The sequence below is a fragment of the Trifolium pratense genome, linkage group LG5, assembly GCF_020283565.1.
Source record: "Trifolium pratense cultivar HEN17-A07 linkage group LG5, ARS_RC_1.1, whole genome shotgun sequence".
Lineage (NCBI taxonomy): Eukaryota > Viridiplantae > Streptophyta > Magnoliopsida > Fabales > Fabaceae > Trifolium > Trifolium pratense.
The window spans coordinates 32208193-32280281 of record NC_060063.1 but is presented as its reverse complement, the minus strand read 5'-3'; the positions used below and the strand labels follow the sequence as shown (position 1 = coordinate 32280281).

The following is a 72089-nucleotide window of genomic DNA, read 5'->3' as shown; positions in this document are numbered from 1 at the left end:
TGAGGAGATGATTTGGAACATGAATCAATTCGAAACTTACTTAGTTTGAATTTTAATTCGAAACTTACTTACTTAGTTTGGGATTTTGAGATGATAACATGTGTCATCAAAATGTCTATGATCGGATGGTTGTGATTAACTTATGCACCGTACATAAGATTGACCTTATGCATATTAACTTGTGCCGGTGCCAACATAGTTAGAATGTCTAACTTTTCTCTGATGTCTAGATGCTCTTAACTTATAAAAAAAATTATTTTGTTACTTACCAAAAAAATAAATATATTATTGTTTTTTTTTTTAGAAAAAAAACTAGTATATTATACATTTATACTCCCTTAAATAAAATAAAAAAGCAGTAATTTCTTAAAAAAAAGTAGTATATCACTTTGCCACATCATTATCAATAATTTTAAAAATAAAATTGCTAAAAAAATATGTCTATGAACAAACCAAACTATTTCATATCAGTTAAAAAAAAAAAACTATTTCATGTCAAATCCTCATTAAAAAAAAGAGTATGAAATATATGAACTAATATCCATGAAGTAACCCTCTCTCTCTCCCCACAATGTCCACGTATGAACTTGTTTGTTTAAGTATTTAATTATTTTAATTTTAAATAAAATTACCACCCACTACCTAAAATTGAGGATGTGATGGTTGTTTTTAGCAACAATCTCATTACAATATTGCTGCTAATGTATTATACTTCCCAAGAACACTTGAATTGTTGCAAAAAAGTCGCAACAAAAACTATCAATTCTTGTAGTGACGGATCATAGATAAAGAGTTATCAAGTCTTCACATAGATATAATTGTTAAGGGTAACATTTGTATCGGATTGACCCACCGTGATAATACTACATAGTGTGTTATGAAATGTCATAAGATATTCTCATAGTGATAAGTGGTTATTCCACCCTTCGACCTGAAATCACTATGTACCCTAGATGTAGGAGTGTATTACCTTGTTGCCATTCAAACGTTATCCGTAACAAGATGACTATAAAGTTGGTTGATGGGTATTCCACGAATCATGCTGAGGGACATGAGTGACCTAGATGGAATTTGCCCCTCCTACATAACAGGAGATATGTCTATAGGCCCAATATTGAACTTAGCAAGGGTGACATACTATGCCTTGTGTTCAATATAGACATAAGGGTAAAAGGGTAATTATACACAAGATATTTATCACGGAAAGGTTTGTTAGATCACGTGACATTCTTGTGACTTGGGTAGCAGTGATGTGTTGCTAGATACCGCTCACTGTTTATAATATTGAGATTAATATTGTTGCCAACGTCATAGGAACCTACAGGGTCACACACATAAGGATAGTTAATGACGGGAGAAATAAGTATGACTTATTAGTGGGGTGCGATTAGTAACAGTAGGTTATTGGGCTTGCGAAGTCCAATAACCGCTTTGGCCTGAAGATAACATAAGAAGCTCTATAAATAGAGCCTTATGCAATTCAGTCTGGTGTTACACACATAATCCTAATTTTAGAGAAACCCTAAAATTCTCTAAAACCCTAATCTCCCTCTACCATCGTCTTGCAGCTAGCACTAAGAGGTGAACGGAAACTGTTCGTGTGGACCAGCTAGAGGTGCTGCGATCGTGCGGTGCTTGTGATCAATTCAGAATCGAGGAATTATTCTTCAAAGGTAATAACCGAAACCCTGATCATGTCCATTCGCAAGGATCCATCGAAGGAAAATTTTAATTGCCGCTGCGTTTTACACTCTGTTTTAAATACGAATTTCCTTCATGAACGACAACTAAGTACTCTACTCCACATCTAGGGTCCATAGTGGTTTCAGGTCGAAGGGTGGTATACACCATTATCACTATGAGAATAACTTATGACACTTTTCATAACATACTATGTACCATTCTCATGGCGGGTCAATCCAATATAAATATTACAGTAATATTTATATCTATGTGAAGACTTGATATCTCATATCCATGACTCGTGAGATGAAGTCATCAATCTACTCACATAATAGTCTCTATGTTTTACTGTTATCCCACACCACAGTAAAACTTGACTATGGATACTTTAAGAATAGTGTCATTATGTTTAATGGAGTCTCACTATTAAGTCACACTTAATGTTCCATTAATTAGACTAGCTATTCTATGGACTTTATTAGTTTGAAACAAACATAATAAAGAAATGTCTTATTATATATATTAAATATATAAATCAAAGTCATCATATAATAGACAATTCTATCAAAATAGATTGGCTTTTAGGGCTTACTCCAACAATCTCCCACTAGCACTAAAGTCAATCAGATATTAACTCAACATCTGTTGGACTAGCGTCATCATCAAGCATCTTCTATGCAAGATTTTCTATTAGTGGATAAGGAACTCTTTCCTATGTTGGTACCCGATACATCTTCCAATTTACACTTTTGATCTTCTATCAAAAGAAATAAAGTGTCAAAACTTGTATTTGAATCGTTGGTGAGATATGGTTTTCCGTTGCTTGCAAGATTAAACCATTACCATCTTTAATGAGGTCAAGGGAATCTGCAACGTAAGGAAAACAATTTTCTGCCTCATCTTATGAGACAAACTATTCAAATCGTATATTTGACCCTTGTAATAAATATATCAATCTTCTGAAGCTTGTAAGCTTACAGATTTGACATCCGAGCATTAAAATTGAGATTTGTAATAGACTACAATCTGGGTATACTGTTCTTCGGTTTTGGACAATCAGTATCATTGTAACTCATTTACAATGATCATTTCCAGATCCGATCAAGAAGCCATCCTTAGTGATTTTAAGATATCCATGGATATTCTTGATGGTGATCTAATGACAATCACTGGAAATAATTGGTACATATTGTTTATGCTAATAGCATATAGTACATCTGGTCTAGTACATATCATGATATACATGATCAACCCAATTGCCAAAGCATTTGGATACTTCTCATGCATCCCTTTCTCATCCAATGAGGTTGGATATTGTCTTTGAGACAAAAAATACATCATGTGACGTATGCAATAATTTCAATAAAATTAAGCACATGAGGTGTCTGTACATTTCATCAAATTTGTACATAGGTTAAGATATGTCAACAATCTATCTCTATAGATCTTGATTCCTAACTTTTAGGAAGTCTCGCCTAAGTATTTCATCAATAAACAATTACCTAATCATGTCTTACATGTGTAGTGTATGAAAATTGTCTTGATGATCAGTATGTCATCCACATACAATACCAGATTAATTTAAATACTCCCACTGACTTTCTTGTGTGCACAACATTTCCTTTATTAATCTTAGTTTTCATAAAACTTGATCAATAAAATTGATAATTTAACTTTGAGAAATTTGAACAAATTCATAAATGAACTTTGTAATTTATACACTTTTCTAGCATCCTTTAGATTAACGAAACCCTATCCATATGTCAAATACATATGTAAGGTCATTCCAATTAAGGAATGCAACCTCGTTATCCATCTGCCAGAACTCGTAGTAAAACATACAATAATTGCAAGTGGAATCAAATGAGTTTAAGCACTATGATTGAAATAAAGGTTTCATCATAATTGCATCATGATTTGTATGAAACCTTTCACATTCAATCACACCTTAAATGTATTCACAATACCATCCATGTGAGTCTTTACAACAAGACTCATATTTATCCTATGAGTCTTACTCAATTGGATGACAAAATAATATCCATATATGTTTTGTGTACATGGACTCTTTATAAGTCACATTCGCATCTTCCATGAGCATCATATACCACCTTGTCGAGTCATGGTAAAACCGTGACTCTCAACTGTGTGATATGACATATCCGACTTATATAGGTCTTGTGCTACTCGAACTGTTGATCCAACAACTCTTGTTGAACCGATTCATGTTCCATTCTCAAAAATATGTGTTTTGTGGTACTCGAATTTACTCAAGTTCTACATCACTCCCACTATTTCTTCTAGAGACACATTCCTTCTAAAGGAATATTTTAATTCTAGTAACAAAACAACTTTTGTCCTAGAGAGTGTTGTAGAATTAGTATTTCTAAGTTTCTTTAGGATCCCTCCACAAATACACATTAATCCAAGTTGGAATTATGTTTATGTTACAAACCTTACAATCCCAAACTACCATAAAGTCAAACTAGGTACTTTTACCTCCATAACAAATATGGTGTCTTTATGATTTCTTTTATTGGAACTTTTGTGGGTAAAGAATAACTCTAATTAAAATAATTTTTTTTGAAAGAGTCGTCGGAGATAAACGAACTATCTTATTTGTAATCATGTCAAACATGATGTAATATAAATAGTTATTACTATACTCCTTATCTAAGTATTTACCATTACGACTTGTTTGTATGGTCTTAATACTTTTTCAAAATTATTCATTTACTTCATAAATTCTTTGAACAAATTCAAAGAATCATACTTTGTGTCAACCACACATATTCACATCTACTAAGCTAATTAGTAATGTAAATGAAGTATAAGAAATAAAATTATATCTAGCAAATAATTAGTTTAGTGGTTTATATATACATCTCATATGTATATATTTCAAATAGATCAAATGTCACTTTACCTTAGTTGGTAATTGACATACTGAACTATTTTCAAAAGTGGAACTCACATCCTTCAAATGATATAAATCAAATGAGTCCAAAATTCCTATCTATGGAATCTAGAAATGTGTGACTCACTTATTAATACTAAACAATATTGCTACTAATATGCATAAGGTTCAAATCTTATTTGATTCCTTTTCATGATTGTTATATATAAGGTTATCAAGTTGATGGAACTCAATTCCATTACTTGATTAGAACACTAGAATAAAAAACATTATTTGGATAATGAAATAACACTTGTCTATTATTCAAACAAGCAGTCCTTTTTCTTGTCAATACAAGGTTTAGGTCCAATGTTTCTATTATTAAATGAAACATAATAACAATTATTTTGTTCCATGTCAAACTCAACTTCTACGATCAATGAAACTATTTCATTCTAAACGTAAGTTGACTTTATCTATGGTCAAATTTTCACTTCTTTAAAACAACTTCATATTTCAACAAATATGAAATTAACAACTGGTATCATATACCTAAGATAAAAAGTGGATAATTTAACTTTCTATAACAAGGTCTATGAAGAAGTCTTACTTCTTTCTTCAACTTTAACTCTTTCAAAATCATTAGTAGTTTTTATCGTATTTGAGAGAACAATTCTCAATACATGTACCAATTCAGAAACTTCTTTCTGAACTATTTATCCTTCGTAAGGACATTTTACAGTAAAATATAAAATATATGCCAAATATATCTAACTACAAAAATAAGAATATTTGTATCATGATTAAAACATATTTAACTAGGTCTTTAATTAAATATGCTCCCACTATTTTACTCAAACCAAATGACCCTCGACATTTGATTCGGAAAATCCCGTTGGAAGATTTTCTAGTGGGAATGAGATCCATATTTTACTATGTTCTAAGTCAGCGTTGGACTGATTACACAAAACATAGTTATTTTAGGTAGGAAACTCTTTTCCAATTATATCTCATACAACTCTCATATCCTTTCCGTTGCGTAAATAACACTTATTCTAATCCATCATATGGAGTAACCCAACACTTAAGAATAACTATTCAAACCAAATTTTCATTTCAAGCTTTTATAAAATGTTTCTTTGTAAAAATTTTTTACACAAAATTATTTAACACTATAAGAATCTATTTTCAAAAAATCTATAACAAACAACCCCTAAAAAAAGTCATTTGAATCTGTCAAAAAAAAAAAGTCATTTGAAACATATTATTTGTATTTTTCTAAACAAGAATAGAATAAAATTGAAAATGAAAAGTTCAGAGGGAACAAAGTTTAAAAAAAAGTGTATTTTTGCACCTTATTTTCCTATTATACCCTTATTTTAATTCACCATTTTTTTTTCACACACTTTCTCTTTCCAATAAATCTAATATGTTTTGTACCCAAAAAATTTCAAAAAAAAAAATAATATGTTATGTACCAAAAAAACTTTAGTTTTTCAAATATATATTAAATGTTTTTCGATTTCAACAACTACTTCTAAATATTTGGAATTTACACTAGGGTATAATAGACAAAATATAACCTTAAATTATCAAAACGACAAGTAATTTAAAAAAAATAATTTTTTTTAAAACGTCAAGTAATTTGAAACGGAGGGAGTATATATTAAGGAAGTGAACTTAACTAAATCTATACCTTCATACAAAGAGATCTGGCCCTGTCTACAAGCCTTGGTTGGTGTGTGATTTGCTTGTTTCTTAGCGAGATCTTTGACTATTTCTAAAGATTGAATAACAAATTACTTAGCTAAGATTTGTTTTGAGAATTATGTGAAGATTTAAAACTAATCTTATGTTTTAGTAAAGTTGGTTTTAAAACTAACATAATCAGGAATTTTTTTTTCTACCCCAACAATTGTCATTCTACCCAACATTAATTTTAAATAAACGAATTTACCCTCATATAAAAACTAAAACCCGGAAGAAAAAAGTGTTCTGACTTGTAATTTTTTTTTTGGTTACCGGAACACTTTGGAAAAAAGTGTTCAGGTATATAAAATTTTTCTAATTTTTTTTTACCTGAACACTTTGAAAAAAAGTGTGTAGGTATGTAAAATTTTTCCAAATATATTTTGTTACCTACACACTTTGGAAAAAAATGTTCAGGTATGTAAAATTTTTCTAATTTTTTTTTTGTTACCTGAACACTTTGAAAAAAAGTGTGCAGGTATGTAAAATTTTTCCAAAGTAGAATTTTACTTAAAATTTTTTTTAAGTAAAATTTTTTGTTACCTAAAATAGAAAAATTTTACATACCTACACACTTTTTTTCAAAGTGTTCAGGTAACAAAAAAATATTAGAAAAATTTTACATACCTGAACACTTTTTTCCAAAGTGTGTAGGTAACAAAATAAATTTGGAAATATTTTACATACCTACACATTTTTTTTCAAAGTGTTCAGGTAAAAAAAAAATTAGAAAAATTTTATATACCTGAACACTTTTTTTCAAAGTGTTCCGGTAACAAAAAAAAAAATTACATATCAGAACATTTTTTTCCAAAGTATTCCGGTAACCAAATTTTTTTCTTCAGGATTTTAGTTTATATATGAGGGCAAATTTGTCAATTCAAAATTAATGTTGGGGTAGATTGACAATTGTTGGGGTAGAAAAAAAAATTTCTCATAATCAGATATAGTTCAATCATAGCCCAAAATATGCAACACTATTTAAAGGACTCAAGTCTAACGTTTTGGAGTGTGAACAAGAATTGAAGATCATAGTGATAGGGTTTAGTTTTTGAGTCTTTCTTGTGTTGTTTGTGTACCAGCCAGCTCTAGTGCACAAATTCGTATTCTAAAGGCATAGAGTTTTTTGTTTTAGTTGAATTATTATTCATCATTCTTTAAATTGTTGATTGATTTGATCACTAGGATTAGTGGTGTGATCTCATATTTAGGGGAGTCCTAAATAGAAAGTCATTGGGTAATTTTCGGAAGAGAATTTGAACAAGGTGTGTTCAAGTAAGACTAATTGTACTAGAACTACTGTCTATTGATAGTCAATTTTCTTTCCTGGGTTGGAACCACAAGAGTGACATTGCACCGAACTGAATAAATAATTTCTTGTATCTTTATTGCTTTCTTTATTTATTCACTTGTTGTCATATAGTGTCATCATGTTATAAAGTTGTACACATCATGTCCTACATATGTCCCTTACGAAGAACAGAATTTCATGTGGTTGCATGGATGAGTGTGATAAGCAGGTTTCAAGAGTTTGATTTCCAGCATCAGTAAAAACTAAATTTTTTTCCCTATAAAATATGCATTTTAAATATAAAATCACGTTCTTTTATGTTTAGTTTCTATTTAATTTTAATGGTATCTTAGTCTCTGTAATATTGCAGTTTGTAGGAATAATCCTTATTTTAAAAATTATTTACAAAAAGCGGATACTTGTAGTCACTTAAAATAGTGCTTATAAACTACAAATATGGACTATAAGTGAATAAATCTTTTTAAAGGACTAAATTTAAAAGGTCGTTATTTTGTAGATACTGAAAAAAATATTTAACCCAAAAGAAAAAAATGATAGCCAAAGATCACTTGTCTACTAAGGCAATTTATTTGCACATTAGGCCATGCCATGGATGACCGGTTTGGTTTGATAGTGTTAAAGAACTGATGGAAATCGGCCAAAACTAGCGAAGCGACAATTTAAGCAAATTAAATCAAGAAATTTTACACTCGGCCCTAATTTTTAGAGAGACAAGTTCCTCATCCCCTCTAAGTTCTTTTCATCTTCTTTCTTTAAAAAGGTGGTGATTTTGGGTTTGCATCATTTTCTATTTACTTTAATCTAAATAAGTGGTTTCACATAGATTAAAATTTCTTGTGTGTTTTTTTTGTGATTGCGTGTTTGTTTTCCCGTCTTATTGCGGTGTTCGTTTGATTGAATTGGCAGATCAACCTCGGTCAACTACCGATTCACACGGTGATTAAGTTCGTCAACGATGCAGATCCGAAGACATAGGTATTCTGATTACTTTGATTTTATTTGAAGGCTATGCCGTTTTATGCTATTAACTTGGATGTTGTGAGTTTGTTCGCAAATTCATCATTTTCGTTTTTAGCGATATTGAATTTGTATTTGAATCTGATGTACTCTGCCAATTTAAATGAATGAATATCTTTTTATTTTAGTAAAAAAAAAAAAAAAACAATTTAAGCAAACTGCCCGGTTCAATGCTTTTTTCTTTTTGCCAAATCCAAAATGACGTTTTTTAATTTTTTTTATTAAAATTAGAAAAATAAAAATAGACTTTGTTGCAATTAGTTTTTGTTCAAAATTTATTTGTATTTTGTACTATGTTGTTGTATGTGTGATGACTAGCTATGTATAGATTTTGTTCAATTGATGGATGTTCTGTTCTTTCTCTCTTAAATTGCTGCAAAAAATCTTGGAGCACTCGATATTGTTATTCATGTCATATGGATAACTTGGCAAGCAGGAAACAAAATAATAGTAAATCATGAAACTCACTTCGGTAATTTCTATCCTTATTATCAAGGTTAGACAAAGTGTTAATCTATGAATTGGTTTCAATATGGAAGAATTTAGTGCAGTTATGACTTCAATTGAAATTGCTAAAGATAAAGGCTAGCGTAACTTGTGGATTGAAAGTGCTTCTCAGAATATTTTCTTAGCTTTCGGGAACATTGAAATTGCTCCTTGGAAAATTCGTAATAGATAGAAGAATTGTCTTATAGTCACTCAACCTATGAGATTTATCTACATCCACGTATTTAGAGAAGAAAACAATTGCGCTGATTCTTTATTTTTGTATTCTCTATTACGATATATATATCAAACTTGAATAAGGATAAAACAGTAAATATTTTTAGTACATAATCTTGAACAAAAAATTTCTTTACTTAAATCTTACCCCGTTTTACAAATCATTACAAAGTAAAAGGATTGAATAATGGTACTGGTTGTGGCATCCACAGATTCCCAACCCAATTGATTTTTTTCTTGTTTTGAATCAGGAAAACTGAATTATAAAACTAACTATATACAATAAATACTCATACAACAACATTTGGCTATCTCAACCTTACATACTACATCATCAACAAATTACTATACAGCATTCATACCTCACATCATCCATACTATAATTTTGGATCATGTGCACAGACACGACACTGACATATCAACACTGGTAATATTTTTTCAAAATAACATAATTGAATGTAATCACATCTACAAGTGTCTTTTCGGTGTCGAACACTGAAATGTGGTGATGCTACAAAAGTCTTTTCTCTAGTGCACACAATCACCAGCACTTTGGAACTGTCCAATCGGACAATTCAAATTTGAAGACACTTTTTTATTTTTATTTACTATTTTGAGTCATGTGAACAATGACTATGTAGATTCTGCAAATCCTATACGGAGATTGGCATAGTCAAACACAGTGTGATATGCCTGCAAGAAAATGTCTCCAACAACCCTGCACACATATATATACCACTACTGTGATGCACACTATGTCATAGAGAGAGCATGCAACATGGAGCATTAAGAAAGATATTAACAATACGATGATAAGTATGGATTACCAGAGGGGACCCTGTGGTGAAGGCGCATCTAGAGCAACAAAACTGCTATAGCACACAGGGGAACGATCTTCGTCATCTGATTCAACTCTACCAACATACTGTGAAAGAAAACAGTTCTGTTAACTGTCTTGATGAAGAAACCAGATACCTTATATCGATTCATTTATCACACTTTTTTCAACACAATCTTTATCATTACTGAGAAGAAAAAAAGTTATATTCATTGTATTGATATAAAGAAACCAAATATGCTAACTATACATGTTTTATCAATTTCTTTAACATTAGGTGAAATAAATGTAGGACTCATTGAAAAAACCAACCCATACCTGTTCTGGAGAGAGAGAAAACAATTTGTTTCCAATTGTGAATGTAATGTGTGGCATACTTGAGATGCTACTGCAGTTTATAAATGATTCTCCAACCGGATTCGGGAGCCTCTCACAAAGCTTTCAGAACGAAATTCAGACAACGAAAAAGCTTGTGAGTTCGTCTTTGGAAAAATAAATTGATAAAATATTGAGTAAAAAGTCATTTTCTGTAAATGTGTGAGGCAGTGTCATTCTAATGTAAAAATGTATCAAAACTTCAAAAACATCTTTGAGCGTGTCTTCGAAAACAAGAAAGACAGATTCAAGGACCAAACTAAGTAATAGAAGACACTTTGAATGATTAAACGGACTAACAAAAGACACATTCAAAAATATTTTTGTAATTTTGATACAATCGGAGACTATAGTGATACTGATTGACGTTTTCAAGGAGCTACATCGCTGTTAGTCTAAAATATTCAAACCATGTATTGACATTAACACAGTATAGATATCTAACTAATGTTAGTTATTTGAAACTACCTCATCCACATGTTTTAATACTTTTTCCTTTACATTGCTTTGCTTAATCTGAACTTGAACCCAGAGGACAATATTATTGCAAAAACTACAAAAGGGACTCTCCAATGTTGCTGCTCCATCCCTACTTTCATTATACACCACTGTTTCAATAACATCACTGCATGTAAAATTTGAGTTTTGTTAAAGATAACTGAAGCAAAGGAAAGTGTATCAAAAGAATCAAGATAAGGAAAATGCAAAATTGTACTTCATTCTTTGAATTCCGTTATTTGAACAGAGTCCGATGTCAACACATAAGATTTCTGGATTTAGCTGCAGTTGAAATACAAAATATGTAAAGGATGGTAATAATTTGAATAAAGTTATGAATAATATTAATCATTAAGAGTATAATCATAAAAATGACAAAGAGAACAAACCCCTGAAATCAAGTTTTCCCATATCAAATTCCCATAGTTATGGACAATGTCTTTACACTCAAAACTAACATATCCTTCTGTTCCAATTGCATGGTTAATTTGAGTCACAACACCCTGTAAAGTAAAAAGGGATTAAATAAAACAATGTATCAAGAATGATAACAGTATATTTTTTTAGATTTTAGATGATACCGTTGGACCAGCAATTAAAGATGTTCCTGAGTCCACTATTGCAGCACATCCACCCTCACATAAACCTGTAAAATATTTACACAATCTTCTATTGAGTCAGCTCAAGCATAGTGAAGACAGGTGCCAACAGCGGCAATGGTGCATTTTATCTTAAAATTTGAGTTGGACCTATCTCAATTGTACAAAACCGGCTTGTAAGGTGAGATACCTCCCACTTATAAATTCATTTTTAAACTAAAACTCATCTAAAAATGGGACTCTTAATACACACCCACACGCACAACACTGGACATCTAGAGCGTGAGCCAAGTGGTCTGATAGTGAATAGCCCAACATAACTTGAATTTGCCAGGTATAATATGCCCCACTTGACCTAACTCAATCCTACAAATCTTGCTTGTAAGTTGAGGAATGTCCCCTACTTATAAACTCATTTTCAGGCCATATCTCATCCAACGTGAGACTCTTAACATTTCACAGGTCAAAACATTTATGGTCTAACCAATAGGACAAGTTAACTTGAAAATCAAAAATTGATGCTCAAACCCTTTTAGTTCTATACAATGGCTTTTGAAATTCGAATGCCTTTCAAGAAAAAACTAGCAATATATATAACCACCTAATACCATGCATTCTTTAGCATCTTCAATCTCTTCACTCATGGTCTTCACTCACAAGTCACAACTATAAGAAAGAAGGAAAAAACTTTTGAAGATTAATTAAGCATAAGGCTAAATAGAAATGCATAAGGACCTGTTGTATTATTTCCAAGTAGAATATCTCCCACTTCAATCTGCAGAAGCAAACACTAAAAGTTAAGAATGACCCTAAAAGTTGATAATAAAAGTTGCAGATGAATTCTATTATATAATAATACCTGCCAATAACCGTCTTGAGAAATTGGAAAGTAACTATGGTCACCTTTAAAATGGCTCTTGTCCATACCACCAAAGACAATCTCACCCCCTTTCTCAGCCATTGGATCCTTATTTAGCCAAATAGAGAAAACTTTGTCCAATATTTGTCCTTGTTCTATCATATTATACCTGTATCACCACAAAACTAATAAATTGTATTTTTGAAGCATCAAAAGCTTCAGAAAATATGAAGTTTCATTTTTCTTCTACCCTATTGCAACTGATATATAATCACATGAATGACTGATGCAAACATCAGACACGACACTGATACTAATATGTGAACACCAATAGTATAATTTGAGGAAGTGGTACCCTATTGTCCATTGTGTCTCACAATGACATGCATCAGACACCAGACACACCTTCAATTTGAAGTGTCGGTACTAGATCACATTACTCACGCTTCACCCCTTTTCAGTAATTTGAAGGGGAAAAATCAATAAAATGAATTAAAATTGCTATTAAGAACACAGTATTACCACACTGGTGTGACTTTTCCAACTGAAATATCTTGGAATCCAAGTCCAAGTATACCATCAAATGGAAGAGCTAAAAGTGCAAAATTTCCTTCCCTTGTAATCTCAGAAAATTCCTGGAGGATGGAACCAACCAATCATCAATGCAACCAAAGAAACATATAAAACTCATTCACAATACTACCAAAAAATTAAAAAAGAAAAAATACTAACTTGATCTTTGACAATTATATCCCCAACTTTTACATTATCTTGGCTGAAGAATCCATAAATGTATCCATCATCATAAGGGATTTCACAAGGTACTCCTGAGTAGAAGCAACTTTAAGTAATTTACAATCATAACAAACAAAATATCGGCATATAAAACCAAATGAATATACATAACACAAAATAGCATATAATTTTTAGATTAATTGCTATTTAGGGCCCGTTTGGATTGACTTATTTTTGAGCATATGAAAAATAGCTTATGCAAATAAATAAGTTTTTATGTTAATCCATAAGTTTTAACTAACGAATATTTGATCTTCATAAATAGTTTTTCCATAAACTACCTTCACAAACTTATAATAATACATAAAAACTTATGTATTTGCATAAGTTGTTTCACATAAGCTCAAAAATAAGTCAATCCAAACGGACCCTTAATCCAAAGTTACCAATTTCGTTATAGGTGCTAGATATCCCCGACCTATATTTCGAATGTAAATAGCAAGCAATCTGCACGAATCATACAAAAACATACTTAAAAGGACTTATCTGATACAAACACATAACTTAAAAGACGACATGTGAAATTTGACCCTTTTTCCTAATAAGAATCATCAAATCACAAAGTAACTTACTGAGAAGATGCATCTAGAAGACGGAACCCAAAGGTTAGAGCTTCCGGTGTCAAACACAACATTGAAGTATTGCGGTGGTGAACCAATACCAATTTCCCCAAAATATTGAACATCAAAGTAATTCTTAAGATAAACAACATCATTTTTGCAGCAATTTTTTTCAACACTCTTTAAATCATCTCTTTCATGAATTGCCGTTTTGATTCTTGCAGAATTAACACTATGAAAGTCCAAATTCCTCTTTTTTAGAGTAATTCTCATCAACCCATCATCAGAAATTGAAAAAGCCAAAGATTGAGACCAAATCCAAAGACAGATAACAACCAGCAGATACTTCAAATTCATCTGTTTAAACAATTTCAGCTCAAGCAACATAAGAGTGAAAGATTAATTACAATCATGAACAATAATATCATATTTTTGCAGTTTTCAATTTCTAAACAACAAAAAAACTGACTATTACTGTATTAGCATGAATCATATGATTTTTGTACAAGAAGCAAAAAAACATAAATAAGTTCAAGGTAATTTTCAAACCTTATGATGATGATATTGAACATGGTACAGAGTATGAAGTTGAAGGTTATGTTCATACCTTATGATAATGCTTTCATTTTCAACTCATTAATAGCTACAAAGTATGAAGTTTGTACTAGATACGAAGGAGAATTTAAGCGCACAAGGTGATTTTTTTTTTAATCAAACATCACTTATTTTTACAAATTCAATTTTTTAAGTTATGGGTTAAATATAGTTTTTATCCAAAAAAATTATAAAATCATTTGTTTTGTGGGTAATAACTAACATCAATTTTTGTGTAAAAAAAAAACTAACATCAATTTATTTTTGAAATTATAACTAACATCAATTTTTTATTTTTTTATTTTCACAATTAGTATCCGGCTCACTAAACCACCCAATCTGATTTGAGAGTTAGTTCTAGGATCAAGTATTTCCAGCTCTCTTCCAATATCAACATCAATTTTAGTCTTATAACATGAAAAAAATTAATAATATTTTGACAACGTTATATGTATTTTTATCTCTTTCATTTTTAATTTTTTTTTTACATTTTATATTCTTCATATGTTTTAAAAATACAAAGGAAAGTCTTTAATATTTTTCGGTCCTTTTTATAAGGAACACTTTGAAAAAATCACACAACCAATGAAACACATTTAACAAAGTTATTTTCATTTAATACTCTTATAAATTTAAATTTATTCTATGTATACCCTTATTTAATTACTCTTTATTCAACTAACTTATTAATTTTTAAATTCTCTTTCATAATAAATATGGGCATAAGTGAAATTGAACTTTTAAAACATTTGAAAATTGGTCAAAGTTTATTATAAAAATGACCAATTTTTTCTCAAAGTGTTCCTTATAAAAAAAAACCAGAGGGAGTAATAAATTTAACAACAAAATTTTAATGTTTGAAAACCATTTGCTAAATTTCTCTTATACCCTCTTAACTTACACAAATTTATGATTTTGACCTCCTAACATTCACAATAGAACTTTTGGCGCTATAACTTAATTTTTTTTGTACAAGCCTAACACCCCACTGATTTTAACCTAGTCAACGCACACGTGAACAGTGACTCAAATGTCACGTCGACATGTCTTGCCACATTGATAATGACTCACATGTCACATTAGAGCACCCACATCCATGCCACTCAACATTGTGGTATAAATGAGTCAATGTTCACATGTGCGTTGACTTTGTCAAAATTAACGTGGGGTTAGCCTTTTGCAAAATGAGCTAAAGTTGTGAGGCCAATAGTGCTATTATGAAAACAAGAGGCTAAAATCGCAAGTTTATGAAAGTTAATTAGGGACCAAAAGTGCAATTTAGCCAAACTTTAATTTAAAATCTTATAAATTTTAATATTTAATAATTACCATATCTTTTATATTATAAGCTTGTATACACAAGCAAACCATAAACCCTAATTTGTTTCCTTTTTTCCCTCCATTTTATCATGCAATTTTTATTAAAAAATAATAAAATTTTGTCTTGACTAGAATTCGAACCTGCAACTCTTCAATGCAAGACAATATTTCCAACCACTATGGCAAGTATACCAATTGTAATTAAAATTATGTGCAATAATTGATAAGCACCATCAATTTTAAAAGTATATCATATCAAAATTATTGTTGACTATATTATTCATCACGAAATATTTTTATGTCTTTCCTGATCAATGATTTTTTTTCTACCGGATCATAAATTTAGAGAATAATTATCATGTGAGATTTGGAAAGTTATTATCACGTGTGATTTGGAAAGATATATATATATATATATATATATATATATATATATATATATATATATATATTCTCATACTGTATCACCTTCAACAATATTGAAATCTATTAAAAAAAAAAACTTTCACATTTCAATGTCTCATGTAACCTTGCTTATATCACTTTTTAAATTATTTATTATGCAGTTTATTAAATTGTAGTTTTTTAAAATAGGAAAAAGAATTTTGTCAAAAAAAATAATGGAAAAAGAATTGATATTTTTTATAAATACCCTTTATTTTTACGTTAATGTATCCAAACATAAATCAATTCTGTTTAACTCACTTTTAACCAAAATCAAATCTATCAAACTCAATTCTACTAAATCAATTTTTTTGCAATACAACCAAACACAACCATAGTCATGTCACTAATCACATTCATTATTTTGATTTTAACATTGCAGATTTAATATTAACTGATGATCAATTGATACAATATGCACTAGCAGATATTGAGATGATGTTACGTAGTTGTGGGAAGAGTTTAAAAGATTATCCTCCAATGCCTAGAGCAGACACTGAAGGTGTGAAAACACAAGAAGGGGGGGTTGAATTGTGTTTTAGCCAAGTTAAAACTTTTTCGAAGTTCTTAACTTAGCTACGTTAGCAGCGGATAAACAGCACAAAAATAATGAGATCAGAGAGAGAGAGAAAGCACACAAGTAATTTATACTGGTTCCTCTCACAAAACGAGAGTAGTCCAGTCCCCTTGCACTTCCAAGGGATTTCACTATAATCACACAAGATTACAAATGCTCAAGCACACAAGCAAGAGACTTCACCACAATGCTTAAGCACACAAGCTTAAGACTTCTCACTTAAGCACACAAGCTTAAGATTACTCAAACTTACAAAGTAAATAGAGTTCAATGATTGAATACAACTGCTCTTAAGAAAACCTTAAAAATCAAATACGGTGAGTACAAAGTATTTGGACTAAGAGTTAAAAACACTAGTTCAGAGGTTCAGAGCTTGTATTCGTAAATGTGAAAATATTGAGCGCGTGTTGTAATACTTGATGTTGTCTTGCAAACCGATTCTTCTAGTATATATAGGACTAAGAAAGAGTCGTTGCAAAGATGACCGTTGTTGAAGATAACCTTTTGTCTTCAAGCAAGTTGTCTTGATGCAAATTGGTCGTTTCCAAAACAGAGTAAGAGTTTCAGTAACTTTGACCATGTGCAGAGAAGACTTTCCTTATTCAGCTAAGAAGTCTGATAACCCACGTTCTCCATTGTGGACAGACAAAATGTAAGTAGCTGTTATGATCAAGGTTGAGAGGTCCTTTTCTTCATTGGTAAGAGAGTTGACCTTCAAATTCGAATCTTCACACAATCCAAGATATACCTCAGAGTTTGATTTACTTCAGACTTTAGCAAGTTCTGATGTCTTCATCCTCTGATGCATGTATCTTCTGAAGATTCTTATCTTCTGAGTTCTTGCGAACTTCTGAGAACTTGTCTTCTGAGCTTTCTTCAGAGCATGTCTGAAACTAAGTTCTGCACACTTAAAATAAATTTTTAGTACTTCCAATTGTATATTAATACTTTGTTATCATCAAAACCTTAATAGATTTAGGGGCAAACATTTTTAAATCAATTTTGTTCTAACAATCTCCCCCTTTTTGATGATGACAAACATAAGTATTAATTGACAATTGTTGTTAAATTAACTTATCATGTTTCTCTTAGGTTTGTGAGGTTTGCAAGCTCCCCCTAAGATTGATATTCCATAAAGTCTTAGCTTTAAGTTTTATCCATGATATTTTAATTTAGTATAAGCTTAAGTAATTTTAATGTAAAATTAAAATCCATATTTTTCTTCAGAGTGAGAGGTTTGCAAGCTCTCCCCCTAAGTCTCATAAGGCTAAGTTAAAATTGCACTCTTAACTTATCCTTACTTATGAAATTTATTTTTAATTAAAATACTCAGTCTCCGCATAAAATAATTAACAAGAATATTTTATAACAAACTGTAACAACCTTTAAACGTGGTTTCAGCTTTTTGAAACATATCAATTAATGCGTAACTACTCCCCCTTTTGTCATTATCAAAAAGTAATAGTCAAAAACGAGAAAACCAAGACAGTCAAAGATAGGAATTGGTTGTTACGGAGGTGAAATTAATTTTCAAAAGATAAAACCAAGGCGCCAAAGTGGCTATAAATAGGTTCCGATTGAACAACATTTTTCACACAAAAAAAAAAATCAATCTCAGTACACAAAGAAAAGAAATTGAAAACATAATGAAAAGATTCAGCGCACGCATCGCAGAATTTCGTAGGAGAAAAGAAGATGAGTGTGAAAGAGAAAACAAGAAGAATCAAGAAGAGGAAGACAAGAAGAAACAAGAGACAGAGATAATCATCATCTCTTCAGAGTCTGAGTCAGAAGAGGATGAAATAGACGCTGACTATGCTGAGTTCTTAGCAGGCTATGTTCCTGAGGAGGAACAAAACGAAGAAGAAGAAGACCCAGAGCCAATATAAATATCCTCAGATGAATCTGAGAAGAAATCTGAGATTTCCTCTGAGACTTTATCTGATTAGGATTAGGTTTTCTTTTTCTTATGCTAATGTACTCAAGGCATTGTTAGCCAATTTAATGAAAAATTTGAAAAAGTTCTGCTGTGTTTCTTTGTCTCCTTCTTTTGATATTTGTTTAGAAAATTGTAAAAAGAAAATTGTAAACGAAAAATAAAACAAAATAAGCACAAAAATAATCAAGAACATAATAAATAACGAACCAAGTGTACTATAGTTAACAAGATAAAGCATAAAAACTTTAAAACAAAAGCAAATAATGGGCATAGAAGCCTAGGGTTTTTGGAGGAGGGCTATGATCATATCAAATTTGTTGTTCAGAGTGTTCACTTTGGAATCCAGCTTATTCACCTTGGTTGCAAGAACTTGGTGTTCGGACCTCTGCTCTTCAATAGCTTGCTCCAAGTGTAAGACCCATAATCCTGTAGGTTCTGGTCCTGGCGCAACGCGCGCAGGCTTGGTTTGTGAGGGTTGACTTTTGTTGACTTTTTAGGGATTTTTGCACCCGGAACCTATTTTGCTTAGTTTTTCGCGTAGATTTCGATTCCGAAGTTTGTTTGTTGAGCTAAGGAATGATTTTTAGGTTCTTAGATTGAAAGACCATGGGTTATGGATAGGTTAATTAGGGTTTGAAGGTTATTAGTTCGAGTATCGTCGTTATAACGACATAGTTTGCTGAGATCGTGCCTGTTTTGTGCTCGAGTGTCGGAATGGCACGGGGTTTATTTTCCTAGTCTTCTTATAGGAAGGAGGATGTTCTTGTATCCTTGGAATTTTATTTTTCGCGTTATTCTAGTTTTTGAAAAAACGGGCAATAGTTTACCCGCTGTTCCGAATTTTCGTTAACTCCGAATCCGTTTATATTTTAGATGGGAACTTTATATATCGGCTTGAGTTGGGATATGACTTTAGAATATTTTTAAGAATTAGGAATGAAAAATACAGTCGAGGAAAAATGTTTCGCGATAATTTTTGGAAATCGTTTAAGGCGAACGTTTAGTTTCTAAATTTTTTAGTTTCGCGAGTTTGGTCCGTAAGCGTAATGCGACTCGTCTGTGAGGCGTGAGTTCTCATGAGAGAAAGAAAATATCTTAAGAGGATAGACTTGGATCGATCCAATGGTTAGGGTTTAATCTTGCTTTAGTGGCACTATTTGATCCTATGGCTAGGAATGATCATGATGCCTTTACATAGGATGACTTTGGTCATTGTTTTGTACTTAGAAAATATCACAAAGACTCTCATTCTTTCTCTCATTGCCGTGGCTTTCTTTCTTCCTTTCCTCCATCACCAAAATTTTCAATCCTTCACCATTTCATCTCATTTCAAGCTTGTTGCATCATAGGAATTGCAAGGACTTTCTTCTCTAAGGTAACTAGAGTTCCTTTCATCTCTTAGTTGGCCAAACTCATAGAGTTTGATGAAATTATAGTTTATGTTCTTGAGACGAAAATGTTAGAAATGATTCATAAATGGTTTTTGTTACATAGAAGTTGTTCATGAGAGTTTAACTAAGGGATTTAGGCTTAGTTATTTTGATTTCCATGGATGGATGAGAATCTCATGAAATTCTTACCTAGGGTTTTGATGAAAACTTTTCTATTGATCAAGAACATGAAAATTTGTTTGATGTTTGCGTTAATGATGTTGTTTTTAGAATTTTAAGTGAAATGGATATATGAGAAATGGTTTAGTTTGGAAAAACAAGAAATTTGTTTTTGTGTGTTCATGAGATATTTTGAGGAAACTTCTATGAATTGTGGCTTGTGTTTTGAAAATGTTTTGAGAGTTCAATTAAATTATTTTGGGAGCTAGTTGATTAATACTAGGGTTTTGAAATGAAAATAATGTTTTGGGGTTTTATGTGAAAAGAAAAGATTTGCAAAGTTTTGAAGAAAAATGGTATTCTTGAATTCACAACGATTTAGTGTGTATTTGATCATTGAGGGAAAACTAGTGATGATTTAAGTGTTTTAAACTATGTTTGATTTTGAAAAACAATGATTTTGAAACTATTCCAATTCTGGACGAACTGTGCAGGGGCATTTTCGTCCATTTAAAATTGTTTCAGTTCCCTCAAAACTTAACCATTTGATCCGTCTTTTCGAGACGAAGAGTTTGGCGTATGGTTCGTCTCGAGTGGACAAGAGTTGAATTAGTTATGGTCATTTTAGTTTGAAAACTATTTTGTCGAAAATGTGTTTGTTTTGTGAAAAATAGTGTATTTAACTTCGGGAATTTTTAATCACTATGGGGAGGACTCGAATATAATATCCGAGAGTGTTAGGAAGTGCCTTAGATGCCTCTAGACCTTTGTTGATAGGTTTAGTTTCATTATAATACTTTGGGCGTGACTTATGGATTGTACGCTCCACTATTTTAGGGCGCACGAATTGTTGCATAACTCGGAATCGTTTGTAATTGGAAGTTTCGCCGAGGTAAGGGCACCTTTTTATTTCCGTCAATAGCATTAGGGTATGCTTGTGGTTATGCTTGTTGTGGTTCCATGCTTGTGTGCTTGGTTGTTTTCGATGTTATTTGTCTTACGTATATGTGGGAAATATATGTGTTGACATGTGGTTATGAATATGTGTATGTTTGTTGCATTAGTATATGTAGGGACGTATGCTCATGCAAACATTGTCGGTATTTGATCTGGGTGATTGTACCGGGTGATACTTCCGCCTTTAACGGAGACGGTATTTGATCTGGGTGATTGTACCGCCGTTAACGGAGCCGGTATTTGATCTGGGTGATTGTACTCCAGAGTATCCACCAATTGAGTTGGCATTTGATCTGGGTGATTGTGCCGGGTGTAATCCACCTTTTTCCGGAATTCATGCATGTGGCATTCGATCTGGGTGATTGTGCCACAACCATTCATTAGAGGTCTTGCATTAGGGTATGTGTGCACTTTATTTATTCTTCTTGGTGTGAGGATGTGATAAGTGTTTACCGCTTTCTATTCTGGTATGTGTATTCGGTATTTTATTACTTGTTTCCAGTTGGTGACCCTTATTTTGCATGCCATATCGCGGGCTCCTCCCACCCCCAGACGATGGAGCGCCATCTGAGACCGTAGGCCGTGTGGACGGCGAGGACTTCGTGGACTATCCCGGAGTGTAGGGAGTAGCGCTTGTTAGGCTACATTTTGGTTAGGCTTAGGGCCTAGTTTGTATTTTGGATGACTGTATGTCTTATACATTTATACTCAGACATGTTTAGTGCCTTTTGGCCTTGTGATATATTCGGTTCATAACTCGTGTCTTTTGGTTGATGAACTTAATGTATCCGCTGTATGTAAATTATTCAGGTACACACTTTGCTTCGAGGAAGCCCTGTAATATAATGTGTTGATGTTATATTTATTTTCTATTGAATGACGAATTGCCGAGATAGCTGCGGGCGTTCACGCGCGCCATTTTATTTAAGCGTGTTGTTTTAAAAAAAAAAAAATACCCCTTTTTATGCTTTGAAAAACGGGGTGTTACACCAAGACCCTCAGATGATCCACATTTGCTTCCATAGGAGCTTTTCCTTTATCAGATGAAGATTCACCATCCTCTGAATAATCAATCATAAGCACTTGTTCCTCTATCATAGGCACTTGTTCTTGAGTGAGCAATGCAGCTTCTTGAGCGATCCTCTCAGTTTCTATCCTCTGATCCTCTAAGTGAAGGGATTTAAGAGGGTTTTTCAAAAATTAATCCTCTTAGCGGAACAATCCCGATGAACGGATCTTGATTAAACCATTAATCACAAATCAACGAACACAAAACCACAAGTTTATGTGTTTACCTCTTGAAGTGCAGAACCTTTGAAGTAGAAACTGTTTCTGATCACGAGCAAAGCAAAGTAGCGATGCATCTACTTAGTCCACACGAACAGAGCTTCTCCGATGACCGGTGCTAGCCAATTCCACCAGAGATTCAGAGAGAACAGGGTTTAGAGAGCGACGGCTAGGTTTCACTTTGTGAATTAGGTTAAGCTTTTAAAACTTCATCACAAGGGTTCTATTTATAGAACCACTTGTGTGATCATCAAGCCAAGCACTGCACCGTACCTTACGGAGGACCGCATTTCTCTATTTTTCATAAATTAAATAATAACTCATACTTAATTATTTAATTACTAATAAGTCCTACTTATTATTTTATAAATAAGTCTTACTTATTTATTTCTCTCATCTATCTGTCCTTTGTGTGTGACCCTATAGGTTCTCGTAACGTTGGCAATAATATTAAATCACATATTTAATATTATAAACAGTGAGCGGTATCTAGCAACACATCACTGCTACCCAAGTGACGAGAATGTCATGTGATCTGACGAAACCTTTCCGTGATAACGATCGTGTGTATAATTACCCCTTTGCCCTTATATCTATATTGAACACAAGGCATAGATTGTGTCACCCTTGTATGGTTCAATATCTTATTTCTTGATCCCAGAATATACTGAGCAACGAATAAGCTCAATATCTCATATTGACTTAGTTCGGCGTGGCCACGCATTTTATCAGTCATATTCCATCAAGAGGCCTACAGATATTGCTCCTGTTATGTAGGAGGGGCAAATTCCATCTAGGTCACTCATGTCCCTCAGCATGATTTATGGAGTACCCATCAACCGACTTTATAGTCATCCTGTTACGGACAATGTTTGAACGGCAACTAAGTACTCTACTCCACATCTAGGGTCCATAGCGGTTTCAGGTCGAAGGGTGGTATACACCATTATCACTATGAGAATAACTTATGACACTTTTCATAACATATAATGTAGCATTCTCATGGCGGGTCAATCCAATATAAATATTACTCCTAATATTTATATCTATGTGAAGACTTGATATCTCATATCCATGACTCGTGAGATGAGGTCATCAGTCTACTCACATAATAGTCTCTATGTTTTATCGTTATCCCACATCACAGTAAAACTTGACTATGGATACTTAAGAATAGTGTCCTTATGTTTAATGGAGTCTCACTATTAAGTCACACTTAATGTTCCATTAATTAGACTAGCTATTCTAGGGACTTTATTAGCTTGAAACAAACATAATAAAGAAATGCCTTATTATATATATTAAATATATAAATCAAAGTCATCATACAAAAGACGATTCTATCAAAATAGATTGGCTTTTAGGGCTTACTCCAACAATCTCCCACTAGCACTAAAGCCAATCAGATATTAACTCAAGATCTGGTTTTCCGTTGCTTGCAAGATTAAACCATTACCATCTTTAATGAGGTCAAGGGAATCTGCAACGTAAGGAAAACAATTTTCTGCCTCATCTTATGAGACAAACGATTCAAATCATATATCTGACCTTTGTAATAGATATATCAATCTTCTGAAGCTTGTAAGCTTACAGATTTGACATCCGAGCATAAAGTTTATTCCAGACTACAATCTGGGTATACTGTTCTTCAGTTTTGGATAATCAATATCATTGTAACTCATTTACAATGATCATTTCCAGATCCAATCAAGAAGTCATCCTTAGTGATTTTAAGATATCCATGGATATTCTTGATGGTGATCTAATGACAATCACTAGAAATAATTGGTACATATTTGTTTATGCTAATAGCATATAGTACATCTGGTCTAGTACATATCATGATATACATGATCAACCTAATTGCCAAAGCATTTGGATACTTCTCATGCATCCCTTTCTCATCCAATGAGGTTGGATATTGTCTTTGAGACAAAAATACATCATGTGACGTATGCAATAATTTCAATAAAATTAAGCACATGAGGTGTCTGTACACTTCATCAAATTTGTACATAGGTTAAGGTTGAGATATGTCAACAATCTATCTATATAGATCTTGATTCCTATCTTTTAGGAAGTCTCACCTAAGCATTTAATCAAGAAACAATTACCTAATCATGTCTTACATGTGTAGTGTATGAAAATTGTCTTGATGATCAGTATGTCATCCACATACAATACCAGATTAATTTAAATACTCCCACTGACTTTCTTGTGTGCACAAGATTTCCTTTATTAATCTTTGTTTTCATAAAACTTGATCAATAAAATTGATAATTCAACTTTGAGAAATTTGAACAAATTCACAAATGAATTTTGTAATTTATATACTTTTCTAGCATCCTTTAGATTAACAAAACCCTATCCATATGTCAAATACATATGTAATGTCATTCCAATTAAGGAATAGAACCTCGTTATCTATCCGCCAGAAGTGTTATGGTGAGGCCATGTCCTTCAACTTTTGATAGGACATATTAGACTCATCTAGTTCTTGTGCTACTCGAACCGGTAGTCCAACAACAACCTTGTGGAATTGATTCGTGTTCCAATTTTGAAAGGACATGTGTTTTGTGTTACTTGAATTTACTCAAGTTTTACGTCACTCCCACTGTCTCTTTTAGAGACATATTTCTTCTAAAGAAATATTTCAGTTCATGTAATAAAACAACTTTTATCCTAGAGAGTGTCGTAAAATTAGTATCCCTTAGGTACTTCCACAAATACACATTCATTCAATTTGGGATTAAGTTTATCTAATAAACCTTACAATCTCAAACTATCATAAAGTCAAATAAGGTACTCTTACCTCCATATCGAATATGGTGTCTTTATGATTTGATTTATTGGAACTTGTTGTGGGTAAAGAATAACTGTAATTAAAATAATTTTTCAAAAAAGAGTCGTAAGAGATATAAATGAACTATCTTATATGTAAACATGTCAAACATGATGTAATATAAATAGTTATTATTATACTTCTTATTTAAGCATTTACCATCACGACATGTTTGTATGGTCTAAATACTTTTCAAAATTTCCTTTACTTCATTCATTCATGAATCCTTTGAACAAATTCAAAGAATCATAGTTTGTGTCAAATACACATATTCACATCTATTAAACTTATTAGCAATGTAAATGAAGTAAGAGAAATGAAACAAGTAGTCCTTTTGTTGTCAATACAAGGTTTAGGCTCAATGCTTCTATTATTAAATGAAATTTAATAACAATTATTTGGTTCCATGTTAAACTCAACTTATATGATCAATGAAACTATTTCATTCTAAACGTAAGTTGACTTTATCTATAGTCAAATTTTTACTTCTTTAAAACAATTTCATATTTCAACAAATATGAAATTTGCATCTAGTATCATATACCTTAGATGTAAAAGTAAATAATTTAACTTTCTATAACAAGATGTATGAAGAAGTCTTACTTCCATTTTGACTCTTTCAAAACTATTAGTAGTTTTTCTCGTATTTGAGAACAATTCTCAATATGTACCAATTCAGAAACTCTTTTCCGAACCTTATGTCCTTCGTAAGGACCTTTAGTGAAATATAAACTATATGCCAAATATATCTAATTATGAAGATAAGAATATTTGTATCATGATTAAAACATATTTAACTAGGTCTTTAATTAAATATGCTCCCACTATTTTACTCAAAACAAATGACCCTCGACATTTGATTCGGAAAATCCCGTTGAAAATTTTCTAGTGGGAATGAGATCCATATTTCACTTTGTTTTAAGTCAGCGTTGGGCTGATTACACAAAACGTAGTTATTTAGGTAGGAAACTATTTCCAATTGTATCTCATACAACTCTCATATCCTTTCCGTTGGGTGAATAACACTTATTTTAATCCATCATATGGAATAACCCAACATTTGCTTCTAAAGTCATATAATCATATTATATTTTTCTTTAGTTAAGTTAAACCCAATAAATAGCAATCGGATAAACTGGTTATCTCACCGCAACTTATCAATATTGACAATGCACTTTACGTTGGCAAAACCTACATTAATCGATATTGATCTTGAAGGGTGCTATTCTTTGGAAAGCATAAAACTTAATATAGACACATCTTACTAGTATAGAAAATTCACCTTGCGTTGGCAAGACCTACATCTTCAATATTAGTCTTTATGAGTACTTGAAGGATTTTTAATTGAATTTGATCTCACCGACATGTGTATCTTATACACGCGTTTCACTTTACATGACATTCATGTAAATATGCGTTTAATAATTATATAAAACATACATGGCAAATATAATTAAAACATACATCTCATGCATCACATACATAAAATAAAATAGACTAGGTAGTATGGTTATGACCTCCTAACGCACAAGAATTAAATAAACTACTTTATTACAATTCTTTGACCCTCGAGCAAACTTCTCAAGCTTCTCCATCGGTATCATCATTTGGCGTTGTCTCTTTTGAACTCGAGCAATTACATTATTTAAGTAACTAAATAAATAAATAAATAAAATGCACGAAACAGAGACCGTATTTTAAAATAAACCACATATCTAAGGTCATAACCATATACCATATATTTAATAAATAAATAAATAAATAAGTAATAATAACATCATATTATTACTATTATTATTAAATTAATATTATATTGTTATGCCAATAACAATGTTTCAGATTTTTATGGAAACATAAAGTTAGATAAATTTTGTATCTTAACAAACTAGCGCCAAAAAAAAAAAAGTATTCTTTCTGTTTTATTGGCATAACAAACTAATATTATTTCAAAATAATATCGCATCACATGGATATATATCAAATCAAAGTAAAACTGATTCAAATCTTTTAATCTACAATCAAATCTTTTGATTCATAAAAAAAAAAATTATGCTAAATTTATGCTAAACTTTTAAATCAAATCTTTAACAATTAATCAAAACACTTTTGAATTAATTTAAATCAGAATCAAACCTTTTGATTCATCATCGCTTTAAAAGTACCAAATCAATTTTATTTTATTCAAATCTTTTAATTCTAAATTAAATATTTTGAATCAAATCTTTAATGATTCTATAATCATCAAATATGGTAATTTAATTAATCAAAACTCCTTTTGAATAAACTTTAAATAATTCAAATAATTAATTTAAAACGGATCGAATCAAACCTTTTGAATCAATTGGATCACTTTAAAACACCAAACCAAATCTTAACTATTAAGAATCACTTGTAACAAATTATAGGCAATCGATTTGGAAATATCTTAACCATTAAGAAAATTCAAATTATTGTTTATTATTTGTCCCACAAATAATATTTTTGATTGTTTACCAACAATAACATCTTTAATTCCAAATTAAAAGTCAAAATTGGTTAATTTCAAAAAGACAAATTGGTTTCAAACTCACGCAATCCATATTACAGATGAGAACACTTGAATCAAATTCAAAATTAAAACCAATGAAACTAAGGTACTGGCCAATCACAAGAAATATTGTATAACCTGAATCATATATATTCAACTCATATCCGATATTTTAGAAATCAAATGAATTCAAAATCTGTTTTGAAAATAATGCGTAAATATCCAATTTTGATTTTGAATTAAATCTTTGACAATTCTCCAATTATCAAATATGAAGATTTATTTGATCAAAACTCTTTTGAATCAAATTATTTCCCAAAATTGGTAATATTATTTTTAAAACAATTTAAAAGATATTTCTTGAATTTTAAAACGATTTCAAAATTAAATTATATCTCTTTCAATTACTAACTAATTGTTGCATCAACACTTGACGCGTTTATACAATAATTATCGTTCCATTCAGAGGTAAGCAATTACTTGTTCAATCTGACTGACCGTAGTGACTTACACTTCACCAGAAAAGATGGTTCCGAAGCATAAACACTAATCATTCGAATGGACAATAATTACTTATTCTAGGCTGAATGAGCGAATTAATAAGTATATCATATATACTCGATTAGTGTACCAAATTAAAAGAAATCAATTATGTATCATATACATACTTATATCAATTATATATGACGGACAAAACAAACATATAAACCATATAAACATGCTTGAATCATGTAAACGCATTTCGACAATAATTATATCACCATATAATTATTGATATGCATTAGAGGTAATTGAATTAAATGATTTAATCACAACCGATGCTCTGATACCACTGAAGGGATTTAAGAGGGTTTTTCAAAAATTAATCCTCTTAGCGGAACAATCCCGATGAACGGATCTTGATTAAACCATTAATCACAAATCAACGAACACAAAACCACAAGTTTATGTGTTTACCTCTTGAAGTGCAGAACCTTTGAAGTAGAAACTGTTTCTGATCACGAGCAAAGCAAAGTAGCGATGCATCTACTCAGTCCACACGAACAGAGCTTCTCCGATGACCGGTGCTAGCCAATTCCACCAGAGATTCAGAGAGAACAGGGTTTAGAGAGCGACGGCTAGGTTTCACTTTGTGAATTAGGTTAAGCTTTTAAAACTTCATCACAAGGGTTCTATTTATAGAACCACTTGTGTGGTCATCAAGCCAAGCACTGCACCGTACCTTACGGAGGACCGCATTTCTCTATTTTTCATAAATTAAATAATAAGTCATACTTAATTATTTAATTACTAATAAGTCCTACTTATTATTTTATAAATAAGTCTTACTTATTTATTTCTCTCATCTATCTGTCCTTTGTGTGTGACCCTATAGGTTCTCGTAACGTTGGCAATAATATTAAATCACATATTTAATATTATAAACAGTGAGCGGTATCTAGCAACACATCACTGCTACCCAAGTGACGAGAATGTCATGTGACCTGACGAAACCTTTCCGTGATAACGATCGTGTGTATAATTACCCCTTTGCCCTTATATCTATATTGAACACAAGACATAGATTGTGTCACCCTTGTATGGTTCAATATCTTATTTCTTGATCCCAGAATATACTGAGCAACGAATAAGCTCAATATCTCATATTGACTTAGTTCGGCGTTGTAACGACCCAATTTTCATATTATTATTTTTATGTGTTAAAATATTTTATTTAACGTGGCATTTTAATTAAGTTAATAACTAGGGTTATTTATCGAGTACTTTAGTTATAAAGCGAGTAGAGTGAGTTAACGCGTTATTGGGCCAAGCCAATTGGGCTTGAGGCCCAATGGGCCTTGAGTGTGTGTGAGGGGGCGCCCATTAAGGGCAAGGAAGAGAAAGAGAAATTCATTTCTCATGTTCTTTGTGTTCTTGAAGAGAGGAGGAGAGAGCTTGAGGAGCTAGGGCGAGAAGAAGAGCTAGGGATTCGAGAGCTTCGTCGTGTTTTCTTCGAATCCAGGTATGAGAGTAGATTCCTTAATCGTGGGTGACTCGAGGAAGGGGAGAATGTCGATTTCTCCTCACCCGAACTTCCTCCACCCCATTTTCGTTTTAGCTTTAGATCGGATTTTCTTGATGGAATTCGTTCCTAAGGTTCTTAATATGTTTAACATGCTTTTAACATGATTAATGAACGAAAATAATGGATAAAAACGAGTTTTATAACAGATTAAACTCAAGAACTTTGTGTTCTTGAGAGTTTTGATGAAAAAGTGTCAATCCTTACTTTTTCGATGTTTATGAGGTAGATCTGAGAAATGGACTGTCCTTTTGTGTTTATCCATGTTTGTTATGTGTGAATACAAACTCTTTTGGGATTTATAACATGAAAAATGGGATTTTTGGGTGAATTTGGGTGGAAATCGCATGTTTTGAGCAGTTCTGGCAGGAGCTGTTCGCTACAGCTCGCTGCAGCTCGCTACGAGCAGGTGAGCCACTGGTGTGGTTCGCTGAAGCTCGCTGACCTTCGCTTAGCGAACTGCTCGCTACAGCTCGCTAAGTCTCGCTTAGCCACCGTGTCAGCACAGCACTTTGCTGTTTTGGAATTTGAATGACTTTGAGGGTTCTAACATGTTATATTATGTATTTTACCCAGTTTTTCGAGTAGATTCCGATTCCGGAGTTTGTTTTATGATAAAATGCATGCTTAATACACTTTACTTATATTATTAGTATTGTGTTAAAAATGTGAGTAAATGCATTGTATGTGTTGATGATTGTTGATGATGTTTGTTTAAATATCAAAGAAGTATATTAAGGTGTTAATCAACTAAATAAAGAAGGATATTAGAGTATGTTATTCTAATAAAGAAGTATATCGAATTATGTTATTCGATAAAGACGGATATTAAGGTATTGATTATCTTAATAAAGACGAACGTTGGATAGTGTTCCACGTTATTGTTGATGGGCTATATGCCATAATTGTTGATGAGTATATTCATGAGTTTTGAGTGCATGCATCATGAATATTTAGGGATATTGGCTTGTCCAATAAAGAAGGATATCAAACTATATTTGTTTGATAAAGAAGGATATCGGAGGTGAGATACTCTGATAAAGACGATGGTACCACATGCATTAGAGGTGTCTAGAGGACATAACATGAATGTGAAGCATTAGATTGCATTAGGGATTTTGTGTGCATTTTATGATAAATGATGTTTGACACATACTTGGTAAATGTTGATTGTTAATCCGTATGTGAGGAGCAGAGTCCGTCATGACTATAAAATGAACAACGCAGGGTCCGTCATGACCATAATCTGAACAATGTATTTGTTAATGTTTTGGTATTGTCCGAGATGACGTGAAACTATATGTTTGGTGTATTTTGTGAATGATTGATTATGTGATAAATGAAGTATATGCATGATATATGAATATGCATGAATGATGGTGAGGTATATGTATAATGTATGATTATGCATGTTTTTATGAAGAAGTGTCTAAGTACCATTTACTTACACTTATATTTTGAGTATGTTGTCTAACTCTCTTTTATGTGTTATGTGCTGGATCGTTGGGGGTCCAGATTTACAGGTTTTGTGGTATTCGATGTCGAGTCGTCGGTGAAGCTCTGCTCTGATTGTGACACGGGAAAGGGTTTTATATTGTATATAAAGTCTACTGTCTAGGTTGTTTTGTATAATCAATAAATACATTATTTGATTCAAAGATTTGTATAAACACTATTTTTACTAATTAATTACATTAGTATTATTTTGATAGAGGAGTGTAATACTCGAACCGATATTCAATAAATTAAATGTGATTTTCCGTTGCGTATTTTGAAAAAGATTTTACTAAAGGTAGAAATATATAAATAATGGGTTTGGGTGTTACAGGCGTGGCCACGCATTTTATCAGTCATATTCCATCAAGAGGCCTACAGATATTGCTCCTGTTATGTAGGAGGGGCAAATTCCATCTAGGTCACTCATGTCCCTCAGCATGATTTGTGGAGTACCCATCAACCGACTTTATAGTCATTCTGTTACGGACAATGTTTGAACGGCAACTAAGTACTCTACTCCACATCTATCATACACCATATTACCCTGGAGATGGTGCTGCCATTAGAGAGGATGATAATGGCTCTCAACCTAGGGGACCAAGGCCTCGTGTTGGTCATACTGCCCGTATGAGAGTGCGTAGCCGTAGTCCAGTTTATTATAATTTTGTGAATCATCAAGCAAATTTAAGAATGAATAATAATGAGAATCAAATTGTACCTGATGAAGATCTTTCTGAAGACTCTAGTGGTGGAGAAGCTAACGGGAATAATGGAAGTCTCCCTAATGGTCATTAATAGTAATAATAATGGTTAGGCAGTACGTAAAATATTAACTAATGGTAGGATTAAGTCTTGAAGCCTTTTGGGTTATTATAGTAGACTAGATAAGTCTATGCTTCATGACTCTCTTTTGTGACTCTTGGTGGCAGTAACTTCTAGGGTGTAAGGTGTATGACTCATGATTAGCTAAGAATAGTTTGATCTAATTAGGAACTATTTACTTGCAGGTTTTGTGAAATAGTTTAACTATACCTGTCAAGTTTAACTATGTAAGCCTACTGGCATGAAAATTATGACTTTGTGAAATATATGATGCATATTCTATATAATAATGTGTTTTTCATTTTATATTTATTAACTTTATTTAGACTAAAAGTAAAAAAAAAAAAAAAAGTATTATTGTTATTCCATTACAAGTAAAGTATATAAATAGAGTTAATTCATATTCGCGATTAAATTTTACGACTTAACACCATTTTCTACAGTTACTGAAAATGGGGTGTTACAATAGTGGTATCAGAGCACGGTTTGTATCTTTTGGGTTAACTTTGTCTTTCTATAAGGTTTTAATTGATATTACCTTCTAGGAATTCAATGGCTCGTAGAAACACACGTTTAAATCCTGGAAATGCTGAAGGTGACAACAACAATGTTGATAATGACATGCATAGAGCTATCCAAGACATGGCGAACATGGCGGCTTCCATTGCCCAACAAACTGCTGCGAAGACTCAAAGAGACCTTCGAAAACAACAGAGGGAGGAACAAGCTGTTGAGTCCAAAGGATTGGTGGATTTTAGACGTCACGATCCTCCACAATTTCAGGGAGACCCGGAGCCGGAGAAAGCTGACTTATGGCTTCAGGAAATCGAGAAAATATTTGATGTACTGAAGCGTCTTGATGGATTAAAGGTGACCTATGCAACTTACTTGTTGCTTGGAGATGCAGAATATTGGTGGAAGGGAGCCCGACAAATAGTTGAAGCTAATAACCAAGAAGTCACATGGGAGATATTTCGTACTAAGTTTCTTGATAAATATTTTCCTAGGAGTGTAAGGACTGCAAAGGAACAAGAATTTCTAAACTTGAAACAAGGAGGAATGACAATTCGGGAATACGCGGCAAAGTTTGAGTCGCTGGCAAAGTATTTTTGATTCTTCCAAGATCAAATTGATGAAGATTGGTTATGTGAACGTTTTGAAGGTGGGCTGAAGCATAGCATTAAAGAGTCTGTCATGCCACTGGAGATTCGTCAATTCCAACCGCTTGTGGAAAAATGCAGAAAGATAAAAGCAATGAAGGAAAGTGCAACCAATCGAGTGAATGTAGGAGGACCATCTAGGTCTAAGTATCCAACTCAAGGAGGGAACCAGAAGGGAAAGCACCAATACAAAAAGCCTTATTCTCGACCCTCGGGGAATAATCAGAATCAACGACCATATCGTCCAATTACATCTGCACTTGGAAATGGAGCAAACAGGAACCCGAATCAGGAATTCACTAGAAGATGCTTCAAATGCGGAAAACCATACCATTTGACCATACCCGAACACCTAAGACTTAAATAAACACAAGTATGATAAGTTACAAGTGTTTAAAGAACTATCAGATTATGACAGAACAAGAGCTTCAGAGCTTTAAGTCTTTTGTGCAGAGGCTCTTTCAATTCGATTACGCGCGTAGGATTGTTGTATGCAGCAATGCAATTCGTCTTGTATTTATATGCCAATGAGAAATATAGACGTTGCAGATGACCGTTATTGAAGATAAGATTGTCAGCTTGAACTTGTCTTGACATGAATTTGAATAGCATCCAAAATTGAATAAGAGTTTCAGTTACTTTGGCTTGATGCAGAGAAGACTTTCCATTCTAAGCTAAGAAGAGAGACAAACCAAGTTTCTTCCTTAAGACTAGGGATTATGTAAGAAAGCTATTCTGAACCACTTGTGAGGTCTCTTTCTTCGTTGATAAAAGTGTTGATGCAATGATTCAAACTTCATAACCCAGTCTTCACAAAGATCAAGATCGATCCAGAGGTTTATCATCTTCTGACTTATCAACTGCTGAGGCTTCCAAACTCTAAGACTTACAACTTCTGACGTTGATATCCTCTGAGCTTTAAGAACTTTTGAATGGTCATCTTCTGGCATGTGTTCATAACTTATTTTCAAAATAATTCTGCATACTTACAAATAAATTTTAGTATCTCCAATTGTACATTTAATACTTTGTTATCATAAAAATTTAATAATCATGGGGGGGACATTTAAATCTCAATTTTGTTCCAACATTCTCCCCCTTTTTGATGATGACAAACACAAGTATTAATTGTCAATTGTTGTTAAATTAATTTATCATGTTTCTCTTAGGTTTGTGAGATTTGCAAGCTCCCCGTAAGATTGATACTCCATAAAGCTGCAAGTTTAAATTTTATCCACGATATCTTAATTTAGTATAAGAATAAGTTATTTAAAGTGAGATGAATTTTCATATTTTTCCTTCAGAAGAGAGGTTCGCAAGCTCTCCCCCTGAGTCACATAAGGTTAAGTCAAGAGTGCAATCTTTCCTTATCCTTACATATAAAAATTTATTTCAATTTTATAACTTAGTCTCCACATAAATTATAACGAAAAAAATAAACAAACTAATATAAGATTCAAACTCTGAGGTGGTTTCAGTTTTAGGATAACAATTAATAGCGCCAACCACTCCCCCTTTTGTCATTATCAAAAAGCAACAGTCAAGGTCAAAAGTGAAATTACCAAGACAGTCAAAGGTAAAAGTGGTTACAACGATGAGTACAATAAATTCAATAAAGATAACCATGCGTTCGAGAGCCTACAAAAACGTTATTTGCCTTTCTTTTTAGTCACAAGAATAAACTAAGAAAGAAAAAAAAACAATTATTATAAGTAAACTCGATTAGTGGTAGTAGATCATCCGAACTTCCTCTGTTGTCTAGAACGCATGCCCTAAGCAAATCTTCTAAAGATTGAATCGTTCTCTCTGTTTGACCATCCGTCTGAGGGTGGTATGCTGAACTTAGTTGCAGTTTCGTCCCTAAAGCTTTTTGTAAATTTTGCCAAAAATGAGAAGTGAATTTTGGATCCCGATCTGAAATAATACTTGAAGGCACCCCATGTAATCGGATGATTTCCTTGATGTAGATTTCAGTCAACTTCTCCACATTGTAGTTAATGTTAATAGGTAAGAAATGTGCTGACTTTGTTAGTCTATCTACGATCACCCAAATTGAATCAAAATTATGTCTGGTTCTTGGTAATCCCACCACAAAATCCATTGAAATACTCTCCCACTTCCACTCTGGTGTGTCCAACGATTGAAGCACCCCCGCTGGTCTTTGATGTTCAACTTTTGCTTTTTGACATGTTAGACATGATGCAACGTACTCTGCGACTTGCTTTTTCATTCCTGGCCACCAAAACTTCTGCTTCAAATCTTGGTACATTTTTGTCGCTCCTGGATGAATACTAAGCATGCTTTTATGTGCTTCGTCCAAAATCATTTTTCTCATTTTCATATTATTTGGAACACAAATTCTCCCACTGCATCTTAAAATGCCATCAGTTCCCAAACTGAATTCTTTAGCTTTTTCTTGTCCAAATAATTTTCTCTTCTCATTCAGTTGTTCATCATTTTCTTGTTATTGACGAATATCCTCCATGAGTCCACTAGACACCTTGATCATTCCAAAGCAAATTTTTCCATTAGACAATTCCATATTGAGATTGAGATCTCGAAATTTTTCTATCAACTCCAATTCCTTTGCATCATGGCAGAAATGTGAATCGTCTTCCGACTTAATGCATCCGCCACAACATTTGCTTTCCCAGGATGATAAAGTAAGGTGAAATCATAATCTTTGAGAAATTCCATCCAACGTCGCTGCCTCATGTTGAGCTCCTTTTGATCAAAAAGGTATTTCAAACTTTTATGGTCACTGTACACTTCAAATCTAGCTCCATATAAGTAGTGTCTCCAAATCTTTAATGCAAAGACTACTGCAGCTAATTCCAAATCATGTGTTGGGTAGTTTTTCTCATGAGTCTTCAACTGTCTCGAGGCGTAAGCTACAACTTTCCTATGCTGCATAAGCACACATCCTAGCCCTTGGTATGAAGCATCACAATAAACTTCATATGGTTGATCTGGTTGTGGCAAAACTAACACGGGTGATGTTGTCAAAAGCCTTTTCATGGTTTGAAAACATTCCTCACACTCTTGGGTCCATACAAATGGTTGATTTTTCTTCGTGAGTTTAGTTAATGGTGCCGCAATCTTTGAAAATCCTTCGATAAATCTTCGATAGTATCCGGCTAAGCCAACGAAGCTACGAATCTCGGTCACTGTCTGCGGTCGTTCCCATGAAAGTATTGTCTCTACTTTTGCGGGATCTACAGCTATTCCATCCCTTGAAATCACGTGCCCCAAGAATTTCACTTCCTCAAGCCAAAATTCGCATTTTGACCGTTTCGCGTACAACTTCTTTTCATGTAGGATCTGTAAAACTTGACGCAGATGGTCTTCATGCTCCTCGTAACTTTTGGAATATATGAGAATATCATCGATGAACACGACAACAAACTTATCAAGGAGTGGATTAAAAATCCGGTTCATATAGTCCATGAAAATCGCCGGTGCATTCGTCACTCCAAATGGCATCAAGAGATATTCATGAAAATCTGACAAGAATTAGCCAAATGGTATGGTTTTCCGCATTTGAAGCATCTTCTAGTGAATTCCTGATTCGGGTTCCTGTTTGCTCCATTTCCAAGTGCAGATGTAATTGGACGATATGGTCGTTGATTCTGATTATTCCCCGAGGGTCGAGAATAAGGCTTTTTGTATTGGTGCTTTCCCTTCTGGTTCCCTCCTTGAGTTGGATACTTAGACCTAGATGGTCCTCCTACATTCACTCGATTGGTTGCACTTTCCTTCATTGCTTTTATCTTTCTGCATTTTTCCACAAGCGGTTGGAATTGACGAATCTCCAGTGGCATGACAGACTCTTTAATGCTATGCTTCAGCCCACCTTCAAAACGTTCACATAACCAATCTTCATCAATTTGATCTTGGAAGAATCAAAAATACTTTGCCAGCGACTCAAACTTTGCCGCATATTCCCGAATTGTCATTCCTCCTTGTTTCAAGTTTAGAAATTCTTGTTCCTTTGCAGTCCTTACACTCCTAGGAAAATATTTATCAAGAAACTTAGTACGAAATATCTCCCATGTGACTTCTTGGTTATTAGCTTCAACTATTTGTCGGGCTCCCTTCCACCAATATTCTGCATCTCCAAGCAACAAGTAAGTTGCATAGGTCACCTTTAATCCATCAAGACGCTTCAGTACATCAAATATTTTCTCGATTTCCTGAAGCCATAAGTCAGCTTTCTCCGGCTCCGGGTCTCCCTGAAATTGTGGAGGATCGTGACGTCTAAAATCCACCAATCCTTTGGACTCAACAGCTTGTTCCTCCCTCTGTTGTTTTCGAAGGTCTCTTTGAGTCTTCGCAGCAGTTTGTTGTGCAATGGAAGCCGCCATGTTCGCCATGTCTTGGATAGCTCTATGCATGTCATTATCAACATTGTTGTTGTCACCTTCAGCATTTCCAGGATTTAAACGTGTGTTTCTACGAGCCATTGAATTCCTAGAAGGTAATATCAATTAAAACCTTATAGAAAGACAAAGTTAACCCAAAAGATACAAACCGTGCTCTGATACCACTATTGTAACACCCCATTTTCAGTAACTGTAGAAAATGGTGTTAAGTCGTAAAATTTAATCGCGAATATGAATTAACTCTATTTATATACTTTACTTGTAATGGAATAACAATAATACTTTTTTTTTTTTTTTACTTTTAGTCTAAATAAAGTTAATAAATATAAAATGAAAAACACATTATTATATAGAATATGCATCATATATTTCACAAAGTCATAATTTTCATGCCAGTAGGCTTACATAGTTAAACTTGACAGGTATAGTTAAACTATTTCACAAAACCTGCAAGTAAATAGTTCCTAATTAGATCAAACTATTCTTAGCTAATCATGAGTCATACACCTTACACCCTAGAAGTTACTGCCACCAAGAGTCACAAAAGAGAGTCATGAAGCATAGACTTATCTAGTCTACTATAATAACCCAAAAGGCTTCAAGACTTAATCCTACCATTAGTTAATATTTTACGTACTGCCTAACCATTATTATTACTATTAATGACCATTAGGGAGACTTCCATTATTCCCGTTAGCTTCTCCACCACTAGAGTCTTCAGAAAGATCTTCATCAGGTACAATTTGATTCTCATTATTATTCATTCTTAAATTTGCTTGATGATTCACAAAATTATAATAAACTGGACTACGGCTACGCACTCTCATACGGGCAGTATGACCAACACGAGGCCTTGGTCCCCTAGGTTGAGAGCCATTATCATCCTCTCTAATGGCAGCACCATCTCCAGGGTAATATGGTGTATGATAGATGAAACAAGTCATCATTTTAGCCACTTTTGTGACTTGATCCAAGTCAGCATTTAACTTGGTCACTTCTTCACCTTGTTTAGCAACTTTACACAGGAGGTTAGACTTCTCCATTTCCAACTGTCGAATTTGACTACTCTGATCTTCAACCTTAATGTTGAGATTATTGATGTTCATGAGTAAGTCATTTCTCTCAGCTTGCAGTTTGCCATTGATCTTCTTTTGTTTCTCCAATGCTTTGCAGACTTCTATACTTCTATTATGAAGATCTTTGTAAGTAGCAGCTAGTTCCTCATAAGTTACCTCCTCATCACATGATTCTGAGTCAGATACACAAACTCCTGTTAAAGCATTAACAAATTTGGCAGATTCTTCCTCCTCTGAATCTGTGTCAGACCATGAAACCACAAGACTTTTCTTTTGCCTTTTTAGAAAGGTTGGACATTCAGTTCTGATATGGCCAAAACCTTCACATTCATGGCATCTCACTCCTTTTTCATCTTCATTTGTCTTTTTCTGAAAGCTGGATTTTTGTTGTTGTTGAATCGACCATTTGGCTTGGACCTTTGATCCACTTTCTTCATCAACTTGTTGAACTGTCTCCCAAGCATAGCCATAGACTCAGCTAAGCTTTCTTCACCTTCAGATTCAATTTGTAAATCATCAGCAGCACTTTTTGAAGCAAAGGCTAGATTCTTATCTTTCTTTTCATTTCTTCTGTTCAAACCAATTTCATAGGTCTGAAGTGATCCTATGAGTTCATCTAAATTTAGGCTTGAGAGATCATGAGCCTCCTCAATGGCTGTCACCTTCATATCAAATCTTTTAGGCAAAGATCTGAGTATTTTTCCAACTAGCTCCTCATCTGAGATAGGTTTTCCAAGTGCATCAAACGAATTTGCAAAGTCAAGCACATTCATTTGAAAGTCATGAATGGTTTCTTCCTCCTTCATTCTGAGATTCTCAAAATTGGTTTTGAGCATCTGAAGCTTAGATAGCTTAACTTTTGATGTTCCTTCATGAGTTTTTCTCAGAATCTCCCAGGCATGCTTAACAGTAATACATCTCTTAACAAGCCTGAACATGTTAGCATCCACACCATTGAAAATTGCATACAAGGCTTTGGAGTTGCCAAGTGCCAGATCATCCTCATCTTTGGTCCATTCATCATGTGGCTTCTTAACATCAGTTTTATTGCCATCTTTGTCAAGAACCATTGGTGGTTCCCATCCACGTAACACAGCCTTCCATGTCCTACTGTCAATTGATTTTATGAAAGCCTCCATACGAGATTTCCAATAATCATAGTTCTCAGGACCTGTCAGTAAAGGAGGTTTAGACACTGACCCTCCTTCTTTATCCATTGTACCAGAAAGTACTTTCCCTGGAGCTCACCCAAAATAACAGAACAGGGTGCCTGCTCTGATACCAATTGAAATTCTGGTATCACTAGAATGATGTTGCCTAAGATGTCCCAACAACTACTTTATGATTAACGTTGTTTCTATTGTTGGAACATCTTATATAACATATAAAAACTGACAGAGAATAAATAAATGACACAAGTAATTGTTAACCCAGTTCAGCCAACTGCCTACTCTGGGGGATACCAATCCAGGAAGGAAATCCACTAATAGCTCTAGTTACTAAGACCTCCAGCAAACCCTAGGATTTACGCCTTAAACTAAGACCTCCAGCAAACCCCTGGTTTACGCCTTATAACCTCGACACTACTCATGCAACTTCTGCCTAGGAACTCCTAGACATGAGATCCCATCTCACTTCCACTCACACAACACAACCTGTGTTGTTTAAACAATGTTAAGAATGATGTGGCGACAACTTGCCAAGACAACACTTCACTTTTGCTTAAAAGCTTCAAGTGAATCACACACGGTAAACTCCGTACTTCAAAGCTTAGGAGTCACCTTAAAATAATAAACTTACTTCTTAACTCGTGTTATAGAATCCACAAGCAAGAATTACAATCAAATAATAAAAGACTCAACAAAGACTCAATATATGTAACTAATACTTTTTCAATGAGATGCTTAGTCTTGAGTTTGGTCTTCGTATATATAATGATCTAGCACACTCCTCTTTCTTCATTACTGATAGGACGCTCCTTGTAGCTCATAAAAGATGATCTGGTTCTCTTTTGATCTTCATCAAGAATGTATAGAAACTTTCCAAAAATGTTTAAGGGACTTTCTAGGATAAATGTGATCATACCGTTGTGCCATTAAGTCTAATCTTATCCTTAAAATTCCTGATCAGATCAAATCTCCATTAAGCGTGCTCTTTAAGTGGATTTCCATAAATAGCAGATGCTCTCATAAATGCGCGAGATTTCCTTGAATAAATATGATGTTGTAACATGTTTTCCAACATCTTGTTAGTATATTTGTTTTAGCAAAATTAAGCCAATTCAAATATCCAACAATCTCCCCCTTTGGCAATTTTTAGCTAAAACAATTTCAGGCCATTACCTTTGAGAGATTAAAAAGCGCAATCCTTCAAATATCCAACAGGTTATAAGGCCTATTCCCCTGTCTTCCCCTGTTCTGATTCTGATGATTAGGACGACTGGGTCCCCCAGCACTAAAATTTCCGGGACGATTCATCCTATTCTTTTAATTACAAACTTTTCCAATTCCATAGAATTTCCCACATCCAACGCATATGAATTTTAATCAACACGCTTAAATAAAATGGCGCGCGTGAACGCCCGCAGCTATCTCGGCAATTCGTCATTCAATAGAAAATAAATATAACATCAACACATTATATTACAGGGCTTCCTCGAAGCAAAGTGTGTACCTGAATAATTTACATACAACGGATATATCAAGTTCATCAACCAAAAAGACACGAGTCATGAACCGAATATATCACAAGGCCCAACGGCACTAACTGAAGCAGCAAAGTTTTTCACAAGAAAGGGGGGTTTGAATTGTGAACCTTTAAAAATTGTCCTTTTAAAAATTAGATATCAAAACATACGTTAGAATGATCTCAGAATAAATAGTATAAGTTAAGAGAATGATCTTAGAACGATCTCTGAGCTGCAAACAAAACAATAAGTGATTTGTGTGTGTTTGTGTTTGCATAAAATTAATATGAGTTTAAGGGAGAGAAGAGGCACAATAATTTTATCCTGGTTCACCCCTTAATAGTATGGGCTACTCCAGTCCCCACGCTCCTGTGAGATTGTCCACTAAGAGATTCTACTGATCTCAAGATACACTTCTTCTTTGATCTAATCCAAGATCACAATCTTCCAAGCTTCACTTGCTTGATCTACCTAAGTCTTTCCTAGACTTTATGAGGTGTCACTCAATCAATAGTTACGTATTGACTTGAGCCAATCTTTACAATTTTGATAATGGTTTGGATCTTAAAGCTTTCTCACTCAAACTAAGTTGAAAAGCTAGTTACAATAAAATCTCTCTTTGTTCACTCAAAATGGATATTGATCCTAGTATGATATTACAATATATGGAGTGAAAGAGATCTTTAAAGAAGAGCTTAAAAACTTGTGTCACAAAGACAAGTAGATTGATTGTTGTAAATTGAACTCTTGCTTTTCAATGTTGCCAAAGCCTTCCTTTTATAGTTGAACCTTGAGTCTTCAGTTCCTTGGTCCCAAAGGAAGTTCTCCAACGGCTAGTTGATTCAAAATAGACAGCTCATGCTGAATTGTTGAGTGGATAAGCTCAAACTGATCTTTCTCAGAACGTTCTCCCTGCTGTTCTTCATATTTTCACTTAAAAGGGCCAAAATGACAGCTTGCAATGGGCTGTAGATAGTTGTTCATTGCTTCCTCACCAAGTATATCCGTTATAGATCATTTAGGCACGTTTTGGCCAGCTGTAGATGAGCTTGCAACTTCAAAAGCAAAGGACAGTCATTCTCAGCATCATTCTGAGATCGTTCTCCAATCTGGGCGAATTTTACACTTGATCTTCAAATGGAGAATGATGCAGAACTGTGGCCAGCTGTAGTATGAAGGGAATGCAGCTGTGATGTCCTTGCATAACTATTCACTTGTCCTTTCCATGTACTTCCTTTTCTTGATTAAAAATTAATCTCTTGGAGAATGTTCATTAAATAATGACATTGAAGGTACATGACAACTATGATTTGAATGTGTGTTGTCTCATCCTTATTGGTCTATGTAATTCTTGTCCAAACACTCTTGATACACCTGATTAGATGATGCCTTGAGAATTTATCATGTTTGCACATGCTTGATCATTAACTTTGTCCAAAGAGGAAAGTCACTTTCCTTCCAATTATTCCTTGCCTTAATTGATCATGGACTGTTGTGATCTTGTGAGTTAAAGCCATGATAAAGTGCTTCTTTGTCTTGTATATGGTTGACTTAATGAAATAAGTGCTTTTGCAATTATTCTTGTTCATGAGGAGAATGTTGCAATTAAATCAGAGATCATTCTCAGACTGATCCTGAAGCTTCTCTTTTTGCCAAAACATAATGAATATCATTGAGATTAGAAGCTTAATTGGTCCTGACTAATTAAAACACTCAAGAGCACTTGTTAGATAACAATGAGATCAGAATTACATTTAAAATATAATTAAGATGTTTGTTATCTTTAAAACATCAAATTGAGATTTTGCATTTTGCCTCAACAATCTCCCCCTTTTTGATGATGACAAACTTCTTGAATTATGTTTTAAAAATGGGATTCTGATATAATCAATTTAGTAAACACAAATAAATTGTTTAGTGTTTTAATTTTCAAGCTCCCCCTCAATTCAAGCATCCAATTTTCATAATTGCTTAAGCATAAAGTATTGAGCAAAAACACATAATATGAATCAAAATAGATTACATTAATCATCAAGCTCACAAAGTGAGAATCCAACATGATTTCTAGTTCATGATTAACACATAATGATTCAAGCAAAAGTTAAAACACAAATCCTAGTTTAGAAAATAAAAACATAGTAGGAGAAGTTCTTATAGCAGCAAAAGGAACTTCCCAAAATATCTAATCCTCTAAACAGGTAATTAAAACATGATCAGGCATTTTAAAAAGACAAGTTCAATCTCCCCCTCATTTTCTCAAATCATTCTCCCCCTTTGTCATCATTGAAAAGGGTAGAAAAAAAAAGGGTTGCAACAGAAGTTTATTCAGGAATGGTGGGGCTGGAATCATCAGAGGATGTGGAGTTTTCAGGTTGTGGGAATGGCTCAACAGGTGGTGGTGGATTTGAAGGAGGTGGAACAATCTGAAGAGTAGTACAAACACACTCATTCAACCAGTTTCTCATGATCTGAAACTCAAGCATAATATACATTAACATGTCATTTTGCATTGACATGCCTCTCATCAGCTGAGTTAAATCCTTTCTCATCTGAGACATTCTCTTTTCAAGCTTGGTACGTTTGGGAGGCCTGGGATCAGTGGAAGTACCAGCCTCATGTTGAAAATTTCCCTCAAAGCCAGCAGGCACAGACCAATTTGCAGTAGCAGCAGCAGCAGCAGTTGCAGAAGAGCAGAAAGAGTCTAAAGTTGCAAAAGAACTTGGTAGAGATGGTAGTGTTCCAGCAGTGAAAATGGGAACTGGTATCTGAGATGGATCAGGACTATTGGATGTCATCAAGTTCCTTACAAAATCAGTGCTAAACATGGATTGCAAGCTTCCATGAGATGATGACATAAGTGGTGAAAACACAGAGGTGTTAAATGGAGCAGTTATAGAATGAAACCCTTGGAGAATCTTCCCAGCTTGTTGAGATGAAGTTTCTACTTCTTGAGAGAAGGTTGGTCCTAAATTCAATGAGGTATTCAAATGGATTGGCTGTGTATCAGAAATGGTGTTGTGAATATCCACATTTTCATCAGTTGGGAGAACGTTCTCTGATTGTTCTCCAGATGCTTTAGCAAGCATATCCAAGTTGTTATCAGGATCAATTCTCTTCCTTTTGTTTCTAGTATCAGCAGAAGTGTTTCCAGAAGTGATTTCTTTTTTCATGTGACTCAGATTTTTTGTTCCAAAGGTAAACCATTGATTATCAAAGAGTTGTTTAGACTCATCCACATGGTTATCTCTAAAAATCCTAGTGAGTAACATTCCATAAGGTAAAGCTATCTTTTTGATTCCAGAATTTGCAATTGTAATCATGTGTTGAAGAATCAAATAAGGTAAATCTAGTGGAATACCTTTAGATAGATGATACATGACTAGTAGATCATTATCAGTTACCTTATCTTTGCTTCCTGTCCTAGGAAAGATGGAATGTTGACACATGTTGTGGAGGATTTTGAATTCCTTCTTCAGCATAGATGATGGTGGTTGCTCCTTGTAAGCTCCTTCAGCAGTGAACATCTCAACAATTAGATCATCTTTGCTTATGTTCTGAGCAGCATACCAGTCTTTTCCATACAAGGTTTCTCCATTTCTCTTCACTTCAAGTAGCTTACTAATTGATTCTGCTGTAACATGGATTTCGACTCCCTTGATGTTGGAGATGATCAAATCTTTGTCAGGATGTATCTTGGCATTGAAGTAGAATGCTTGTACTAGCAGAGGCATGATGGTATTTTTCATCTGGAAAAATTTTGTCCATCCTTGTGGTTCCACAAACTTGAGCAAGTCTACTCCTCCCTTAGCAATTTCTTCAAAATCATAAACTCTTCCAGAAGCAACAGGTTTGATTTTCCAAAACTGATCAAACTTAGCTTCTTCTTCAGGATGAATGAGTGGAACTTCAAGTAGCTCTTCTTGAGGTCTTTTCCTTTTAGGTAAGCTCTTTTTCTTAGGAGCTTTGATAGCAGTAGCAGAAACTTTCTTGACAGAAACAGGTGAGTGTTTTGCTGGAACTGATTTTGATGAGGTGAGAGGTTCAAGTATAATTTTTTCAAGTTCTGAATCTGAATCATGAATGGTGTGAACAGTGTTGTCAACAACAGGTTTCTTTCCTGTACCAATTCCAGACATAATACGAGATGATCTTCTGATTTTTGAAGAATCATAGGATTTGGCTTTCTTAGATTTGAAAATGATTGGTGGAGTTTCAGCTTGACTTGGTACAACAATGGTAGGTTTATGAATGGTGGTACCATCAATTTTAGGGTTAGGTTTCTGGGTAAGTTGAATGGTTTCTTCTTCTGAGGGATCGTTCTCAGAAGGTACATCAGTTGGTTCAGCAGGAGGTTCATTAATTGATTGTGCAGGATGTTCAATTAATTTCGGTGGGAAAATTTGAGAAAGAGGTTGAAGATCTAAGGGTTCATTTGGATCATAAAAATTTGATTGATCAAAGGTTTGAGGGTTTGAGGAATCAGAGGTATCTGATGAGGATGAAGAGTTTGATGAGGATGAGGGTAATGGTGGAAATGGAGCTCTTCTTCCTGGGTTCTTTGTTCGTGCCATTTTTTGAAGAAACAAAGAAGAAATAATTGGATGAAGATGATGTGATGAAATGATGAGTTTAGGTGAGTATAAAAAGAGGTGGAAGCTTGGGAAGGAGGAAGAGTGTTAGTAGACTAGGTGTACTTGATTGAAGAGATGAATAGTTGGTTGTACTTGATTTTAGAAAAGAAAAAGGAGAGAGAGAGAGAGATTAATCGTGTTAAGCCAATGAGGAGAAGGTAAACATATCTGAAGGTGTGAAAACACAAGAAGGGGGGGTTGAATTGTGTTTTAGTCAAGTTTAAAACTTTTTCAAGTTCTTAACTTAACTACAACAGCAGCGGATAAATAACACAATAAAACAAGTTAAGAGAGAGAGAGATCACATAAGCAATTTATACTGGTTCCTCTCACAAAACGAGAGTAGTCCAGTCCCCTTGCACTTCCAAGGGATTTCACTATAATCACACAAGATTACAACTGCTCAAGCACACAAGCAAGAGACTTCTCAACACTGCTCAAGCACACAAGCTTAAGACTTCACACTTAAGCACACAAGCTTAAGTTATCTCAAATACAAGATATAATAAAGTAATGGAAAGTATACAACAGCTCTTAGTCAGAACCTAGAAGAACAAATACTAAATATTTGAACTTAAAGTGCAACAACACAGTTCAGAGGTTCAGAGCTTTGTATGAGGAATTCAGAGTTTGTTCGTGCGTATTAATCCTTGATGATGTTGTATATATAATACAGCTGATCCTTCTAGTATATATATATGACTAGAAAAGAGTCGTTGCAAAGAAGACCGTTGAAGTAGATAATCTTTTGTCTTCAAGCAGCCTGTCTTGATGCAGTTTGATTGTATCCAAAACTAAGAAAGAGTTTCAGGTACTTTGACTACTGCAGAGAAGACTTTCCTTATTCAGCTAACACCACTGATGACCCACGTTCTCAACAGAGGACAGACAAAAGGAGATTAGCTGTTCTGATCAGGCTTGAAAGGTCCTTTTCTTCATTGGTAGAAGAGTTGACTTGCAAAAGAGAATCTTTACAAACTTCAAGAAGATCATCAGAGCTTGATGAAGTTCTGAAGACTTCATCGTCTGAAGATCACAACTTCTGAGTCTCACAATCTTCTGATCGCTTACAAACTTCTGAAGTCCTTATCTTCTGATCATTGATCAGAGCTTAATTGAATCTAAGTCCTGCACACTTAAATTAAATTTTTAGTCCTTCCAATTGTTTATTAATACTTTGTTATCATCAAAACCTTAACAGATTCAGGGGCAAACATTTTTAAATCAATTTTGTTCCAACAATCTCCCCCTTTTTGATGATGACAAACATAAGTATTAATTGACAATTGTTGTTAAATTAACTTATCATGTTTCTCTTAGGTTTGTGAGGTTTGCAAACTCCCCCTAAGATTGATACTCCTTAAAGCCTAAGCTTTAAGTTTTATCCATGATATTTTAATTTAGTATAAGATTAAGATAATTTGAAATAAAGTAAATTTCATATCTTTCTTCAGAGTGAGAGGTTTGCAAGCTCTCCCCCTAAGTCTCATAAGGCTAAGTTAAAATTGCACTCTTAACTTATCCTTACTTATGAAATTTATTTCAGTTTCAACTAACTTAGTCTCCACATTGAAATACGTAAACCAACTTAAAAGTAACAACTTTTAACTTAACGGATAAAAGCGAGATAAAAGCAAGCGTGGTTTCAGCTTTCAACTAACTTATCAATTAATGCGTAACTACTCCCCCTTTTGTCATTATCAAAAAGTAAAAAAAATTTAGATAACCAAGACAGTCAAAGAAGAAGAGTGGTTGTTACAAAGGTGAATTTATTTCAAAAACAACAAACAACGCGCTTAAAAGGTTTATAAAAGGTGAACGAGTTAACATACATGTTTCACACAAAAAAAATATCAAGAAGAATCAAGAAGAATGAGAAGATTTAGTTCACGCATTGCAGAGGTTCGGAGAAAGAAAGAAGAAGAACGACGCGAAAAAGATGAGAAGGATAAGAAAGACGACAAGAAGCCACAAGATGCTGAGATAATAATCATTTCATCAGATTCTGAGACTGAAGAAAATGAAGATGATGCTGACTATGTTGAGTTCTTGGCTGGCTATGTTCCAGAAGAAGAACAAGAAGAAGAAGAAGAGCAGAACCCAGATCCCATAGAAATTTCATCAGAGGATGCTGAGGAGAAATCTGAGATTTCTTCTGAGTTTTATCCATCTGACTAGGATTAGGTTGTCTTTTTCTTTTTACCAATGTACTCAACAATGTTAGATCATTAATAAAGTTTTCTTTTAAAAAATTCATCTTGTGTTCTTGTGTTCTTGTTTATCATAGAAAAATAAAAGTAAACATCACACAACAAATATTAAACCAATAAATAAGTAAAACAAAATAAAAAAGATTGTTCAGAAGATAAATAACATGAAAGACATAAAGTGCAAAGAATCCTAAGGTTTCTTAAGAAAGGCTAAGAGCTGGTCAAATTTGTCATTCAGAGACCCCACGTTGGAAACTAGACCATCCACTTTGGATTCCAAGTTGAGGTGAGCTGTCCTTTGCCTTTCCAAACCTTCTTGTTGTTCCCTCAGAGCTTCTTGAAAAATCTGCTGCTGATCTACAACCACAGGTGCTTGGTCTTCAACCAGAGGTGCCTTGCCTTTATCAGAGGAGGGTTCACCATCCTCTGGATAATCAATCATCAGAATATCAGCATCTGGATTATCCTCTTGGTTCAGCTCAGGGATTTCTTCAGCAAGTCTTGCAGCAGCTTCAGTCAGACGTTCATTCTCAATCCTTTGATCCTCAAGGCTCTTGAAAAGCTTGGAATCAATCCAGCATTCCTTAAAAACAGACATATGCCTTGCAGTGGCAGCAATAGCAGCAAGCTTAGCACGTTCATGCTCTTCATGATTAAACCCAGTCAGTCGTTTCAAACTAGCTCTTGCTAAGCTGTCCTTCAGAAGATACACCAAATCCAAATCCCGTTGACCAATCACAGTCTTAAGCTCATCACCCACTGCATCCAGAGCTTTGCAGATTCTAGCCTTGATTAGTGACACCTCCATATCCACATCAGAGGGACACACCAGAAACTTGTCCTGAATATGGGATAACCTAAGTAGATCATCATACAGCTGATTGGAAAGGTTACCAAAAGGGTCAGAGGATGAGGGTGAGATATTGGGAATGGTAGAGAGTTTTATTGGGTCATTAGCAGGGTTGTCAATGATAACAACTTCTGCTTCTGAAGGGTTAGGGGCACAAGTATGAATACGTGGATTAGGATTGGGTTCAGGAGTTGATTCAGATGATGAGATGTTAGAGGTTGATTCAGGATAAATGTGTTCAGGTGATGGTTCAGGAGATTTGTTTTCAGGGGTTGGTTCAGGAGATTTGTGTTCAGTAGTTGGAATATCTGGTTGAGGTTCAGAAGGTGGAATGTCAGATGATGCCTTTTGTGGTTGAGGTTGAGGTAGAGGTGATTTTGGTTTAGGAGGTGAGGAAGTTTTGTGGGTTTAATGAGTAAGAGGCTGATTATTGAGGGGGTCAGGGCTTAGGTGTTTTTCTAGTTCAGAAAGAGGGTTATCAGAAGTTGAAATGTTGGGAAGAATGGTTCTAAGTGGTTTGGTAAACCCTATTCCAATTTCAGCTTCATTAAAGACGTACTTAGGAGTCTTACCTTTGGGATCAGGAACTTGTTTCTGACGCATCCTAGTACTCAGAGTTTCTTCATCAGACTCAGTTTCTGACTCAGACGGAGTTTCAGAGGAGTCACTTTCTTCACTTTCCTCTTCATCATCAACAATAATAGGCTCCTTTGATAATGTTGCAGCAGCTTTCTTAGAAATAGCTTCATGTTTCCTTTTAGTTCTCTGCTCAGCAACAGCTTCTTCCACTTTGACCTTCTTCTGAGCCAGAAGATCTGGTTTATCTTGTTCAGCTTTCCTCTTAGGTTTCCTCTTAGGATTATACAAGTTTGCAGGAGCTTTTGGAACCATATTCTTATCAACAGTAAATCCTTCTTTTCTAAGAACTTCTAGATAGTCTTGGATGATGTGCTCAGCATCCATTTCAGAGATTACTGGATATCCATCCACATACAGACGATCTTCAAGACTGGCTGTAAACTCTTGTGGAGGTGGAACCACTTTTGATGAGATGAGACGCATCTTGGTTAGAAAGCTAGCATTCAGAATCTCAGGAGTGAACTTCTTTTCCACAAGTTCTGGATGGAACTTCTTCAGATTCTGAACCACATGACCTTGATAAAGAAGGTCTGAGAGTAATCTTGGATAAGCTATAGCTGTCTTCCTCTGAGATTTGCTTAAGAAGATTGCCTCACAGATCCTCTCAAAGAAGTATTCTCCCAGATTCACTTTCATTTCTTTCAGAAGAAAGTAGATCAGATGACGATGAGTCCAGGAGATTGTATCAGTACCACCAACTCTTGGACTGATAGCAGCAAGTATGATCTTGAATAGCACTCTGCAGACGTCAGTCAAACCCTTGACTTTACCCTTCAGTTTCAAATCTGTACACATCAGAGCCAGAAGATCATCTCTGTACCTTGTGTCCTTCTCAAAAACATCCAACTCTATCCCAGAGTTATCCAATCCAAGCAAAGCATTGAAATGAATAGGAGAGAAAGCTAGATTCATACCACAAATATTTGACCTAATCTGTTTTCCAGTGAATTCCAATAAACCCATTTCTTTCCTAGATTTACCTTTTAAACTAGGATTCCTTTCAATAGCCGCACGTTCTTCCTGTTTAGCTTCAGCCTTATCAAAAACCTTAGCTTTCATCCAGAATTTCTTCAAGAGATCTGGATAAATAGGACCATTTAGCATGTTGAAGTACTTATCCCATCCTTGAGCGGAGAAGTAATGTTTCACATCGAACCCATTTGCCTTCAAACTATCAAAGTCGATCATCTTCTCAGAAAGAAAGATGAGCTCAGATTCTGGAAACTCCATTTCGTTCCCAACGATTTGAAGATTTCTAAACATAAACGGTGGAATCTTTGTTGTTGAAGAAGATGAAGAACCAGCCATGATGGAGTTTAGGTAAGGGTAGGAACTAATGAGAGAGAAAGAAATTTTTGTTGAAGGTTTAGAGAGAAAAGAAAGTGTAGGTTGTGAAAGTGAGAAGTGTGCAAGTGTATTGTGTAAGTTTTATTTAAATGCACACAGTTAACACGAAAATAGCAAATTTGGGAAATTACGCTAATTGACAGAAAGTTGAATACCAAAAATCATCATTAACCACCCACTACCTGACACACGTAGACCACGTGCAGAAATTTACTCGGTAACTGCTATTTTAATGGACAACTGTTCAGTAGCGAATACTAAACGTTTCCCACTTAAATAGTTCAGAGCCTCTGAGATATATAAAATTCTCTATCAGAGTTAAGTACTTCAGAGCTTGTGTTTCAGATGATCTGAATCATAAGTTCTGATATACATAACCTCTTACACTTTAATTGCCAAAAAAAATTTTTATTCAGAGATTGAAAACATGTTCAGATGTTTCTTTATAAAATCAAATCTTTCAACAGATAAAGCTTTAGTAAATATATCAGCCCATTGATTTTCAGTATCAACAAACTTAATATCTATAATGCCTCTCTGAACATAATCTCTGATAAAATGGTGTTTGATTTCAATATGTTTGGCTCTAGAGTGTAAGATAGGATTTTTAGATAAATGAATGGCTGCAGTGTTATCACAATATAAAGGAATATTGTGACTGCTTACCTGATAATCTTCTAACTGATATTTTAGCCAGAGTAGTTGTGTGCAACACTTAGCTGCTGAAATGTATTCTGCTTCTGCTGTAGACAAAGCTATAGTAGTTTGTCTTTTACTAGCCCAGGAGATAAGGTTTTCACCAACAAATTGACAATTGCCACTTGTGGATTTTCTTTCAATTTTATCTCCAGCATAGTCAGCATCACAGAATCCATTTAGCACATAATCATTGGATTTCTTATAGAGAAGTCCAAGATTAGTTGTTCCTTTCAGATACCTAAAGATTCTCTTTACAGCAGTAAGATGAGATTCTCTAGGATCTGACTGGAATCTTGCACACAAGCAAACACTGAATAAAATATCTGGTCTAGAGGCTGTCAGATAGAGTCACTACAACAAATTAAGGCCTTTAATAGCGCTTTTTTTAGCTTTTAATAGCGCTTTAAAGCGCTATTACTGATACCGCTATTATAAGTTCGGTGCCTACAATAGCGTTTTATAAGCGCTATCAAATGTCCACTTTTAATAGCGCTTCTTGCAAAAACCGCTATCGTATGTAAGTTGGCGCCATCTGCTAGGACTTTGGAAGCGAGTTTTAATAGCGTTTTATTCTAAAAGCGATATTATATGCCAGTTATTTAATAGCGCCCGTGTGTAAAGCGCTATTATAGTCCTTCCAGCAAACAACTTTTAATAGCGCCCGTGCCCAGAAGCGCTATTATAAGTCCTTTTTCAAATTAAAAAAAAAAATCATTTTTTGTCTAAATTTTGTAATATACTGTACTTTGATAACCAAAAAAAAAAACTAAACAAATTTTATTAATCAACAACACATAAAAAATAAGTGACGTGCACTACAACATAACTAAGTATGGGATATAAAATAATCCAACAACAAAATACAACTCAAAATTTCAAACTTAATCAATCCTTTGCTTATAGCATGTATGAATGACACCACTCAGTTTCTAAATCGTTGATCTTTAGTACAAGAGAAAAGCCTTAGTTTAGCTCATGTGATGCCTGAGTACTAATGCTTAGAGGCATATGCAATTACACATAATCAACAGAGTCACCTAAAATGTCTACAGATGAGTGCAACGTGGACCATTTCTTCCCATTTAACAAAGTCACTTTGTCATTAGATCTTTTTCGACTATTTGATTTAATCTTTCCTCTGGATGTAGAGCTTCTTAACCTGAAAGTTATTCATAGTATACAAGATACAAGAACGAATTTAAATTCAATGACTCCTTAGGGGTTACAATTGAAGAAAAATCATTGGCTCATAATGTGCTAAAGCACGAAATGTAAACAAATTTGACATACCTCTAGAAAATTGTCATTGAACTACCCATACAGAATTACGTCAAATGTCATTTGACCTTCACCACATCAAGCTAATTCTTTGAAAGCTATAAGACAAGCTTGTAACTCTTTAAAAAATTTACTGCCAAAGAACCAGAAAATCCATCACTTAGTGTTCAAACTTGAATGAAACATAACAAATAACACTAACAAGAAAATAAGCTACTCACAAGTCATGTCTTTGGGAGTAATATTGAGAAGTTTCACAATTAAAAAGAAGCATGATAAACTTTAATACCGGGAGACACCAACCAAAAATATAAGTTCTCAATGACCTTGCCAAGTGAATGCTCTAATAGGCTGACAAGAAAATCAAGAAGCCAGCTCAAAACCAGAAATATAGGAGAAATTGTCAAACTAGATAAACTACAAGCTTTATTATGATATCATTGCAATGACTTATTGGTTCGAATGAAGCACCTTCGACGGTGGCTGGGCATATCAGAACTGTTGCTGAGTAGATATTGATGTCATTTTGAATCCACAACCCTCAAATGCAGGGCTTAATCATAACAAGACTTTCAAATGTCTTGAAACAAAGACTACAATGAACATGAATGAGAACATGAAGTTATTACTATTATCATGAAATTACTCATGTGATATGAATATAACAGGTCCTATCGAAGCATTTGACAATTAAAGAAAAACTTGTGAGCGTTTAGGATGTGCCAAATATATTCAAGACATAAGATACAGCCCTCGATCTCTGCTATAAGACAATACGTGAAAACTTTGATTGCTTTTGTATCTCTTGTTTATTGTTTTTCTCACAATGAACATGGTTATGTTCTGAGACTTATCTTAATTTACTAAAAACAAAACATCCAGCATAAGTGAGTGATACTTTGTTTTCATGACTAAAGAAGTCCAACATTAGAGGGCATACCTTGATTAAAGAGTTCTTTGAATATAATAATAACCCTGAAGTAAAAGACTAGCTATGTGGATATTAAAAGAGAAATCATCATTTCTAACACAAATTGAATCACTGATGTACATTAAAAAAAGGCTCAAAATACACAGGGTTATCTAAAGCCCCTGCATACATTTGGTCGTAAAGAAAACTTGAAATATAGGTAACATTCAGTATATAGTAACTTAAATAGATGAGTGGAGTAAAGAAAACTTGAAAGAGCAGGCATTCCAAAAACAAATCAGCAGATACTCACAATAGGATGGGCAAGTAGCTCTCTAAAATTGTAGTTGTAGATGTTTTCTCCCAGCAGGGCAGAAAGAGACAAGTGATGAAATGCCAAATCCTAACAGTTCACAAAAAAAGGTGCATTCAATAATATCATATATGCAGATATATAGAAAATATATCATAGACTACTATGAACTATCCTGTAACCTCTAAAGAGGAAGACCATTTGTTGCCCTAATTGAGAAAGGAATTGCCTTAGCTACAATATTTTCCTTAATTATGGGGAGTAATTAGTAAAGACAAAATGATTGTAGGATCTACAACTAATTGCAAATATAACAAAAAGGCTATATGAATATATATCATGTCATGCAAATCTACTATATCCATTGTTACCTTGTTTAATACAAGATTGAGGCAGTTCTTTGCTGCATCAACACTTATATTATTTGACAGAGATGTTCAAAATACACTCAACACAAAAGCAACTAATTAAATTGTTGGAAAATCACTCTATCAATGAATTACCTTCAATTCTACAAAGAGCAAAAAAAAGATGGTGAATTAGAGCAAAAGGAGGAAGAAGAATAATATCCAATTTCAAGGAACAAAAAAAATACAGCTAGCTAGCTGTATTTTTCATTTCTTTACTACAATTATATAACCAACACACTTATTTTTCAGATTATTCTTTATTAATAAACCAAATATTAAGATTAGTTACACAACATACCTTTGGCAAAATGAGTTGCAACCCTTCTATCTTGTTGATTTGCTTTCACAAGAGACACACCACACAAATCTACAAAACATTGTTAAAGCAAATGAACTTAAAATTAGAAAAAATATAAACATTGCGAGCGAGACTGTGAGGAGAGCTAAATAGAGATGAGAGTGATATTGTGTGAGACTATGAATGAATGAAAATGTGAGCATAATGGTGACGCAATTGCGGGTAGACGCGAGGCAGGAGATGTCATAAACTAAATAAATACTCTAGAAATAAATTAAGTGGTCATTCCATGGCATATAAGTTTTCCTTTTCAGCCGTTGATAAGTTGTAAGTAACCATTTCTAACATAACTAGGCACAAGAAAACAGTATCATACTTTCATAACATTTATAATAATAAAATCTAAAAGATACATGTTAACTAATCAGGGAAGTAGAAACAGCAGAATATCGTAAGCTATATTGCTCATAATTGAAACAAAAACACTTGATTATCATTCACATGTTAACTTGAGCATTGGTTTTAAGAGTGAGATTATCATTCACGTCACACTTGATTCTTGCAGTTACCCTTCCATATCAATCAATGTTCTCCAAATTAACACCAAATGCAAAAAAAAAAACATCACCATAGTTATGAATTCAATGTAATATTATACAGTATAATAAAAACAACTTACTAAAGACGGAATGTCAAATTATGTTACACAGATACCTAGAGACGGGTTCTAACGAGACGTGATTCAATTGCGGTGAATGATGGAAAACGATGAAGAGTTTCTGGGTTCAATGACCTATGGAACGATGGACGGTGGTGATTCTATGTTCAACGACCTCTGGAACCATGGACGGTGGTTAATGATGGGGAAGATGTTTTAGGGTTTCAACGAGTTCTGGTTTCAACAAGTCTTAAGATTTTGGGGTTTAGGATTTCAACGAGTTCGTGAGTATGGTTGAGTGACGAGGAAAGAGAAGAGTGAGGTTTTTTGGGTTCAATCGATTCAGGAGAGCGATGGAGAATGAGTGAAAAACGATGGAGGATTTCTAGTTTCAATTGATTGAGTAGTGAGAAATTCTGGATTCAATCGGCTAGATGAGAAGAAGAGGGTTCCTGGTTGTGGAAGAAATTTTGATTGAGTGATGAAAAGGGTTCTGGGTGAGGTTGAAGAAACTGAGTGAAGAAGGAGAAAAAGGTTCGCGAAAAATAAAAGAAGGTTCTGGTTTGCCTAATTATTTTATTTAAACTAGAAAGACGTATAATAGCGTTTTCAAACAAAGCGCTAACATAGGGGTACAATTATAATAGCGTTTTAAAAGAAAGTGCTATTATAGACTCCAAATATTTTGGTTGATAACATATAACAACGCTTTTATGGAAAGCGCTTTCGTAAGGGTCACCTATAAAAGCGCCCGACGAGAAACCGCTATTGTATGTATCCCTGTGCAATTTTTAATACCGTTTTTTCAAAAAGCGCTATTAAATAGGCGCTATTATAAAGCAAAATTGTAGTAGTGAGTAAGGAACCAATCATACCTCTGTAGATCTTTTGATCTACTTTTCCTTCATCTTCTGACTTGCTCATGTTGGTAGTTGGATGCATAGGAGTGTTCATTATCTTGCAATCATCTAGGTTGAATTTCTTCAGAAGTTCCTTGGTATACTTTGATTGATGAACATAAGTTTCTTCCTTCTTCTGATTGATTTGAATTCCAAGAAAGAACTTCAATTCTCCCATCATGCTCATTTCAAATTCATCCTGCATTATCTTAGAAAAATTCTTGCACAAGGAAGCATTAGTTGAACCAAAAATAATATCATCAACATAAATTTGAATGATTAAAATATCTTCTTTGGTTGTTTTTCTAAAGAGTGTACAGTCAACCTTCCCTTTTTCAAAACCCTTTTCAAGAAGGAAATTACTGAGTCTATCATACCAAGCTCTTGGAGCTTGTTTCAGACCATACAGTGATTTCTTCAGTTTGAAAACATGTTCTGGGTTTGAGATATCTTCAAAACCAGGAGGTTGCTTAACATACACTTCTTCAGAAATAAAACCATTTAAGAAGGCACTTTTAACATCCATCTGATACAAGGTTATTCCATGATTAACAGCATAAGATAGAAGTAACCTGATTGCTTCAAGTCTAGCAATCTAGCCTTGTGCGACCAATCTAGCCTTGTTTCTTACCACTTCACCTTGCTCATTCAGCTTGTTTCTGAATACCCATTTTGTTCCAATAATGTTCTTGTGTGAAGGTTTAGGCACTAGAGTCCATACATCATTTCTTTGAAATTGATTCAGCTCTTCTTGCATTGCTACAATCCAAGCATCATCTTTCAGAGCTTCATCAATCTTTGAAGGTTCCATCATTGAGATAAGACCAACTAAAGATTCCTCATTTCTTAGTTGAGATCTTGTCTTCATTGGACTATCCTTGTTGCCTAAGATCAGTTCCTCTAGATGTGATGATTTGTATTTGAAAGTATTTCTTGGGGGCTCATCATCTTCAGACTCATCATCAGCAGGTTCAGCAGTTGCTTCAGTTCTATGTTGTTCAGAGTCTGTAGGAACTGTCATATTCAGAGGTTCTTCAGAGAATGGATGTTCTGAGTAGTCTGGAATATCTGAATACTGATCCTCTGATACCTGAAATCTAGACAAACCTTCCACAAGCTCTGACACTTGGTCAGGCTCTTTGTCATCAAATTTGACATGCATAGTTTCTTCCACAGTATGTGTTTCAGAAATATACAGTCTGTATGCTTTTGAGCGTTCAGAGTATCCTATAAAAATACCCTTATAACCTCTAGCATCAAATTTCTTTAGATGGACTTTGTTGTTTAAGATGTAACATGTACATCCAAACTGATGAAAATAAGAAATATCAGGTTTTCTTCCTTTGAACAATTCATAAGCAGTTTTGTTCAACTTAGATCTGATATAGATTCTATTTTGAACATAACATGCTGTGTTTACAGCTTCTGCCCATAAAAACTTTGCTACATTTGTTTCATGCATCATGGTTCTGGCCATTTCTTGCAGAGTTCTATTCTTCCTTTCTACAACCCCATTTTGTTGAGGAGTTCTAGGAGAAGAGAATTCATGCAGAATGCCATATTTTTCACAAAAGTTTTCAAAAGGTTCATTTTCAAATTCTCCACCATGATCACTTCTAACTTTTAAAATAGTGTAGCCTTTTTCATTTTGAATTTGTTTGCAGAAGATGCTAAACTCATCATAAGCTTCATCTTTTGTTCTTAGGAATTTTACCCAAGTCCATCTACTGTAGTCATCAACAATCACTAATCCATACTTCTTTCCACTGATAGAGGCAGTGTGAACTGGCCCAAAAAGATCAATGTGAAGAAGTTCCAATGGTCTTAAGGTAGAGACAATGTTCTTAGGTTTAAAAGATGATTTTATAATCTTTCCTTTTTGGCATGAACCACAAAGTGTGTTTGAGTGATATTTGATTTTAGGTAAACCTCTGACAAGGTCAAGCTTGCTAAGCTTAGAGATTAACCTCTAGTTAGCATGGCCTAACCTCTTATGCCAGATCCATTTTTCTTCACTCAAGGTCAAAAGACACAACACTTTTTGTTCATTCAAGTCAGAAAGATTAATTTTATAAACATTATTCTTTCTCAGACCTTTGAATACCATGGAGTTATCAGATTGTTTAGACACAGTACATGATTCCTTATTAAAGACAACTACATAACCATTGTCGCAAAATTGACTTATGCTCAATAGGTTATGTTTGAGTCCATCAACTAACCAAACATCATTAATAGATAGAGAAGAATTACCTACTGTACCTGTACCAATTATCTTTCCCTTTTGATTACCTCCAAAGCCAACAGATCCTCCGTCTTTCATAGTTAGCTTGGAAAATAGTTGTTTGTCACCAGTCATATGCCTTGAACATCCACTATCCAGATACCATGAGTGATTCATGATACTTCTTTGAGTGGCAGGCTGTATGAGAAACAACTTTAATCATTGCGGTAGAACTCTTCATCACAGTTAATGATAAAGTCATCCCAGTATTCTTCCTCTTCATTTTTCAAGTTCTGATTGTTAACTTGAGAACTTGTCAGCCATTTGTCTAGGAGATAAGCCCTTCTTCCTTTGCATAGGACTTGTTTCCATGCTCTAGGTAGGACATATCCTTTCCTAGTTGGTAAATCTGAATGGTACATTATTTCAGCTTTTGGTACCCATCTTCTGGGTCCACGCTTGTTAGTCCACAAATGCTTACTATGTTGTTTAGTGTTAGAGAAAGATCTTGGTTTGGAGTAATAACCTTTTTGAAACCTTTTCTTTGTTTGAAATCTTTTATTATTCCAGGATTTGGATTGTTTATGATTCCAAGGTTTGTATTTATTACCAATCCCATGTTCTGATTGATTATATCTACTTAGGAGGGTGTATTGGATTGAGATTTCATGGGATTTTAAAAGACTTTTTTATGACAAAAAAATCTTGAGGTATTCAATCAAGACTTTTACAAAAGTTAAATAAATCTTGTGGTATTCAATTAAGACAAACATGATTTTTTTTTCAGGGCAATAAAATCCGTTGGTATTCAATTGAGATTTGGTACTACTTTTAAAATGTCTACTGGTATTCAAAAGTCTACCGATTTTGATGGATTCTTCTATGGAATGGATTTTGAGAGACTTTTTAGTTGAAAATACACTTGATAGACTTTTTCAACAATCTCACCAAAAGCCTTGAGACTTTTTTGAAATCTCCAAGACTTTTTATTTTCATCATCACTGTATCAAATTTTTTTTTCTTTATTTTTTCATAGTTCATCATCACTGCACTCCTTCTTCTTTTCTTTGTTCACTTGTTCAAGAATCTCACCAAAAGACTTGAGACTTTTTCAAACTCTCCAAGATTTTTTACTTTCATCATCATTATATCAGTTCTTCTTCTTCTTCTTCTTCTTCTTCTTCTTCTATCAAATATGTTTTTTTGCAAAAAAAATATTTTAACAAATTCTACATCTTTTTTACAAACTTTTGATTCAATACAACTTTTTACGGCAAATTTTTTTTCGTTACCTTCATCTGCTTCTTTTCCCATCAATGGTGATAATGGTTTTTATTTGTGATTAGGAACATATACGTGAAAAAAATGTAAGGCTTTTTTTTTGTTTAAAAATTTGGATTCCCAAAAAAATATAATTTCTTTTATTAAAATTTATTGATTCTTTTAAAATTTGCCTAATATACAAAAGTTTCTTAATATATAAAGTATTATGAAATCTTGATTGTAAAAAGTTTTTTGAAAAAAATCTCTCAAAATCCATTCAAATCATGTGTTAAAAATCTTGATTGTAAAAAAGTCTCTGTAAAAAAGTCTTTAAAATCTCACAAAATCAATATAGTCCAACAAAATCTCATAAAATCATCAAGACTTTTTTTGCCAAAATTGTCTCATGAAATCTCAATCCAATACACCCCCCTTACTCTAGAATCATAAATAATCTGAGTCCTGTACTGCATCTGAGATTTGGAGTCTGAATTCTTTCTTTTAAAAACTTCTGAGCTTTTAGATTGACTAGCCTCAGGTACTGAAGTTCCTTTGGTTCCAGAATTTGAAGTCTCAGATTTTGAGGTTTTCAGAACTTCTGAACCAATGTTCTCAGGTTCTGAACAACTTCTATCTTCTGAACTTTCCTTTCCAGATCCTGAGGAACTTGGTTCCTCTGAGCTGTCAGCTTCTAAATCACTCAGATCATCATTGTCATTTTCAACAATACCAGGATTCTTTCCCTCTTCACTGGATGGAACAACATAATAAACCCAAGATTTTCCAACCTTTTTGGCAGAGGTCTTCAGCTTTGAATATGTTCTACCATATTCATAGCCAAGTCCTTCTCCTCTATGTCTCAAAACATTATAAATTCTATTAGCAGCTTTGCTCTTCCCAAGGTTGAGATGCACAAACTGTTGAAGAGCTATTTCCTGCTCATCAATAGGTTTATGACAAACAGCACAACCCTTTTCAAAGTCATTCACTCTATTCAGAGTTTCTTGATATAGACCTTGAAAATGTTCTGTTTGTTCAGTCAGAGTGTTAAGCTTTTCTTGTAAAATTTTTTGTTTACTTAACACTCTGAGATGTTTCTCAATGACCTTGTTAAGTGCAGTTATAAGTTGAGATTTAGAACAGTCAGAAAATACCTCATCTGTTACTTCTGAATCTGATTCTGATTCATCCTCTGAGTCTGCATCTGAGTCAGTTGAAGCCATCAGGGCTAGATTTGCCTCTTCTTCTTCCTCAACTTCTTCCTCAGATGATAGCTCTTCAAAAGTAGCCATCAGACTCTTTTTCAATTTGCTCTTAAATTGTTGCTTCTTTGAGCTGTATCTTTTGCTTTTGTCTTTAGCAGACATTTCTGGACAGTCAGCAATAAAGTGTCCTGGCTTCTTACAGTTGAAGCAGTTCTTCTGATCATCCTTTTTGCTGACAAAATTTCTGGAACTGTTACCTCTGAAGTTTCTTTTGTTAAATCTGTTCCATTGCTGAAACTTGGTGAATAAAGCAAATTCATCTTCACCCATTTCCTCCTCTTGACCATCTGCAGAAGATTCCTCTTCAATGTCAAGAAGCTGAGTCTTAAGAGCTTTAGAAGGAGTCCTAGTTGACTGTAAAGCCACAGACTTGGACTTCTTCTTAGCTTCTGAGTCAGCGTTCAGAACCATCTCATGGCTTCTGAGATTGCTTATCAGAGCCTCAAGACTCAGAGTCTTGAGATTTTGAGCTTCTTCTATTGCAGTGACCTTAGGTCTCCAAGCAATAGGAAGACTTCTCAGAATCTTCTGAACATGATCATAGGTGGAATAACTCCTCTTAAGAGCTTTAAGACCAGATACAAGGATTTGAAACCTTGTGAACATAGTTTCAATGTTTTCATCTTGTTGCATAGTGAATAGTTCATATTGCCTTATCAAGAGACTAGCCTTAGCCTCTTGAACCTTTTCATTACCATCATAGGTAGCACACATCAAATCAAAGATAGATTTAGCAGTAGACTTGTTTTCTATTCTGACATAATCTTCATGTCTAATAGCACCAACAACAATGTCCTTTACTCTATGATGCTTAGTGTAGATTTTTAAGTTAGCTGGTGTGAGTAACTTTCTATGCTCAATGGACAATCTTCCATGTTCATTTAAGTTTTCAAAAGTTACTCCCAGCTCAACCAAATCCCACAACTCATGATCAATAGCAGTAATATTGCTATACAATCTTTCCTTCCACCACTCAAATAATGATGCATCACCATTGAATATAGGAGCTTTTCTGTTGCCACTATGTTCATGTGATTCATTACTCAAGTAGTCAAAACCAAAAGCATTTCTAGGACCACCACCAGCTCCACTGGCCTCACCGGCTTCACCGGTTGTTCTAGTGCTACTATCGTCTCCTCCAGACATAGTGTTCTCACAAGATCTTTACTGTCTCACTGTTAAGTGAAAGTAACAGACCAAAGCTCTAGATACCAATTGAAGGTGTGAAAACACAAGAAGGGGGGGTTGAATTGTGTTTTAGTCAAGTTTAAAACTTTTTCAAGTTCTTAACTTAACTACAACAGCAGCGGATAAATAACACAATAAAACAAGTTAAGAGAGAGAGAGATCACACAAGCAATTTATACTGGTTCCTCTCACAAAACGAGAGTAGTCCAGTCCCCTTGCACTTCCAAGGGATTTCACTATAATCACACAAGATTACAACTGCTCAAGCACACAAGCAAGAGACTTCTCAACACTGCTCAAGCACACAAGCTTAAGACTTCACACTTAAGCACACAAGCTTAAGTTATCTCAAATACAAGATATAATAAAGTAATGGAAAGTATACAACAGCTCTTAGTCAGAACCTAGAAGAACAAATACTAAATATTTGAACTTAAAGTGCAACAACACAGTTCAGAGGTTCAGAGCTTTGTATGAGGAATTCAGAGTTTGTTCGTGCGTATTAATCCTTGATGATGTTGTATATATAATACAGCTGATCCTTCTAGTATATATATATGACTAGAAAAGAGTCGTTGCAAAGAAGACCGTTGAAGTAGATAATCTTTTGTCTTCAAGCAGCCTGTCTTGATGCAGTTTGATTGTATCCAAAACTAAGAAAGAGTTTCAGGTACTTTGACTACTGCAGAGAAGACTTTCCTTATTCAGCTAACACCACTGATGACCCACGTTCTCAACAGAGGACAGACAAAAGGAGATTAGCTGTTCTGATCAGGCTTGAAAGGTCCTTTTCTTCATTGGTAGAAGAGTTGACTTGCAAAAGAGAATCTTTACAAACTTCAAGAAGATCATCAGAGCTTGATGAAGTTCTGAAGACTTCATCGTCTGAAGATCACAACTTCTGAGTCTCACAATCTTCTGATCGCTTACAAACTTCTGAAGTCCTTATCTTCTGATCATTGATCAGAGCTTAATTGAATCTAAGTCCTGCACACTTAAATTAAATTTTTAGTCCTTCCAATTGTTTATTAATACTTTGTTATCATCAAAACCTTAACAGATTCAGGGGCAAACATTTTTAAATCAATTTTGTTCCAACAATATCTTCTTTAATGCTTATCATTAATTAAAGAAGGCTAAAACCAAGGAAGAGACCGTTTGAAAAAGAATTCAAATATTTCCTTATGCCCAGATTTGAGAACGTTCTCAGATCGTTTGAAAATTTTAATTTTTCACACTTGGTTTGGATTTTTGATGATTTTCAATTTTTCTTTGATAAAATTGAAACGTTCCTCAACTAATGGCTTAGTAAAAATATCAGCTAACTGATTTTCAGTATCAATAAAAACTAATTCAACATCATTTTTGTTGACATGATCACGAATAAAGTGATGTTTGATTTCAATATGTTTTGATCTAGAATGCTGAATGGGGTTTTTTGATAAATTAATAGCACTAGTGTTATCACATAAGATTTTGATTTTTGTGTACCTTAATGAGAAGTCTTCAAGTTGATTCTTGATCCATATTATCTGAGAACAACAAGTTGCTGCAGATACATATTCAACTTCAGTTGTTGAAAGTGCTATGGTGTTTTGTTTTCTGCAACACCAACTTACAAGAGCTTCTCCAAGAAGTTGACATGTTCCACTTGTGCTTTTTCTCTCAACTTTGTCACCCGCATAATCAGCATCACAAAATGCTTTTAATTCAAAATGTGATTTCTTTTGATACCAAAGACCAACATCTGGTGTACCAACTAGATATCTGAAAATTCTTTTTACTGCAGTTAGGTGAGATTCCTTTGGTGATGTTTGAAATCTAGCACATAGACCTACTGAGAAGACAATGTCTGGTCTACTTGCAGTTAAGTATAGGAGTGATCCAATCATTCCCCTATATTCCTTTTCAGATACATCTTTCCCGTTTTCATCTTTGTCCAAGCTTGTTGATGGATGCATTGGTGTTGACATTATCTTGGCTTCATTCATCTTGTATTTCTTGAGAAGATCCTTTATATATTTTTCTTGACTGATGAAAATTCCATTTTCATGTTGCTTGACTTGCAAGCCAAGAAAGAAACTAAGTTCTCCCATCATGCTCATCTCAAATTCACTTTGCATAAGTTCAGAAAATTCTTCACATAACTTTTCATTAGTAGCACCAAATATAATATCATCAACATATACTTGTACAATAAGTAAATCATGTTTATCAATTTTTCTAAAAAGTGTAGTGTCAATTTTTCCTCTAGAAAAACCATTTTCAAGTAAGAATGAGCTTAACCTTTCATACCAAGCTCTTGGAGCTTGTTTTAGTCCATAAAGAGCTTTGGTTAATTTAAAAACATGATTAGGTTTTTGTTGATCAATAAACCCAGGAGGTTGATGTACATAAACTTCTTCATTTAAAAAACCATTTAGAAAAGCACTTTTCACATCCATTTGAAAAAGTTTAAAACATTTATGTGAAGCATATGCAAGTAAAATTCTAATGGCTTCTAATCTCGCCACTGGAGCAAAAGTCTCATCATAATCAATACCTTCTTGTTGATTATATCCTTGAGCTACAAGTCTTGCTTTATTCCTTATTACCTTACCATTTTCATCAAGTTTGTTTCTGAAGACCCACCTTGTTCCAATGATTGAGTGATTTTGTGGAAGTGGTACTAGATTCCAAACTTCATTCTTTTCAAATTGCAGGAGTTCTTCTTTCATGGCTTCAGTCCAAGATTCATCAGTGATAGCTTCATTTATTGATCTTGGTTCTATCTGAGAGATCATTGCCAGATTATTCTCCTTGTTCAGTAAAGCTCTTCTAGTTCTTACACCATCTTCAGTATTTCCTATAATTTGTTCTGGTGGATGATAACCAACAGTTCTCCAAGTCTTTGGAGGTCCTTGAGCTGTAGGTTCTTGATTCTCATCATTTCTTTGTTCATTTCTTACTTCTTCCTCATCATTAAAGATATTGGTATATGATATATCTTCATATTCATCAAACTTGACATGCATGCTTTCTTCTAGAGCTTGTGTTTTTAAATTGTATATTCTATAAGCTTTTGAGGTTAGAGAGTAACCTAAGAATATTCCCTTATCTGATTTTGAATCAAACTTACCTAAGTTGTCTCTGATATTCAAAATATAACAATAACATCCAAAGATATGAAAGTAGGAAATATTTGGTTTAATTCCTTTCCAAAGTTCATAGGGTGTCTTATTTAAAATTTTTCTTATGGTAACCCTGTTCAAGATGTAGCAAGAAGTATTGATGGCTTCAGCCCAAAAATATTTTTCAACATTTGATTCATTTATCATAGTTCTTGCCATCTCTTGTAAAGTTCTATTTTTCCTTTCAACAACTCCAATTTGTTGAGGAGTTCTTGGACAAGAAAAATTATGAGATATACCATTATTGTTTAGGAATGACTCAAAGTGAGAGTTTTCAAATTCTCCTCCATGATCACTTCTTATAGAGACAATATTGGTACCTTTCTCATTTTGAACTTGTAAACAAAATGTTTTAAAAGCTTCAAAAGATTCATCTTTATGTTTTAAAAATAACACCCAAGTAAACCTTGAAAAGTCATCAACTATGACAAAACCATAATTTTTGCCACCAAGACTAGTAGTTTTGACTGGTCCAAATAAATCTATGTGAAGTAGTTCAAGAGGTCTTTTTGTTGAAACAAAATCTTTAGGTTTAAAACTACTTTTAACTTGTTTACCTTTTGCACAAGATTCACACACTTTATCTAGGTCAAAATTAATGTCAGGTAAGCCTCTAACTAGATCAAGTTTAGAAAGTTTTGACATAGTCTTCATACTTATATGTCCAGCCCTTTTATGCCAAATCCATTTGTCTCTTTCAAGGGAAACAAAGCAGGATTCAGTAGGTAGTTCATCTAAGTATATGACATATACATTCTTTATTCTTGATCCATAGAAAAGAGTTTTGTCAGATTGTTTTATTTCACATGTATGAGATCTAAAAATAACTTCAAGGCCATTGTCACATAATTGACTAATGCTAATTAAGTTATGTTTAAGTCCTTCTACATAGTGAACATTTTCAATTTTTGCAGAGTTATTCTTACCAATAGTACCTTTACCTTTTATACTAGCTTTTTCATTGTTTCCAAAGGTAACTGTTCCTCCTTCCTTCTTTTCAAATGAGAGAAAGCTGTAACACCCAAACCCATTATTTCTATATTTCTACCTTAGTAAAATCTTTTTCAAAATACGCAACGGAAAATCACGTTTAATTTATTGAATAACGGTCCGAGTATTACACTCCTCTATCAAAATAATACTAATGTAATTAATTAGTAAAAATAGTGTTTATACAAATCTTAAATCAACTAATGTATTTATTAGCTATACAAAACAACCTAGATAAGGAGACTCTATATACATATAAAACCCCTTTTCCCGTGTCACAATCAGAGCGGAGCTTCACCGACGACTCGACATCGAATACCACAAATCCTGTAAAATCTGGACCCCCAACGGTCCAGCACATAACACATAAAAGAGAGTTAGATAACATACTCAAAATATACAAGTGTAAGTAAATTGTACTTAAACACTTCTTCATAAAAACATGCATAATCATACATTATACATATACATCACCATCATTCATGCATATTCATATATCATGCATATTACTTCATTTATCACATAATCAATCATCTACAATTATATACCAAACATATAGTTTCACGTCGTCTCGGACAATACCAAAACATCAACAATTACATTGTTCAGATTATGGTCATGACGGACCCTGCGTTGTTCATTTTATAGTCATGACGGACTCTGCGTTTGTTCATTTTATAGTCATGACGGACTCTGCGTTTGTTCATTTTATAGTCATGACGGACTCTGCGTTTGTTCATTTTATAGTCATGACGGACTCTGCGTTTGTTCATTTTATAGTCATGACGGACTCTGCGTTTGTTCATTTTATAGTCATGACGGACTCTGCTCCTCACATACGAATCAACAATCAACATTTACCAAGTATGTGTCAAACATCATTTATTATAAATGCACACATAATCCCTAATGCAATCTAATGCTTCACATTCATGCTATGTCCTCTAGACACCTCTAATGCATGTGGTACCATCGTCTTTATCAGGGTATTCCACCTCCGATATCCTTCTTTATCAAACAAATATAGTTCGATATCCTTCTTTATTGGACAAGCCAATATCCCTAAATATTCATGATGCATGCACTCAAAACTCATGAATATATTCATCAACAATTTTGGCATATAGCCCGTCAACAATAACGTGGAACACTATCCAACGTCCGTCTTTATTAAGATAATCAATACCTTAATATCCGTCTTTATCGAATAACATAATTCGATATACTTCTTTATTAGAATAACATAATCCTAATATCCTTCTTTATTAAGTTAATTAACACCTTAATATACTTCATTTATACTTCATACATGATTAACAATCAATATATGCATCAACAATCATCAACAATCATCAACAATCATGTAAGAATAAGATACTGGTTCGAAACTACATGCAAAGGAAGATCACAGATGAAAAACTGGTGCAAACTGCAGCATTTACGCCTGGGGCGGAAATATTTACGCCCGGGGCGGAACTTTACGCCTGAGGCGGAAATGTTTACGCCTGGGGCGGAAAAACATCTGAAAGACTGGCTGCTCACTGATCTGCCGTTTCAGGCGGAAATTATTGGACAGCCTCTCATTGCAACGATCATAACTTGGGCTACGAAAGTCCAATGGAGACGCACATATACTCGTTGGAAAGCTAACAAACAGGGCTACAACTTTTATGTTGGCCACTAAAACCAGTTCACAACGAAAAGAGGTTAAAATTGCACGTAAAGGTTCAGACCTCATAGATAACAATTTTCTACATTTCTTATTTCAAACTCTAAACTCTCAAGACTCTCACATAAGCCATTTTTCATGTTATAAACCCCAAATAAGTTCATATTCAAGTGCAACAAGCATATCTAAACACAAAAGGACAGTTCATTTCTCAGATTTACGTCATAAACATCGAAAAAGTAAAGATTGACACTTTTTCATCAAAACTCTCAAGAACACAAAGTTCTTGAGTTTAATCCATTAGAACACTCGTTTTTAACCATTATTTTCGTTCATTAATCATGTTAAAAGCATGTTAAACATATTAAGAACCTTAGAAACGATTTCCATCAAGAAAATCCGTTCTAAGCTAAAACGAAAATGGGGTGGAGGAAGTTCGGGTGAGGAGAAATCGACATTCTCCCCTTCCTCGGGTCACCCACGAATATGAAATCTACTCTCTTACCTGGATTCGAAGAAAACACGACGAAGATCTCGAATCCCTAGCTCTCCCCTTGCTCTAGCTCCCAAGCTCTCTCTCTTCTCCTCTCAAGAACACAAAAGAAACATGAGAAATGAATTCTCTCTTCCCTCACTATGCCCATATGGGCGCTCCACACCCACACAAGGCCCATTGGGCCTCAAGCCCAATTGGCTTGGCCCAATTCACGTTAACTCTCACTAACTCGCGCGTTAACTAAAACTCTCGATAAATAACTTAAAGTTACTATCTTACTTAAAAACCACATCACCAAATAATTAAACACTTAAATAGCGAATAATAAATTTGGGTCGTTACAACTCTCCCCTACTTAAAAAGATTTTCGCCCTCGAAAATTACGCAACTAAAGCAACTCCGGATAACTCCTGTATCCGACCCTCCAACAAAACGCTCAAAACGCTACACAATACCAAGTTTGACAAAATTAGTTTATCCCATCCAACACAATTTTTGTCCATTTATCAACAAGAGATCAAGGACGGCCAGTTCCTCAATTTGTCGATAGACAGTCAACAATCATGATATCGACATAAACCATTCTTATCAAACCGCTAAAACATCCACTTCGCACGAAACATCCATAAACTCACATTCTACGGTACGTATAATGCTACCCACAACAAGTACAACTAATCGAACACACTCCGAAAGATACTCCCGTGGAATACTCCACAACTCCACAAATCATATAAGTCTCTGATTCCCTCATGAGTCACTTAACCGTGTTACATCACTTATTCATATACGAATCTTATTCCAAACACATCACTTGATAGTTCAATTCCAACAATCACTTGATGACCAACATTCTCAAACTTTATTGACACATGCTAAAAACTACCGTCTCTAACCGTCAAATTCCTCATCATCTTGCACTGCAACAAGCATACTCTTCTCTGTTTATTCACCCATCGGTTTCTTATTCATCTCCGACCACTACCAATCATCATCTCTCTTTGGATAGTTATCTTTAAACTCCTCCTTAGTACATTCGATACCAAAATCAAACTCTTGAATTAAATCTACAAAGCTCCAAATATTCGCCATACGATCTAATTCTATCCATTAAATTCTAATCAACCTTTGTCTTAGTATCCTTACTAATGGCTCCTTGTCTACTCTCAACATGACATTTCTAGAAATTTTTCCAAAAATTCTCGTCCAAAATACATCTTAAGTTTATTCACCAAATCACTACTGTCCCATCATCCATGATGAAACAATTTAAAATCCTTTACTTCATTGTCACCGATCACGATCATACTACGTCAACATCCACGATGCATCTAACAAAACTAGTCTCTACCGACTCTTCCATTCCATGAATCCAAATTCCTTAGCAAATACTTACTCACTCTTATCTTGTGGGCACTACCAAATGCTCTCTGACACTTACCTTAGGCATCGCCTTCAACTCCTTACTATATGTGCTCAAACACAACATCTACTCACATGTGCGGTAATCCTTTTTCGCAAACTCCCACCTAACACAAGTCACTTCCAACATGACCTCATATTACTTATTCTCAACACGTTCTCCAACGGCTAACTTTCTTATTCTTCATCATTCAAAAATGATACCTCTCTTTTAGCTTCATCTCCACTTCTAGGATCTCATTCAACTTCGACACAAATTGCCATGTCATTATCCAAATCCAATTACCCTTTCTTCGGCAAGCCTCTCACAAAATCTTTCGAATTGTTATCCTACTTCCATCTTCGAATAAACTCGACTACTCATACAATCCTCACTTCCAACGATTCAACAAACTTACCAATCCTATTATGATATTTCTCAATTCCATTCTCATTTACTTTAAAACCTACTTCCCTTCATCGATTAATTAACACCAACGGTTCACTAATCTTCACGTCTCTTTCTCTAAGTTTCTCAAACCTCTTCTAGAAATCACCTCGCACACTAGACTTAGAACTCCGACTTGTTCAACCAATTCAACATACTACCATATGCACGACTCACGTAAAACTTCTTACTCAAGCATCCGCTACAACATTCGGTCCGCTTGGATGACAACTTACTTCAAATCATCATCCTCTCAAGAATCCTAATCACTTCCTTTTCTACATATTCGACTCACACCTAACGTTTCTATCGTCTCTAAACATATTCTTCCTAAGAAGAAACTAGTATCGACATCGTTTACACGCATGTCGCATACAGGGGACAAAACCTAACCCACGATACCTAAACACTAACACAAATTCATGCAAGCATTCAAGTAACCTATACTTCCCTCACTTCTCAAAGTTAGGAAATCAAAACAACACAAGAAAAATGAACATTGCATAGCAACAATTCATACTCACATTTATTCTAGTCCTAACAAACACAAGAAGACAAGAAACTCACATCCAATCAACTTAGGACAAGACATCAACAAAATAAAATTCTTGTCTGGCTCCCTCGCTTAGCAAAAGCTAGCGAGTTCCCGGCGAGACAAGTCAAAAACATTCACAGGACTTAGCAAGACTTAGCGAGACTCAGCGAGGTTCATTCTTCGCCTAGCGAGCACATCCAAAAATCTGGGTGCTCTGCTATGGTTTTGAACTTACGCTCACTAAACTCTCGTTTTCTCGACTCACTAATCCACAAAATCCAAAACATCAAGCATATAACAAACACATACAAGGACACATTAATATCCTACTCTTCTCACCATTTTGAAAATTAATTTTCACTCACCCAAAAGAAAATAACTATATATTTTCATCAAAATCTTCAAGAAATAATATTAGTTTTTAAAATTATTTCAAATCATTACCACATACAGTTTTATATCATGCCGGATCGTCACATGCAGTTTTACATCATGCCGGATCATCACATGCAGTTTTACATCATGCCGGATCGTCAACAATTAGCAAATAAGCATCAATCAATCAAGTTTAAACTACACAAAGGTTAAACTCTAAGCATATACAACTATTATAAACATAGGAGTATAGCACTCACACCATTAATCACAAAAAGAACGAATAATTAATCCAAT

The 72089-nt window shown here is 34.1% G+C and overlaps 3 protein-coding genes and 1 long non-coding RNA gene across 11 annotated transcripts; 1 reads left to right on the top strand and 3 right to left on the bottom strand.

The window, feature by feature from the left end:
* Positions 1 to 9617: 9617 nt before the first annotated feature.
* On the bottom strand, positions 9618 to 14636 carry LOC123882860 (cyprosin-like). Of its 6 annotated transcripts, none has more exons than XM_045931497.1 (14): positions 14454 to 14636; positions 13917 to 14261; positions 13731 to 13791; positions 13282 to 13376; positions 13072 to 13184; positions 12550 to 12718; positions 12426 to 12465; positions 11673 to 11737; positions 11481 to 11594; positions 11309 to 11373; positions 11062 to 11218; positions 10537 to 10656; positions 10208 to 10305; positions 9618 to 10098 (listed from the first exon to the last, which is right to left on the bottom strand). In XM_045931497.1, the coding sequence occupies exons 2-14, from the start codon at positions 14259 to 14261 to the stop codon at positions 10014 to 10016; spliced, it is 1527 nt and encodes a 508-aa protein (XP_045787453.1). In that variant the 5' UTR covers positions 14454 to 14636; the 3' UTR covers positions 9618 to 10013. The 6 variants fall into 6 exon arrangements, with proteins under 6 accessions (XP_045787453.1, XP_045787454.1, XP_045787455.1 ...); XM_045931498.1 differs by having other exon boundaries at positions 14512 to 14636; XM_045931499.1 differs by having other exon boundaries at positions 13282 to 13390; positions 13763 to 13791; positions 14454 to 14608.
* Positions 14637 to 32874: 18238 nt separating this feature from the next.
* LOC123886460 lies at positions 32875 to 33849 on the top strand. Its single transcript, XM_045935776.1, has 2 exons — positions 32875 to 33425; positions 33564 to 33849. The coding sequence occupies exons 1-2, from the start codon at positions 32875 to 32877 to the stop codon at positions 33847 to 33849; spliced, it is 837 nt and encodes a 278-aa protein (XP_045791732.1).
* Positions 33850 to 36964: 3115 nt separating this feature from the next.
* Positions 36965 to 37945, bottom strand: LOC123886459. The gene is made up of 2 exons (XM_045935774.1): positions 37395 to 37945; positions 36965 to 37256 (listed from the first exon to the last, which is right to left on the bottom strand). Exons 1-2 carry the CDS (start codon positions 37943 to 37945, stop codon positions 36965 to 36967), a joined length of 843 nt encoding a protein of 280 aa, XP_045791730.1.
* Positions 37946 to 52847: 14902 nt separating this feature from the next.
* Positions 52848 to 55594, bottom strand: LOC123882859. Of its 3 annotated transcripts, XR_006800012.1 has the most exons (7): positions 55212 to 55594; positions 54875 to 55014; positions 54504 to 54593; positions 53752 to 53873; positions 53502 to 53631; positions 53293 to 53413; positions 52848 to 53161 (listed from the first exon to the last, which is right to left on the bottom strand). It is a non-coding gene; the product is annotated as an uncharacterized LOC123882859 (long non-coding RNA). The 3 variants fall into 3 exon arrangements; XR_006800010.1 differs by having other exon boundaries at positions 54504 to 55014; XR_006800011.1 differs by lacking the exon at positions 54875 to 55014.
* Between the last annotated feature and the right edge of the window lie 16495 nt (positions 55595 to 72089).

Coding starts and splice junctions, on each gene's coding strand:
- LOC123886460 (XM_045935776.1), top strand. CDS start 32,875: ATGGCTCGTAGAAACACACGTTTAAATCCTGGAAATGCTGAAGGTGAC. Junction 33,426..33,563: donor AAGTTTGAGTCGCTGGCAAA/GTATTTTTGATT, acceptor GGAAAAATGCAG/AAAGATAAAAGCAATGAAGG.
- LOC123882860 (XM_045931497.1), bottom strand. CDS start 14,261: ATGAATTTGAAGTATCTGCTGGTTGTTATCTGTCTTTGGATTTGGTCT. Junction 13,792..13,916: donor CTTCTAGATGCATCTTCTCA/GTAAGTTACTTT, acceptor TGATTCGTGCAG/ATTGCTTGCTATTTACATTC. Junction 11,219..11,308: donor AACGGAATTCAAAGAATGAA/GTACAATTTTGC, acceptor TTTTACATGCAG/TGATGTTATTGAAACAGTGG.
- LOC123886459 (XM_045935774.1), bottom strand. CDS start 37,945: ATGGCTCGTAGAAACACACGTTTAAATCCTGGAAATGCTGAAGGTGAC. Junction 37,257..37,394: donor AAGTTTGAGTCGCTGGCAAA/GTATTTTTGATT, acceptor GGAAAAATGCAG/AAAGATAAAAGCAATGAAGG.